The sequence below is a fragment of the Mchenga conophoros genome, linkage group LG2 (genome assembly GCF_057382185.1).
Source record: "Mchenga conophoros isolate Kocher_MC1m ecotype Shallow Benthic linkage group LG2, M_conophoros_male_GT1.1, whole genome shotgun sequence".
Classification (NCBI taxonomy): domain Eukaryota; kingdom Metazoa; phylum Chordata; class Actinopteri; order Cichliformes; family Cichlidae; genus Mchenga; species Mchenga conophoros.
The window spans coordinates 8,788,111-8,849,776 of NC_140527.1; the positions used below are offsets into that span (position 1 = coordinate 8,788,111).

Below are 61,666 nucleotides of genomic sequence, written 5' to 3' on the forward strand. Positions count from 1 at the left end.
TGACAGTAATAGCAAATGAGGTTGTACCTTTGACTGCAATGTATAGGCTTCTTACCACCCCTAGTGTCCAAGCTTTCAACACTAGTCACCCCTGGAGGTTTTACCTCCCCAAACCTTGGTCTCCCCACAGTCATCTTTGACTTAGAAGGTTCACGATGAGCAGCTAGGTAACGTTCAGCCAGATCTGCAGCTTCCTCTCCTGTCTTTGGGTTGTTCTCTTTCACCCATGTGCGGACATCTGACTGCAGCACGCGAAGAAACTGTTCCAAAATAATGGTTTCACCGATCTCTTCTTTGCTCCGACTGTCAGGACGCATCCATCGCTTATAGAGTCCCTTTATCCGATTGTAGGTTTCACGCACACTTTCTCCCATGGGTACACTGGTGCTCCGGAACCGGTATCTGTAGGTCTCCTCTGTTACATTAAACTTGGATAACACTGCAGCTTTAATGGCTTCATAAGAGTCAGACTGTTCTTCATCCATGCCAGCATAAGCTTCAAGGGCTTTTCCAGTCAATAAGGTGACCACTCTAGCTGCCCATTCAACTTGCGGCCATCCCCACGTTTTAGCTATGCGTTCAAATCGTACAAAAAAACTTTCAGGATCCTCACCTTCCCTGAAGTCAGGTATTCTTGGCTCACCCCCACGGTGTGTTTCTGCTCTCTGCACTGGAGCAGGTTGAACGACATGCATTTGAGACTGTGCAGGCAGTGGTTGAGATGGAGGAGGCAGCTCAGCTTGGTGTTCAGTGGCTCCGTGAGGTGGCTGCACAGCTGATAGTGGAGGCAGTTTCCCAGCCTCTTGCTTTGGACAAACAGCTGCTGTAGAAATGTCACTCTGGACAGAAGGTTGAAGTTCAGAATGTTCAACATGTTGCAGCCTTGGTATATTGTCACTCAGTTGTTTTATCTGTTCAAACAGTATTGCTTCTGTTCTTTTGGAATGCCGCATAAATTCTCTAATTTCATCAAAGATATCCGGTTCAGAAAGTTCTTTACTCACGACACCAACTGCAGTCTGCTTAGGTCGTACTACTGGTTCAAAATCATCCTCATTAGCCATTGCTCCTTCAGGTGGTGGATCTGGCTCAATTGTTTGTCCACCTTCTCTTTCTTCCATGTCAGCAAGGGGGTTTTTCCTTGTCCAACGGTTTCTTCCACGTCCTACACCCCTCATTCAGCGTGTTCGGTCCCTCATTCACAGGCGTAACCAAATCCCACTTCTGACACCAACTGGTACGCAGTGAGGGGTGGTGAGGGAAACATCAGACTTCACTCGATCTTAATTAAAGTAATTGTTTTATTATCTCTTGCCAACATCATACACATGCAGACAGTAACTTTTCAAAATGGCTCCCAATCCATTTCCTGCTCCCTTTAAATACTCTAAAGACACACCTTAATACAGACTGGCCTATAGAAGAGCTGCAATTGAGGCAGGCTTCCTCTTTACTGGGAAAACAAGATGGCCACCACAAAGGTAACCTGCAACACTTTGTTACTCAAATGCTTCCCAACAGAGCTTTAAACATAAAATGTGTAGCAATATACCCAAAGTTTTAGTTATATGTTTGATATTTGCAAACAAATGTTTGCTATTCAGCATCATCGGACTGAGTGCAGGAGCTTGGTGGTCGTGCCATTAAAGCTATGAGACTGTGGTGTAGTTTGTGTAAAGCCTGTTGAACATGGAGTCAAAACTTAAATCACACATCTTGTCCGCTGTTTGTCAAACGAACCCCTGTCATGCTAACAAAAAATGTTGTCCCAGCACCGCCGATGAAATATAATGATGCTTCCTGTATCATTAATGGTTTAGTGTTGTTAAGATTTTTTTATGCATGTTGAAAGTTTGCTGTAGTCCTGAATAAACGTGTAGCTCCTCATGTTGATTGCAGTGTAATGTTTGTGGTGTGACAGAATGCATACTTTAAATGTCTTGGCTCACCGTGTGTAAACTGCGTTTGCAATAAGCATGTATCATATGATTCACATATGATAAAGCGTCTGAGTCACCGTGTTTAATCTGAGCCACATGCAAATTGATGAATGAAGCGATCTGCTCATCAGAGTCAAGCAGTACCAGTGGGGGGATAATCAGTATTGCTTCATTTTGGTTGAAAGAACATTTGTTGTTTCCTCTGCACGCCAGCTGCTGGTTGTCCTGCAACGTTTCATTGGCAAAACAACAAAAGAGAACATTTGCAGGTGCTTGTGCTCTTGTTAGTGGTGTTGATTACAAGGTTTGAACAATGGACAATTACTGAAAAATGTGACCAGACAGAGTCGAGGCACATGTGATGTGCATGTGTGACACCAAAAGCGGGACAGGAGCACATTGTATTTTAATTCGGTCATATATCACGATGAACAATAGTGGAAACAAAACAATGCGTGTGTGGTTTCACGGGTGTGTTTTTCCAAGGGTGTTTGGTTTTTCAAAACAATGACTGGAAGGTAAGCTAACCACAAACACATAAAACATTGCATCTCCTGGCTTGCAGAAAGTGAGAAAAGAAAGCAAAGACATCCAGGCTTCTGTCCTCATGGAGGTTTTTGGTATCCGTCGATAGGGCTCCCTGCCTGAGGGCAGAAAAATAAAATGTAAGTGAAGATGACCAAAGACAATAAACATAAGAGTGCACAAGAAGGGAATTGAGAGTGAGAAAAAACCTCAAAGAAAGTAAGTACAGGTCAAAGGATGGCTGGAAATGAATGCTACAAGTGAGATTGAGGGATATTTCTATTTTAACCAGCTGTATTTTCCTGTTAATGTGACTGTCGTAACTCTGTGTATTCTCCACACCGATTGTAAAAAGCAAATCTACTTGCAAGCAGCATATATTATAGCAAAAAGTGCAAGCTCTCTGCAGCTTTCCAAAACACGCAATTGTACATATAACAGGTTAGTCTGCTTTGTAATTTAATTCAAAACTCAAAATGGCACTCAGCACTTGTTCCTATGGTGTCCTAGGGGATCTCCTCCCAGATCTAGACAGGGCATCACTGAGCTCCTGAAAGTCTGAGGTGCAATCTGGTGCGTCAGATGGACAAGCATAATGTCCCAGAGGCATTCTATTAGATTTAGGTCAGATGTGCGTGGGGGTCAGTGTTATCAATTCCTTCATCTTCCAGGATCTGCTTGTAAAGTTTTGCCTCATGAGGTCGGGCTTTGTCATACATCGGGAGGAAGCCCAGGGCCCACTGCACCAGTGTATGGTCTGATAGTGGGGCCAAGGATTTCACCCCGATATTTAATGGCAGTCAGGATGCCACTTGCTGAGTCTGTAGAGGTCAGTGCATCCCTCCGTGGTCCCTCCCTGAACGATGATACAGGCAGCATAACGTTCTCCACAGCTTCTCCAGGTCCTTTCAAATCTGTCACATGTCTTCAAGGTGAAGCTGCCCTCATTTGTGAAAAGCACAGGGCACTAGTGGTGGACCTGCCAATTATGGTATTCTGTGGCAAATGCCAATCAGACTACATGGTATCAGGTATATTCTGTGATCTTGAGACTGTGCTGGGAGACACAGCAAACCTTGCAATGGCATGTATTGACGTATTGATACTGAGCAATCGGAAAAAATGGTCGGTGGCCTCCACCTGTAAAACCATTCCTGTTTTGGGGTTGTCTCATTGTTCCACATCTAGTGGACCTGTTGTAAATTTAATTAACACAAAAGAACCAGAATTTATTTAACAATCCTCTCTGTTATTCAACTGAACAGATCAATATCCCAGAATTTTAACTGAGTTGATGCCATACTCTGATTTAAAAGGGTTTCTTTTTTTAAAGGCAGAGTATCTTCTCCTATATTTCCAAAACTACCCAGAGAACCAGAGTTAGACTTATTGGTCTCTCAATAAGTTACTTAATCTAAACACTAGAAGAAGATTCACACTGATATTTAGCCAAGAATTTGAGACTTTTTTTATTCACCTGTACTTCAGCAGCACCACTCTGTCTGAAATAGCACATCTCTCTATCTCTGCAGATGTCAGCCCAATGAACAGTAAGCGTCCTCCTTTTCTCTTTCTGTCATCTAACAATACTTATGTCTACACAATGTGAATCTCCCATTTGTATAAATCATGTCAGAGCTGGTAATGTGTTTTTTCATGGCTGTTTCCTCTATGACTCCGGTGCTCCCTGCTCCTCCAGCTAAATTTCTTCCCTCTCTCAGCTCAGCAAGGACTGCAAAAAAACCCCACTCTGCATCATCTGCACTCAATCAGAATAATTATCCCAAGAAATGCACTGCAGAGTCTGTGAGAGGTGAGGGGAATGAAGCACAGAGGCTATTGGCAATCACCTCCCTCTAGTCATTATTAGTCATCTCTTTGCTGCTTTGGAAAAGGACTCGAATGGCTTGGGAGGAAGCCATGTGCAGCCGACAGACAGACAGACAGTGAAAAGGTCTGATGTGAATCCGGAGCCCAAAAAATATCAGCCACCTCTGAAGTCTCTGGCAGCCTGGCAGCTCATCTGGGGGACTGGCAGCCATCCGCACACGATTATTAGCCTTATGTTCTGTCTGTCAGGCTTCCTCTTATCCCCATTTTTTAAAACACTGAACTTGTCATTCTGAAGATGTGAGGGCTTTGAAAAATCCCCAAAGTGGCCAGGCAGACACCTTCCACTATAAAAATCCTGCAGGAGGATGAAGTGTTTGAGGTCCTGTCAGGATTTGTGAGCTCTTCCTGAAGGACTTCTTTGTGAGACATCGTGGGGTTCCTATTTGATTGCAAAATGGCTTTGAAACCTCAAGTTCCTCAAAGCCCTCTAACTTTTTAAAGCATGCTGCAGACAGAAAAACAAAACACTGATTAGACTCTGGTACCCATGAAGTATCAGTTATATGAATGCTCTGGCTGTTCTGCAAGTCCACAGGGGACTGGCAGCCATCCTCGCATGACTATCGCTGTTTTGAATGTCTGTTTTGCTCTTGAGTTGTGCATTCTTCTTTTATCCAAAGATTTTAAAACATTACACTGGTCACTCTTACAGAATCCTTTCAAACAATCCCAAGGCTGCTACTATCTGCACACTGCTCTTCAAATGAATACACTCAGGAGAAATATGGTTAGTTTAGCTTAGCATAAAGACTGGAAAAACTAAACTGGAAAAACATAACGTTCTGGTTTTATGGGCATTAAGCAGAGGACTTTTCTTGGCTTGGAGCAGTGACTCACTGGTGAATCTGCTGAGTGATGGAAAACATCCCAGTAATGACATATTTGTTGTTTTCACACTGTTTATTTTATAGATTAAACAACCAATATAAAACACAATACTAAGTAAGCTGAAAAGCCAGTGGTAGATTATGCTACCTGCGCACAAAACTAGACTGTTTCCTTGTATTTCGGTTCTGAATGCTAAGCTAAGCTAACTAGTTGCTCGCTCCAGCTTCATATTCAATAGAAAGAGGCTTCAATGCTTTCAACTAACCCTTGAAAATAAACCCATTAAGCTTATCTCTCAAAATGTTAAACTTTAACAAACACAACACGTATGAATCCTCCTGAACAAGTTTCCTCTTTCAATTCAGCTTTTCAGCGATTTGCATCAAAGACATTTCAGAAAATTCAGCAAATGTGATGCCCCTATCAATGCCATCACAGCAACAACAACAGAAAACTGTGTGTACTCAGTTCTGAGTGTAGCATACTATGGATGTGTATAAATAAAATAATAAAAGCCCCAGTTATACAAAGAATTAAAAACTACTAACACAATCTAAACTGGTACTTTGATTAAATCCAATATGCAATGAACATGTCATAAACTAAGCTGCAACTTTCAGTGCATAAAAATTAGGTAGTGGGAAAGAAGAACTGCCTTCCAACAACTGGTTTGGTGATTGCATTGCATTTTTTCACATTTTGTGACCAGTTTTCAAGCAGATGTGGCAAATAACTGATCGCCCAGAGGTTGAAATGCATCATCTTCAGACTCTAGGTGACTATTGTCGATAGCAAGGCGACTGCATGGGTTGCCTGGTGGGAGGCAATTGCAGTCTGTCTCAGACTGACTACAATCACTCTGAGACAGACTGGTGAAGGTTTGAGTGAGTTTGTGTCAATGAATGCAACTTGTCTGCAATATTCAACCAAACTGGTTACCAACTGGTTGCATTGTGGTTATATTCCTGTATAAATACAAGGGTACCAAGCACCTGTGCCGTGTTGCAGTTAAATTGCCGCTCTGCATCAACTATGTCACTATTTGTGGAGGAATTTCTGTTTCAAAATCTATGAGGTCTTACTGGACTCCGGTGTGTTAAGACAGTGATAAAACACCAGTGAGACAGTCTGGTGCCAACTATTTACATTCAAAGTCGGTTTGACGATAACAACTGATTGCAAGTGGTTGCACACCTGGTTCCCATCTTAAGAGCAAGTTACAAGGAGATAGCTTAGATGGTTCAACAACATCATTTAAACAAAAACAACATGGCAGTGACCAAAAACACTAAAGCTGATGGTTCAAAATGGAAAAATCCAGAAGTCAGTGGGTGAGGTCACTGTGCCTACACCATCTTTTAGATACCGCCTATAATCATAACTAATTTATTTCTATCTGTTTTCATCTGTTACATTGGTTATGCTACCCCAACTTTTTCAGATGTGTTTCACTATTGGATTCTCCAAAGACCTAAAAAGTCAACGACTGTCATCAGTTATTATTGGAAGCAGTCCTGCAGGGTGACTTTCTAAAACTTTGAATGGTTCCACTTTATGTGCTGAGTGGATATTTGTAAATCCAGTTTTTACCCAGATTGTTATTTTTTCAATGTTCTGTTTTTTGGCTTATTTAGTCCTCCTATATGCATGCAGTCTGCTGTACAGACTCGTGTGTCCATGTTTAAAAACACTGATGATACTTCAGTGCACATGAATGTTCAGAGTCTTTTGGAAAACTCTCTGGCACTGCAATGAGCCCACAGCGGACTGGCAGCTGTGACCAGATGAATATGGTTTGGATTTCTAATATTTCAACACGAGTCTGCTCTTGTTTTTGATCCAAATATTTCGAAACACTGAAAAGATGGCTGTAGAGATAGAGGTGACATTGGAGGGGGGAAAAGGGGGGGAACTACAGACTGGTTCGTGAATTCTAAGGCCAAAGGAAACAGCCGATGTTTCAGGTGTCCCAAAGAAAGCACAGCACGAGCCGATTGTTCAAACAGCCTACTTTTACGTTTAGCAGCCAACAAGAACTCCATCTATATGATTAAATTGGACCTTTTTCTGTAGTTCCATACAGAAGTGTTAAAGCAGAGATTGTTGACCTAGGAGGCAGTACATCTGACTGCCCCCACAAGGGTCCCAATACAAGGATTCAATGAAGGATGGTGCTTTGGGTTGAAATACGCTGAGTTACAGTGTATTATAAGATTAGAAAGGTCAGAAAAAGTGACAATACAAGCACACATTTACATGCACATATTATGCCAACTGTCACAGTTTCTTCATGAAGAGGACACTAGAACTGTATGTATGTAAACTTGGTTATTTGGGGAACGCGCAGCAGTTACTCACTGAATACTTGAAGACTACTCAACCATAAAAAGTAAAAAAGAAAAAAACAATTATTAGACTGTGAGTCTCCTGGATATTTGACAATTCCTTCAGGGACTGGCAGTCACATCCAGATGAATGTTAGCTCTCTTTTTTCATGTCTTCTATTTCAGTCCTGAGATCACCACCAGATTTCTTAAAATAAAGGTTCATCTGAGGGCTGCAGTGACACGCGAAGAGAGCCAGCAAGCATTCGAAACTTCGAGCTGCCACGAAACTTCAGTTTCTCATAACATTATTACAGAAAATAATCACCGCCGTGCTCCACACATGAGAAGTAACAGAGCCACACAGGTACCTTAAAGTGTGCCCTTTAGACGATCCACAGCAGAGATGTTAGACACGTTTATCCAAAGCACACTTGTAATTTCTGGAAGAACTGACAGCACGGCAGCTCCTCTGGGGACTGGCAACCATACTCGAATGAATATTGGCACTGTAATGAAGGTCTAATGTTTCACGTCCAAGGTTTCCACGTGTCATCAGAGATTTCACGAGACCGAACAGGCGTGGAGACATTTTGAGTAACCTTTAAGCTGCCGTGAGAAGATTTCTTCTGCAGCAAATTTCGATAAGAAAACCATTCAGGAAGAAAAAATTAAAGTGATACCTGGTCGAGGAGCTCTTCGCACAGCATGTTTGACTTCTCCACCTGAGACTCCAGGTTGGTCACTGTGTCTGCCTCCCATGATATTATACTGCTTTAAGAGACAGGAAGTTTAAATGTGTTATAAGGTGAGTAAAAGTTGAAAAAGACACTCAGATAATAATGAACTAGTTCCTCATTAAATCTGTTCATCTATCACTACCTGTCACAGCCCTCGGCGTCCTGAAGGGGGCAGACAAGTCTCCGTGTTGGACTGCCGTCGTGTGAACGCTTTAGTTTCTCAGCTTTCTTTTCCAACCTGCTGACCTGTCGCAGCAGAGCTTCTCTCTCCTCCATGAGGCAGTCTTTGAACCTGTAGAATATGATAACTCAGCAACTCTTCGAGCACAGCGTACATAATCTCACGAGTTTCTAAATATTTGCTAATTAATCTATAAAGGAAGCAGCAGCAGCATGTAGCCTGGCTGGAGGAGGGGGTTATAAATTGTAGGGTTGATTTCCAGACCTTCCTATCCACATGTAAAAATGTCCTAAAGCAAGATGTTGAACCCCCGTGTGCTTTCTAAATTTTAGCTGCTTTGGATACGAGTTTGCCAATGTGTCTAATGCAATGTGCATAAGCAGGGCCCAGAATATGAATTATGTGCACTACCTGTACTGATTGCATTAGAAATTTCTGGAGCGGGGCTTGTAATATATCAATGTATCAATTTGAAGTGAAAAGATAGGGGGGGAAAATGCACATTTACGCTCTCAGTCAAAATTCCTCTGATGTAAACACCAGACCAACAGAACAATACAATTTAGTTTCTTACCCTGTCCTTGACAGACTGTCATACGATCCAACTTATCCTAAACATGAAATCTGTATTAATCTTTTGGAAAGTTTAATGTGAGGAATTCTGGGGCCTAAGGCTGGGACACTAACAGGAAACATTTGGGTCACAGAGGGGAGATGTTTTTGAAAGCACTTAACTTTCTTCAAGAATCATCAATCTCTATTTTTTTGTATAAAGTTGATCTAGTGACTCACGAAAACAGATTTTAAGTGATTCCTTAAGGCTGCAATGTTTCTTGTTTCAGTTATAAAGGCGAAACATGGGAGATGCTTTAAAAATATCATCCAGTGTGTTAGAAGGGCCTCGGGGATTCTAGCAGAGCTTTCTGACTGATGAACAAACATTGCTGGTTAGTTTTAAAGAAACTTATGGTTACTTCTGTGACCTAAATGCATGATGATGAGTGGTATCCTACCCACATACACTATAGTACTTAGTTAATTTCTAGCAAACTCAGCTGTCAGACCTCTATCTCAACTTATTGGTCTTTCTTTAATTACAAGAGACATATAAAAGTATTAAAAAGAGGTTTTTGTGACATTTTTGGAAGCTACAACACTCTTTCCAGATCTTTTGTCCGTAACATTTTAGCACCTTTAAGCATGTTGTTTCAGTTTTACGACCTGTAGCAGCTTATGTGCTGTGGTGCACCCTCACTGCTGTTTCCAGCTGGTGCAGACAGCTGTTTTCAGCTGTGACAAACCAACCTGCATGGCAGCACAAAGATGCAGTCAGAGGCTTGTTGGGAATTGAATTTTGAAGTTTTTTTCCCCAGAGAAGATGGTGAAGACGGAGTTAAAGTAAATAAGATGGGTAGAAAGCAGACTACAAAGTCAATTAGGTCCCTCTGTGTCTGCTTATTGTGAGTATGTGTAGCTCATACTAACACAGTGCTACCAGTAACATCATAACAAGGCCAAATCATACCATGGGAATTTTAGGTAGCTTTGTAGTTCTGCCACAAAGAAACAGACAGATCAAAGATGTTAATGCTTAAAAAATAGTTTAAAAACTTTTTAAATTCATCCAAATCTCTCAAAAACAGCTATGATGTTACATCTATTGATGTCTTTGTATTGTGTTGCAGTGATATCAAGAAATCAGGATGGACTGTGCTCTCTTGTAATACCACTTTGATCCACATGATGGTGCACTGAGTGTCTAATCCAGGGGTGTCAAACTCAAATACACAGTGGGCCAAAATTCAAAACTGGAACAAATTCGCGGGCTAACATTAATATTTATTGAAATATATTTATTCCTCCAGATATAAGAATGAATCTTTTCTTATGGACTCAAACACGTTTTGCTGAAAAACTGAATATGGAACAAGCAAAGCTTAATACTAAACAATATATATATTAGCTGTATAATACCAGTAGGCCGCTCTAACAGTAATTTGGTATGGCTTCGCGGGCCAAATGTCATTAGGCTGCGGGCCAAATGTGGCCCGCGGGCCAGAGTTTGACACCTATGGTCTAATCTGATTTAAGTCCAAAAACACCCATTACAGCAGTATTCACGCAACATTTTAAAGAATTCTTGTTACTATCACACTTTTGTTGTGTTTTAGGTGGACAACTACACTAGAACCTTCTGGTAAAACACTGCCATCTTGTGGTGAAATGTTTAATGACATTTGCAGAAGGTAATTGCAAAAAGTACCTTTAATCACTGTTTAGAATAAATCAAGTATTTCTATACAAATAAAAAATAATTGTGTTTGAGTAAATGACAGTCAGTTAAACAACTGGAATAGTTTGCTTGTTTATTTTAATCACATTTGACATGCATTAACTCTGGTAGATGCTTTGTATATTATAAGAAATCAGAACTTTACTCACTTCCAGCTAGATAAAAACGCAAGTAGATAAGTCTCCTTTCCAATAATCATTTACAAATGTATTTTCTATGCAGAACCACATTATTTATATTAAGAAGGGGTTTTCAGGGTTTCGTTTACATCAACTTTGAGCATGTGTGCAGACAATAAAGACTTTAAAATCTGATCCTGTTATGTTTTTTGGTACACACAGCTGAGATATATTTAAAAACAAAGCAAAACAAAAAAAGAACCCTACTCACCTCTTCACACAAGACATCCAGTAACGCTGTTGCTGACAAAGCCACTCGAACTGCTCTGCCGTCTCCTGAAGTTTCCTCAGGCTTCCCTCATTTTCCTGCTGCAGTTCCCTCACCTCAAAAAAAAAAAATACAAATAAATAAATATATTTCTCCCAAAACCAGGATGTGACCAAGACAACAAAATTAGAAAATTATGATGTGGGCGTGTAAATATAAATCAGGAAAAGACGACATGTCATGTGGAAAGATGAGCGGGTCCAGTGGAGTCAGACTTAATCTTCTGCTCCCAGACCTTTCACAATAATTTACAGGCCTTATCCCCTGCAAATAATTGTTCTCATGAAGTTTCTCACTGACTCTGCAGTCTGTTGTTCTCTTCTCTTGGCCTTGTGGAGATGTCTCAAAGGAAAGATAATTGTAGACCTGGATTGTTTGCTGTTTGATGGACTGGATGAAGCAGACGCCAATTCGGGAGTGAGTCTTTGAAGCCGAGTGTAAATAAATGAGGAATGTTCCGCTAATGCCTGGACCCAACACACCGACACACACCAATGCAGACCTAATGCCAGCAACATCTGAATTAGTGCTCTCACTTGGGTGGTTGTAGTTTTTAAAATTTGGACACAGTACATAAATTTGAACCGTGAGGTTTTCGGAATCCAGCGGCAGATCATTATTCACAGCTGGCACTCTGCCACACTGACCTGAACTAACCTGAGACCGCACAAACAGTGTTAATCCATTACTTCTGATTGGAGGAGCCGGCTACAGAGAAATAATCCCCGTTCACGGCAAATTCATTAAAGCTCTGTCACTCATCAACAGTTTTATTTGTGTTTCAACCCCAAAAAAAGGCCAAAGCAGTGTTTAAATAAGTGTCTGATCCTGACATCTGCTGGACAAAATCAGCACTGCAATCACTAAACTGATGATTTTATTGAACCTCCTCATTAGCCAAAGTCTTGCATTTTACACTTTTTTTCTTTTCCAGCAGCATTTGCCTTGATGAAGGGATGTCTCCCCCGGTGCTTCTGCTGAGATTTCTCCCATCATGTACAGCTAATAGGTTGTTTTAGAGGGTGGTTCTTTTCAGGGTCCAAGAATAGAGGATTTTGATGTTATATGTGATAGTCCTGAGCCCTCCTTGTTTTGCCTGCATGCTGCACCTTTCAGGTACAAATGCTTGACTGCTCTTACCTCAATAAGGAAATTACTTTACTTGCTCGATGTGCAGTTTATAGTCAATTTTGCTTATGAATTTTCCTAATTGAATGAAGTGACCCATGAGTATCTGCGTAGCAGCCATAATAAGAGCTGGTCAGAGTATATACATACTAAGGAATGTTGCTCTGATGCTTCCTTTATTACCTGCTTTACCACAAGACACACTGGCTCATCCTTTATGAAAGGAAATGCAGTAAGGCTATCTCATAAGTCGAAGTGACACACTATCTGAAGATCATTAAAAACAAACAATCAACATAACTGACAAAACCCATGAGCCTCTCAACGTTCTTTTTTTATTGTCTTGCAGTTTCTTGTTTAAGCCAGAAATGTTTGACTTTGTTAAATAAATGTTAACGTAATTAAAATTCTTGCCGCGTGGGTCCAGCATCTTTATAACATCAGAGTGAGCTTATTCACGATTTGAACCTGTGGCTTTGCGCATACCAAGCAAGATCACACTCAACAATGTCCAAACACATGGACAGTTTCACACAGGAAACTTCTTGCCTCCTTTATTATTTTATTTAAATTCAATCAGTTTAATAAAGCACTGTGTACTTTTTGTTATGATGCTATGGACAGTTTGCTTTTACCGACAGCAGTATTTACTTTATTGCTTCAGAGGCCTGATATGAGTTTGTTTCTTCAGCAGTGTTTATCTAACAGTTCTCAGATCACAGCAGAGAATCATTTTAAAATACTTTTGCTTTTTCCATAAATCCTAATCATCAGTAAGGACGCGTATCACATCTCCAGACGCAGTGCAAACACTGCAGCTCTCTCCGCTTGGCTCATCCTGAACTACTCATCAAAAACATGGTGAAGCTGCTCAAATGTGGAACAAATTACCAAAGGAGCTCAGGCTGGTGCCGACTACTTTTAAAATAGTTATACATTCAAAATATAGACCTGCACATTTACCAGCGATTTCAATAAAACGTACTGTATCCAGATTTCTTACAGCAGATTCCCCTCCTGACGCAAACCCCAAAGAGATCTGGCAAATGTGTAAACTGCTACACAATAAAGAGAACTAAAAGTATGGAAGGTTTTGGAAAGTGTGAGTAGCTTGTTGAGTGTTACTAACGTCATGAGTGTGCAGCTTCCCCTCACTGCCCCCTCACCTGTGATATCTACTTTCAAAGAATGAAGATGACCACCCTGAAAAAGTCGATGGTTCAAAACAGGACCTCACAACACAGTGGCTGTGTCCATCCTTTGTATACAGTCTCTGCATGACTTTTCAGAGACACTTTTTAAGTCTTTGCACCACAAATATTACACCTTCAGCCTTTTGTTTCGAATTTATATGCAGTAAACTCTGAGCTTTGACCCACGTCACTCCTAAACTCTTCCTTCTCACCTCCTTCTGATAAGTTCTGCGGAGATCCGTCAGCTCTTCTGTCAGCATCCTGTTAGTTTCTTCTAGCCTTTCCAGCTCCACTGTCTTACTGTTGATGACAATTAGAAAAATGTCTTATTTACCTGTGTCAGCTCATTAAACTCTGCTTGTAGCCAGTTTAATTTTAGTATCTTTATTTGATCTTTCATCAATGTAAAGTTTACTGTAAGATAAACACTCATACTTAAAATTTACATTACTAAAGTAACTAAAATACTCACTCTTATCGTAGTGTGCTTAGATGTATTTTGTTTTTTCACACTCCATTTATTCATTTCTTTGTAGCCATCAGATAAGGAAACATGTTGGTCTTGATAAAAGTTTTAGGGTAAATATTTTGCTCTCTGCGAACGCCCAAATTTCTTTCATCTGCATTTCTGGAGTCATAATGTGATAACAAACTCTGACACTAAGCCGACACTCTGCAGGGATTTAACGTCAGCAGACTGAAGCTCGCCGCTGCTCGGAGGACTTTTCAGCTGATTTAAAGTCGCGGGTCCAGACTCGATGTTTTTGTTCAGCCTTGAAACAACAGTCTGAGACAATTTTCTTCTCTGTGCCGGGCAGCCTGTGACAGCTTTACTTGGCTTCAGTTTCCACAAGATGGTAATCAAAAGTCAACCGTTTTAATGTTTTTTCTTTTTCTGTCTGCAGCCTTATCTGGGTTAATGTTCATTGTGTATGTTTTAATGTCGATAAGGTTTTAATCAAGTCATTAACAATTCAGCAATACAGAGGACAGGCGGCTATTTTAGTTTCTCCAGAGCTATGCAATTTTTAAAAAATGGAAACTGTACACAGAAAGGTCCCAGACGGGGTTTAAAACTCTTCTTGCTGTGAGGTGACAGTGCTAACCACTGTACCACTGTGCCACCCACAGTAATTAGTGGATTAGTCCATTTTTTTTGTGTAGAATACGAAGTAAGAACACAGCATTATAATGACGGCTTTAAAGCCCAGAGTAGAGGTCCTGAGCCTCTTACATCTAAAGTCAAATGTTAGTATGTTAAAAATGGCAAAAATGACTCCAGACAACCACAAAAAGAAAATAAAGTTAAAAAGTAATCCAAGATTTCTATTAAAAATAACAACAAAGAGTTTTGAAACAATTACAAAGAGCAACAAAATGACCACAAAGAGACACAAAACGTATAAATTGTTTCAGAACTAGCTGGTGTCAGTTACAGAGAGATGCAAAACTACCACAGGAGATGCAAAATGGCCACAAAGAGATTTAAAAGTTAATACAAAGATACCTTAATATAATATAAAAATGGCACAAAGAAAATGTAACAACGTGAAAAAGATGCAAAACTACTGTCTTCATCAAACATAAGGAGGTGCTTTCATGTCTCCGAACCCCTCCACTGTCTAAATGTGCGTCTGTTTTGGAGCATGTCAGAGTATTAACTTAAAGTTAAAAAAATGTATTCCTATATTACATGAACTCATTGTGTGTTTTGCGGCTTACCTCTGCAAGTTTTTCTAAGTAAACGTAAACCAAATTGTGCTGTGTAAAGTAAAGAAAGAAAACATGATTCCGTGTTTTGTCATACTGGAGAGACTGAAGATTTACCTGCGCAGCTCTGCGTGGAGGCTCTCAGTGAGTGTAGCTTTGTGCTGGGCCTCAGCGTACAGCTCTGTCTGGAGATTTTCTGCCACCTCAGTTCTGTGTTGGGCCTCAGCCTGCAGCTCCTCCACCAGGCTCTCCAGCTTCACCTCAGAGCTCTGCAGGCAAAGCAGCTCTGCGCCGACCTGCTGCAGTAGCTCTGCATCCCGGGAGCTCGCCTCCACTAGCAGGACCACGCGCTGCCGAAGCAAGTTCACCAGGTCCTGCGGGGAAGATACGGACATACTGAGAATACTGCAGATGTGCTCACGTGAACACTTCAGCACTTCCTATCCTTTTCAAATCTCACTGGAGACATGCTATGCTCCAATACAGTCTGCATAAGTGATATCAGACACACCTTTAGGTCAAAGAGTTTGGGACAAGCCTAAACCTGATACTGTCTTTGAGGGGAAAGTGAAGGAGTCAAGCTCTCCAAAACTGTAATAAATACCACTGATGTCTCTAAGAGGCCTGATAATTTGTTACTGTGCAACCTTAAAGTAGGACACAGGATAAATGCTGAGCTGTGCCCTGCTGAAAAATGACTTGTGTCTCTAAAAGCATGAAAAATAATCCTTCTGACCACTTTGATAAGCTGCTGAAACAACTTTAACCTAATTTTAGAAGTTCCAGGGAAATTAATATGACAAGAAAGCTGTTTTGATGCTCATTAGATTTCTTTAGTTCAGTGAAATGTCTCTGTGGTTCAAAACTCTTACTTCTTGTAGCTCATACTTATGCAGTTTGTAAGTAACCAATGCCAAAACATCAGCATTTTCCATGTGCAAACACATTTACTGTAAACTTAATTCCACTGTAACTAACAGACAGCAAAGATGAGCTGATTTGTTGATGTCAGAGGTACAGATTATGTGGATAAATGGAAAGTTTCCTATTCATTTCATAAGCTGTATTTATCCACTACTTCTTAAGAATATTTAAACTAGTTTAAGTCTAGTTTAAATGATTTAAACTAGACTTAAACTAGAAGCAATATATTTAAAAGAGAGAGATTTCTGTACAGAAACCAACCAATAAGAAAATCTATAGATATACACAGATGTCACTCAGCAGCAACACTCAGTGACAGTTTAAATTTCAACCAAGTAACAAATACAATCCAACAAATACTTACATCCTGCAAAATGTAATTTATTTCCACTTCTACTGTAAAATGAGTAGCGTATGAATGAGCAAGAACTATTGGGAAGTGGCAGTGATTACAGATTCAACTAAAAGCGAATACCTCAGAGCTTTGTGCAAGTAAGATGTGAAGGTAAAACTTTACGGTGTATTTATTAGTAAATTATTAGCAACTTACTCTATTTGATCTATGTTGAATATATAAATGTAACTTTTATAGCAGACAGCCTTGTTCTGTCTACATGTAAAAGATAAGTCATAATCGGTCCACCTGCTGCTGCTGGATCCTGCTGATGAGTTGGGTCTGGTTCATCCTGAGGTCCATATTGAGCTGGTCTTGCTTGAGGAGTTGGGTGGTCACAGCTTCCAGATCATTCTGCAGCCTTCTCTCCCTCTCTCGGGACACCAGAAACTCTCTGTCCAACACCGCTGAGGCCACAAAACCAAGAAGAGTTAGTTAAACTGAGCACATTAGATGTAACTGTGTGGCTGACTTTACTTAAATACTTAATGTTAAACAGTCAATTTTGTACTGCAGACATTTATCACTCCAAAGACATTAATCACTGATGGTTTCATTTCATTAACTGATTAGTGCGGGAAAAAAATAAAAAACAAAAAAGTAAGTTAACTAAAAAATAAATCATATTTTAAAAATAAAATATGAACAGTGTATCAGAACTTCTCTGTAGTTTGTATAACAGTTGCCAGTATGTCTATTATAATACTTAATGCACTTAATGTAATAAATAAATTCTGCTTAAAAACTGATACATCAGTTTTACCAAGCAGAAAATCTACTGCATAGACTACTTTTGATACTTAAAAATACCGATTCCGTCAGTTATACTTAATTAGCTCAGTTATTTAAAAGTTCTATATTTAAACCATTAAGTAAGTAAACTCTGAATTGTTGTAGTTTTATTGATGTAGCTGCTCAATAATTGTTTTTGCTGCAACAAATTATTTTTTATTCAGGATTAACATTTTCTTAAAGAATAAATGAATATAAATAAATAAAATTTAAAAACAAAGTTAAGATGTGAACTTTAACCACTGATTGTTTTAGTTTTGCTTGTACTTATTTTTGTGTGTGATATGTTTAATTAAGGAGTAAAAAGTTGTAATGTAGCACAATTTTGTAGAGTATAATACTTACATTCTGATTTTTTTCTATAGTATATTTTTCTATAATACAGTACTTGAGTAAATATACTTAGTTACATTGTTAAGTTTTTATGTCAGTACAGCTCTAAATCCTTATGATACCAAAACAATAAACACACAACCAGAAAGGCTCTCAAGTACTAACATCAGTACTAATGTAGGATTTAGCCTGTTACAATATTTTTTAATTTTATAACATGGAATAAAATTTTAATTAAACATGGAATTTAATTGAATTAAAAAAGTAGATAACACCACTGTCACCACTCGCTACTCTTACATCTTATTACAGAGGTAAATGTGCATTGTAACTCAGTATGGGCTTTAAGTAGATCAACACTGACCCAGATTGCAATAAAAACAGATAATACAAACTGTAGTTATATTACATGTTAAAAAAAACTACCAGAAATTTCTGTAAATAAACTTTGCTCTAGTCAGATACCCTGTAACTGTGACTGCATTGACTTGGAAACTGTTGCACAATGACTATAAAGTTGATTCTGTTAAAGTGTAATCTGCTGCAGGAAACATGCACTTTGTTTTCTGTTTATTAAGAACACCGGGCTCAAACTAATGCAGCGACCCTGCAATAAAGCCTGTTTTCATTAAAGATCAGTGTTTTAGTTCGTCACATTTTACTTGACAGCGTAAAGATGAAAGTATTTCTTTTCACGCAAAACATGTGTGGTTCTTCTAACAAACCTGTGACCTTCGATTGAATTTGATGTTTATTTGACAAGCGTGTTTTTCCATTCAGGAAATTTGACCCTGGGTCAAGTGGATTCCAATGCACACACACAATGCAACAGCACATAAAGAGATATTTACATATAAATAGATGAAACAGCAGGTCAGACTGTTCCTATACATGGAATGCAGAATGTATTAATATGCATTCAGCATATGCTCTTTATCATAGTGTAAAATAAAATTAATACATTTTATAAACTGAGCTAAATTAAGTTTAGAAATTAAGCTAAACTGAAGCTAATCAATTTATATTTTGAAACATGTTTGCCATGTTTCATGTAGTTTTTCTTTCTTTTTTTCCAAGACATTTTTCAAATTATTATTACTTTATTTTTCAGATTTATTAGTAAAGTCTAACTATGGACATTTGTGACGGGCATTTGTTTATTACCTTTACTATTTTTACAAACAAAGCAATCTTTAAAAACTCATGAATCTATAAGTAAGCAGCAGCACTTCCATTTTCAACAGTCACATAATTATACTAAGCAACTTTTTCTGTGCAGGACTTTGACTTGTAGCAAAGCATGATAATAAAGCCAGCAATACTTTGACTAAAGAAAAGGATGGGAGCACTTTCTGCAGTTCTGATGACATTTTAAATATTAATTTCCATCTTATTTAAACTGTTAGCTCTATAGACATTGTGTGGTGCTCATCTGATCTACTACTTGACTATAATCTGAACGCCTCAGTGGACTCAACATTATAACCTTCCTGAAGGGAGAAGAGGGTTTTTTTTTCCCTTTGTAGTAAACTAGCAGTTTTCATGTAGATAAGAGATTAACAGTCAGCTGAACCCGTCTTGACCTTTGTGACTTACCTTTGTCATGAGCTAGGCGGGTGCACTTGGCCGTCAGATACTGGATCTGACTGAAGTCCTCGTCCCGGTGTGCTCGGAAAAACCGCCTCATGATCATCTGTGTCTCATCTGCTCCCTGAAAGACCTAAAACCGCCTTCCCATGATCCTCGGGGCAGGGCGGGTGTGTCCCACATGGTCTGAGCGGACATAGCGTGCACATTTCCCGCAATATTTAACCTTACCTGAAGGTCTTAAAGAGGACTCCTACCTGGTGCACACCTACAAGGGGCAGGTTTCAGCATTAAAACAAGCTGCTGTTGTCACAACATGGAAGCGAGTGCTGCTGCGGTGTCTCTCTGTGGATTTTCTTGCCATCTGGCCTGCTACTTGAATAAAGAGGGAAAACTAAAGTTTGCATCATGCACAAAGTAAAAGGCTGATCTTATTTTATATGCAAATTGTGTTGTGAAGTTCTTCCCCGAGGCAGTGGCTGAGCTGAAGAGGTTGGGCATGTTGTATCTAGCAGACAGGAGTCTTTATGGCAGCAGCCTCAGGTTAGTGCTTTATTATATATGACTGCATAAGAGGTTTAATAAAGGAAAATCCCATGAATGTGCATTAAAATCGAGAACTTTATCAAATGTATTCTGTTAAAGTGTCTATGTGTTGGTTTAGGTTTGATATATTGCCATGGAGATGAGCTCACTATGTTTTCAGTATTTTGTTGCTAGCAAGTAAAAAAATCCAGAGGACTGTGCAGCCTTGGTGAAGGTGAGCGTGTTCAGGTCACTGACTGTTATTTACTTTACAAACAACATGGAAAAGCCTTCTCTGTAAGTGATACACAGCTTTTCCATTTATTTGAGGTCATGTACAGGAAGTCTTGAACTTTTTAGGACAAATTTACCTTCAGCGGTGTGAGGCCACGGCGCATTGGTGCTCATAAAGGAGACGCTTTGTCTTTATTTTCCTAAATCCTTTCTCCTGCTTTATATAATAGAGCTGGACACCTCGAGAGGGGACTGTGGTTCGCTCTCGAACCTGTGGTCCAGTTTTTCTGCCACCAGAGGGAGACACACTGCCTCTAAGAGCCACTCCCCTGTGTGTACAATCGAAGACATTTTTTGGATTAGGTTTACATTCATGGATATTTAAAATGAAGACAGCCGCAAAGCTTGTTACAAGCCCAGCAAAGGAACACGAAAATAATAAATAATAAAATATTGAAATTATTTTAAAAAACATAATCAAAATAAGTTGATATTTTAATTAATTAACTGGTACTATTATTTATTTAGTTTGCTTTTTCTGGTGACAATCTGCACATTTTCCACCATAATGGAGAACCATGTCCCAAAGCAAATGTAGCAGATAGCTATGAGGCTCAGAGATCTCCATTTTGGATCTACAATCAGGCCTAAAAAGGCAGGAGAAGAACAAAGTGATCAATGTGGAGCACTGATAACCACGCATGGATCGCCATCAATCAGGATTTGATTATCTGAATGCATCTGAATAAAAAGTGAAAGTGAAACAAAAAGTTCTGCCACTATCAAAATTTGTGTTCATAACTGCAGAGCTAGAAAATTAACTGGGAGATTTTTTTTTGATAAGTTATTAAAGCAAGCAGGAGATATTTACCAAACTTCTGAGGAGTGACACCTTTCTTCTTTTTATTATTTTACACAAGAGTGAACTGGATATTTGGGGGATTTTGTGCAGTAGGTTAGACAAAAATAAGACACTGGAAGACATCGGAGTCCGTGTTTCTGTGTCTTTAAAAATAACTATGGAAATGTTAAGCATATCAGAATACTATTCTTGCAACCTACAGAGGGTTTATGAGACGTTTTCGCTGTTTTTTTTCCCCTCACACTCATGAGCGTCTCTTAACAGCATCACTAACTCACTCAGTTATTCCCTCTGAAGACAAATCAGCATCTCTCCACCTGATACAGTTGTGCTAAGTGCATCTGTAGTCATTCAAATGAAGAAGACTTTCAAAAATGGCGTTTATTAAAAAAAAAGAAACCACCATGCTGACTTCCTCATCTTCAACATAACAATTGAGATAGAAAATGGCGTTGAACCTTGACACAAAGCATTCAGTCAAATAAATAAATACAACATCCTTCAAAGATCTGTGAGAGAAACCTAAGAATAATCCCACATCTTCACGCCAGACTGACAGTTCAGAATTAACGGCAGACTACAAAACAGAAAATCTGAGAACATTTAGAACACGTTTAGCTAAACGTGTCATACAGATGCGCACGTCCCAGAAACACCACGCAGAGTTACCCTGCTTGTCTGAACCACAGACAGGCTCACAGACTACCACCAGAGGATTCATTCATGGGATTACATCGTGATACGCACAAATCATGTCAGTAGTACATTTTAAAGCATGTTTTTAACATAAAACAAAAATCTGCCGTCAATGTGTTGCTTTTAAAAATATTTGTATCTTTCGTAGGGCTGAACGAAGGCCGGAAATATGAGCTCTGTGATCACAAGTTCAAATTAACCCAGCAAAGGTCAGTCAGCCCATATATTTCAGCCAGAGGGTCACTCAAATGGTTCCTAATGATTTTCTTGGATGGTCTTTGACTAATGCAGGAAATACTGTAAGAGTCATACTCGAAGTCTGATTTGACAAAGCTCAAATACAGATCTAATTAATTGACCATTAAAGACTGGAACAAAGGGGTACACAGCTATAATACAGCTCTGCTAAAATACCTAAAGTTTACTTTTTAAATTGTAAGTAAAGGGAAATTAAACTAAAATACAAAATTACCAATATTTCTTAACAAAGAGTAGTTAGAGCTCAAAAACTAACTCTAAAATCACAAATAGCTTTAAACTTTAGTTGTATGGATTAAAACAAATTCAGTAAATTCTGATTAATGTTGAACTTTGGACTTGTTGACAGGCTTGGTTTTCTTTCAGAGCCCAGATGTCCTCCTGTGAAAGTTCTTATGATAAGCAATCAATCACGTCTAGCTTCATATGCAAGACATGTGAGCGAGTTCACCAAAATGCTAAACAATTCCTGTAGGACTGTTTCTGTTTTATTTGCTGGATGTGTGCTTCTAAAACCCTAAAAATACGATTTAAATATGGAAATTAAACTGATTGACGGCCAAAACGTGTGAAGATGTCCACTGGAAATTTGCATGGAAACAAAACATTGGATTCTTGTAATGGCTGGAGAAACTCAGAGATTTTCAAACAGTGCCTTCTACAAAAAAACAACAAAAAAACCAAAAAGAAAAAACCCAAAGAAAGCAACAAAACACACCTGAAGCTCCATTAGTCACTGCAGTTCTTTACAGGGTAGCATTTGCTTTACTCTTTGTTTAGTCACTACTAATGCAGTTTAAATGTAACAGCAGTCTGAGGCGCTGCACCTGACTGACTGCAGGCCCTGATTATCAAGAAGCTGCAGCAGATTACATAAACCAGCATGCAGACTTTTTTTACACGACCCAGTACTTTCAAACTTTAATCATACGGTGTGTTTTTTTGTTCTTTTTTTGTTTTGCTGGTGTGAGGAAATACAGTATGTGCCAGAGCTGGAATGCAGAGCAAAGTCACTGGATTCTTTCACTTTGAGGGAGTCGCGTTCAAAAGCTTAAAGGCTGTTAAATGACTGACTGGGCCTCAGTTATAAGTAGCCTGGCTCTTAGGGTAGCTTGGCCGAGTTTCCAACAAGGCTGCTGTCCTTGAGCTAATCCAATGCTAGCTGGCGGCTGCTACTGGCTTTGCATGCTTTCTTGACCTAACAGAAAAACGCTAACTCACACAAACTGGAATACGAGCCAATTGGATGCAGAAAAACCTGGTGAATAAGCAGCCCGCCATGTTTGCACCTGGGAAATCACTAAGTCAGTTTAATTTGATCTCTGGTGTGATAGAGAGGGAGTTTAAAATGAATCCTTGCACACTGCTCCTGAACACCACCTCCTCACTTTGTGTCATGAGAAAAATTTATATCACATTTACACATAATGGAGTTCACATGTTAGGTACTGTTGGTGGCAATAACAGCCTGCTGCTTTCACAAGAACACTCAAGCTTAGTGTTGTTCACATTTTACTGACTGAAAGCTGAGAAAAGCCTGCATTATATCAGCTGAACTGTTGACACTCAAATCCAGTAAGACCTGTATGAAACAGAGACGTGTCTGATGAAATTTTGGCTCATATTGTGCAGATTTTTCCTCAATTTCCAGCTGACTTACATTAATTTCACAAAGAAGAAGCTCCTTCCAGTGTTTTTAATTGCAAAAAGAAGGCCAGACATTACTGACCGTATCCTTTTGGTCATTCATTTTGAAATCTTTTTAACACATCTTCAAAGATACTACACTGTAAAAGTTGTTCACCAGCTTGTAATCCTTTAAATAAAAGTGGACACATACAAAAAGATGGAAAACAAAGACTCACAGCACAAAGTCAGAAAGAGTGAAACTTAAAAATGGGAAAAAATCCAACTGAAAGTCAGCATTTTCCATCTCACTTGTGTCAGTTCAGCATGATGTGAGTGGTAAAAAAACAAAAACAAAAAAAAAGTATTGCACTGGTTTGATGTGAGTCTATGGATGGGCGGTCATCATATAAATAACAACAAGAACCAAGAACGGTAATACCATAACAGTAGTAGTAATAATAATAATAATAATAATAATAATAATAATTGTAACGCTAATAAAAACAGTTCAGACTAAGGTCCCCTCCAGCTGCCGTTTTACCACTGCTGCCAACTGAAGTCATCGTTGGATCCAAAGACCAGGAAGAAGCCCAGGATCGTCCCAAAGATGACTACGTTACCTGTTAGCACAAGCGCACATGCTCCCCAGGCAATCTGTAAAGTGATAAAGGAAATTCAGGTGAATGCTGAATGCTACAGAGCTTATTTGGGTAACTGAGACATTTTATTTTGCTGATTTAAAGACCTGCTTTTTGTAGAATTCAGCTCTAAATCATTAACATGCAAAGTACTTTTTCAGAGTTGGACAAAAAGGAACTGACAGTTAAAGTTAGACAGTTAAAGTTATCGTTCACACACCCTTGTTGCACTTTTTTCCACCTTTTACGAAACAAGGCGGTGACTCGTTGACAAGCAGTATTTAGCAGTTGCTAAATTGTCCTATCAGTTGGTGCAGTAATAATAATAATAATAATAATAATAATAATAATAATAATAATGGATTGCATTTATATAGCGCTTTCAGGGCCCTCAAAGCGCTATACAGTTCCACTATTCATTCACTCTCACATTCACACACTGGTGGAGGCAAGCTATGGTTGTAGCCACAGCTTCCCTGGGGCAGACTGACAGAAGTGAGGCTGCCATATCGCGCCATCGGCCCCTCTGGCCATCACCAGTAGGCGGTAGGTGAAGTGTCTTGCCCAAGGACACAACGTCGGGGCTCGAACCAGCAACCTTCCAGTTACAAGACGAACTGCCAACTCTTAGAGCCACGATCGCCCCTTAACATTAACTAAGAAATCATATTTAAAAATCAGATTAAAGACTATATATGCTGTTGTGCACCCTGATCATTTCATAGCATACGTTACTGTTCTTTTAATTAATTCAACTGATTATGTTATTTAGGCCCCTTTGCTGGCTGCTTTCAGCCAGTTTAAAACCAAAATAACCCAAAATTGGTTATATTCTTTTTTTCTTTCTTTGCAACAAGCTGTGTCATGAATGCTTTAAAGCAAACTGCATATAATATAGTCTACTATCTTTTTTTTTGGATGGCTGGAGAAACTACAGAGACTGCTAAGGACCAGAAAGTCAAATCAGACTTCCTCAAACTAATGACTGAGCTCCAGCACTCTACCTAAAATGTCCTAAGAAATGATGTGCTTGCATGCATGTCGCTCATAGAGAAATGCAGAACCTCTGCATTTATCTGCACAACTGATAATCATTTGAAACACTGGATGCTGTTTACAGCACCTTTGCAGTCATTTATCACTTGCTGGTGGTGAATATAATCTGTTTATAATTGGCCCTGCTGGCTGACCACACAATGAAACTGTCACTTTCATTGGGCGTAAATACTGAAAGATACAGGAAGTCTATGACCTCACAACACTATACTTGCAGTTATCTGTCAGAGTTTAGCTCTTTATTGTTTTACACTTAGATTTTTGATTAACTGAGCTCTTCTGCTTTCGCCATTTTTCCATACTTCTGTGATACTTTTGTATAGCTTTTTTTAGCCATCTTGTTTTATGTCATTGTATTTATTTTATTGAGCAAGGCACTTTTTTTTCATGTTTTGGTTGCTGTTGCTTTTAGCTTATCTTAAAACTAAGCCCTTATATAGTTGTGTGTACTTTATATAGACAAAAGTCAGAACATTTAAAGTAAGCCCAACGCAGAGGATCCAGACCCTTGGTTTGGGAACCACTGCTTAAATAACCATGCAGTACACGCTGAATTAACAGGTTTCAGTTACTTACTACTTCAGCTCTTGCAAAGACGATTGGCAGGCCGAAAGCTGAGATGACGATGCCCGTCGTGAGGAAGATGGCCAGCTCTTTGCAGGCATTACTGGCCGAGTCTGTGTCATCGACCACTCTCCGCGAGATGCAGTAAGGGATGGGAGAGAGGATGTAGAAAAAGAGCAGGAACAAAGGCCAGTATTTGCTGCAGAGAGGCGAAAAAGCGAGAGAAACAGGGGGCATAAACACCCACATGCTATGATGACAAAGGATGCAGTGAAGTGAATCGAAGGATAAAGAAGGAATCGCTGCTGAGCACTCCACACGCCAACTTAAGGGGTTTCTTTCATAAGGCAGGAGCTACGTTTCTGTAACCTCTAGATTTGAATACAGATCAGATGCAGGCCTGATGCAGGAGATATTTCACTGATGAAAAACGAACAAAAAAAATAAAACTGTAAAAATAAAACTGTGTGGAAAACATTGTGCTATATATATATATCCAAGGAATTACGCATTTTCTTGTCACTTATAGGCTGATAAATACGCATTATGCTGAAGTGAAGCTGTTATTTACTGTAAATACAATGGCTGAAATGCAAATTAGATGAAAAAAGGCCAAATATGTTGCTGTTGCTCATCCCACATACAGCAAACGAGAAACTGTCTGCACTCATTAGAATAATAACCAAGAGGTGTGATGGTGTGCACACACACAAAACTGATCAGGTTGTCTTGTAAGTAAAGAGTATAATTATCCTGCAAACTGCAAGAACTTCTATTAACCTAAAAGTGTATATAAAGTGCTATAATTCTAAAACAGGCTTTGTACTATGGCTGTGCAATTACACATCACTTAAAATTATAATACACAGATTATTATAACAATATAGCTGAGATAGATGCTTATTTATTTTTTTTCTACAGGTTTAGTTCAGTTCACATATATTTAATTAATTATTTATCTTATTAAGGTGAATTATAATTAACGTTGATGGCAAAAAGTAAGCTTGTACTTTTAAATAAAGCCACTGTTTTTCCAGAGTGTGAGTAATTCTAACAAATAACCATTTCTCATTAATGGCCAAACTAAATGTGATTTCAAAACTGAACAGCCTTACTTTTATAAAAACATCAGTAAATCAGCCTACTTACTGGTTTAAATCGCACCTTTCGAACATTTAATACCATCAAGATTCCAGCTTCAAGAATAAGACTAAAACTGTCCTGAACACCATCGGGAAACATCTAAGCAGCACATCAATTTAATGAAAATGATACAGTTTTATTACAACATCTTCCCATCCCGAAACAATTGTGCAACATTTTTTTTTTCCAGTTTACCTTCTTATCTTTACACAGACTGCATGTGTAGAATTTCTCCAGTCTAACAAACCACTAACTGCACTTACACTAAAAGCCACATGAACACATTAACACAGCACTTTTCCTATCACATACATCATATGTTTAACCTCTTCACTCTTCTCCACTAGGATCATTTTCTCTGTTTGTTGCCAGTGTACATTCATAGACCTGAAAAACCAGGATTATTTAATCATCAAACAGCTTCATATGACCACTACATCTGATTGGCAATGTTAGGATGAATTAAGCCACAAAAGGTAAAGATATCCTGGGTATGTTGAATTTACCTCTATTTTTTTGTTATTCTTTTTTTTAGGAGGGGGGTGACACGTGAAGATGATGTGAGTCACATTTAACCTAAAGTTATGATTGTTCAAAAAGGCATGAGAAAATAAAGTAAATTTAAAAGTACCAAATTCCAGCCCACATTTATGTACTTCAAGAGCCTGTAACTCTGATAATTGCTTAATTTAATGCAATCCTGCTTTCCTCCACTAAAAGTGGTCAGGTTCTGTCACACTTCCCTGGTTTTATATGGTGTCCTTATGCTCTAGATGTTCTAAGAACGCTAATCTGGTCATGAATGCAGCTATAGTTAAAGCTGTGAAGCTGTGACGGGATCATCAAAGGTGCCAGGAAGTACTAGGCTCACATGGTCTGTGATGGTTATACTTACTCATACACAGGGAGGGCACATCCAAGCATGAGGAACATGAGGCCGATGGCCCCTCCAAAGGAAAGGCTGATGAGAGCTGCAAGAGAAGCAGAGGATAGGGGGACCCCAGTGTTAGCACAGGGTATTATCCACAGGAAATCACTAATCTCATGGTGGCTGCAGGGCCCCTGGAGATTTGGGGCTACCATGTGATGAATCAGCTGATTTCACGTGTGTGACAGCTACGTTAGCAGCATAAACCCTGCTAACATGGGTCCACGTTAAACCCAGACAGCCATAGTCCGTGCGGCCACTGGTTAAATTCTATTAAAATCCCAGCGGCTGCCTGGAATCAGTCAGCGGCTGTGGGAAGTTAAGGCGCAGCTAGCATTAGCGTTACGGTTATTTCTGCGTTGTTGTAGTATTAAACAAGAATGGCGTTAACTGTGGCGCAAGAATGCAGCACGCTGCACTGCTACATTGTTTTCATTACGAAACGCAGAAGTTGGTTTGGTTATTTTTGTTATGTTGCGGTTGCGGTTGCCTCTACCGAAACAGTGCAGGTTCATCATCGAGCTAATGCTAACGTCTGTCAGTACTGGCCCTGCGCTAACTCCTTCTATCGTTACTTATCTGAGCGTGACAAACGTGCCTTGTGCACATTTTGTTGAAATTATATAAACAGAGGCTGAGTTCAGAAGCTTTCTGAAGGGAATGAAAATCCCCTGCTGCTTACCTTTAATCCCGGCCATCTCTGCTGGACAAAAGCTCGCCACACAGCCCGGACGAATGACAACAGTCCCCCCTCCTTTGCTCGGTAGCCGAGTCCGACCGAAGCCAACCGAGTCTCCCCGTAGCTCCTACCCTGGCCACCGTGCTGCTTTCATATGCTGACACAAATGTAGGAATTCCGATAATTACCACTACGATCCTAAAAGCACCCAAATTAAAAGCACTGACACCGCAGAACTGTTCGTTTTAGAATTCTATAAACTCCTCCAAAAGTATTCATAAATATAATTTCCTTAATGTGTAGGCTAATAAATGTAGTTTAATATAAAGTACTATGTTTGCACTTCAATTTAACGTGTAGTAGGGTTTAGCCGTGAATGCGTCAGTTGCATGCGTCATTTTGAAATTAAAAACTACATGCCCCCCAAATAGTAGGCTTTTATTAACATTGGAAGAGCGTCCCAATTTATGACTACGTTTCATTTATTCCGCACAGAAATTATTTAAAAATTAATAAACGTATTTGTTGCTGTCCCGGATGTAAATACATTCTGTTTCCGGCACCGAGAGCGTCCACTCAGCGGAGATGGCGAGTGGAGGAGTATCTGTGGCTTCTCTTTGGACCGAAGTCAACCGCTGCGGACAGAATGGAGACTACACCAGAGCCCTCAAAGCTCTTACTAAAAGTAGGTATACAGGCTGACTCTGAAAACGGAACCAGAGAGCGGACACGCGGCGGATTTTCCCCTCTGCTCCCGCAGAGCAGTACCAGCTGTTAGCATGTGTCTGAGCTAACGGCAGTCAGGGTGTTAAATACACCCGTGGAGCTTCGTGTATTAAGCTCTGATTAACGATGTGTAATAAACATATATATATACCTGCTGAATTAGCTATTTGTTGTGTGACTTTGAGCCATCGTTAAATAATATTTAGCCCCCTAAATCCACTGTCTCATGACTGACGTGTCCCTAGCCAACCACGACAGCTAACCCATGATTAGCCAGGCGGCTGTCCTGGAAACGTTAAGCGGCTGCTTTACACTCCTCTGTCCTTGCACAATCACATCAGCGTCAGGGCAAAATCTTTTTTTTGTTCGTAGCGAGTGATGTTCACTGCTGTTTTCTTTCTGTCCTGTCGCAGTTTTACACGAAAACAGAGACGATGTGACGGCACTGCACTGTAAAGTGGTTTGCCATATCCAGAATGGGAGCTTCAAAGAGGCGCTAAATGTGATGAACACCCACTCAAAGGTGCTCGGCAGGTAAGCGGCACGCTGTCACTCACCTGTGCTTGACGTATAAATTACTCCTGTAGTTCACTGTTGAAATTTAAGTGTCTAACGGTGTATAGTTTCACAGCAATTCTGCCATGCTCTAAGAAAAACGTACAAAAGTCTTGTAAGGTTTGTTCTTTATGGTGTGTTGCACATTTAAACCCTTTTTCGGGGGTGGATGGGGGTCTTTTTTCCACTCAGTGAGGTGGTGTTTGAGAAGGCATACTGCGAGTACCGGCTGAACAGAGTGGAGAGCTCCCTGAAGACCATCGAGAGTGCTCCTGAGCAGACAGACAAGCTGAAGGAGCTTTACGGTCAAGTGGTGAGGCTTATATTATATTATATTATTACTGTTTGTAGTCATGCAGTTGATGGAAGCTGTAGGAAAGAGTTGATGAAGCTAGGTTAAGACCTTAAGGCACTATAGAATTTTGCTTTAAGAGCGGCAGAGAAATATGTGAGGGTAGTGTAGTACATGTATGAGGACAGTAAGGAGGTGGCAATAGAGACTTGCAGGTCGACAGATGAGGTCAGGCAGGAGCCTCAGTGGACTGATGTTCACAAATAAGACTGATTTGTAGTAAGACAGAAATACAGCAAGACAGAGAAGCAAAACGGAATATATGATGTAACAGTGAAGACGCGAGGAGCAGAGGTGTATCTTGAGTAGTTTAAATATTTGTCAGTCATCCAAAGCAACACACAGTACACCAGAGAGCTTTATAAGAGAGTGTAGGCAGGGTGGAGTTAGTGTTTGCAGTGATTTGTGACAGAAAGATAGCAGCAAGAGGGAAGGGGAAGGTTCACAAGATGGTGGGGACTTCTATGATGTATGGTTTGAAGATGTTGGCGACACTGACCAAAAGAACGGAGAGCGAGCCGAAGATGTTAAAATTTTCATTGGGAGTGACCAAGATAGGAGTTAGAGAGGCAAGGCTGAGATGGTGTGGACATGTGCAGAGCAGGGATAGTGGATATATTGGAGAAAGGATGATGAACAAGAAGCTGCCAGGCAGGAGGAAAAGAGAAAGACCACAGAGAAGTTTCATGGATGGTAGTGAAGGAGGGCATGCAGAGGGTTGATCTGACAGTAGAGTATGCTGGAATATGGTGAGATGGAAGCAGATGATCCCTAAAGGGAGCTGTTGATAGAAGTAGATTATATTACTGTATTTATTTATTTTTTTTTTTTTAAAAAAATTTTATACAGTTTAGTGTATATTTACTGTTTGTGCTAAAGAAGTCAGTCATTGGTCATCTACTTGTTGAAAAGAGCAGCAAAGTTAGAAGAAAAGAAAGTGTTGAGGCCTTTAAAGCTGCTGATTGTTAATATGTGGCATTTTAAAATCTGATCATCTAGCATCAGAACTGCAAACAAATCATATTCAAATTAAACGGTATACAATAAATGCAAACAGCTTGCTGTTTGAATATGTGGCTTCTGTATTTGAAACATGATTGTAAAAACATTTAAATGTTGTTAAGTAACATTGTAAAAAAGCAGATAGCAAAAGTGTAATTGAGCAATTTTTCTCTGAAACGGAGACATCAGGGTTGTAGAGCGTAGCATTTTCACCTCTTAACGCCACTGCTCTATTTATGTTTGTCTTAAAGTAACTTCAGTGTTGTTAAAACTATCCCCAATATTTGTGAATATCAGCTTGTTACAATCTTTATGCAGTCTGTATGATTTACTATTATTATTTATTACAGTGAGACATTCTTTTGAGAACACAAGTGTTTTGGGTTTTGTTGGTTGGTGAGTGAGAATGAGAGATTTGTAATAAATGGTCAGCTTGGCAATTTCTGTGTATTTCTAACAGGATATTATTTTCGTCTTGTTGTGAGAAGAGTGACGACGTCTGCTAATCTGAACCAGCTCTTTTCTTTGTGCAGTTGTACAGACTGGAGCGCTACGATGAGTGCAAGTCTGTCTACACGGATCTGATCAGGAACTCCCAGGACGAGTACGAAGAGGAGAGGAAGACCAACCTCGCCGCTGTGGTGGCTGCAATGAGTCAGTGGGAGAAGGCTCCAATGGTAAGCATTCATTGGCACAGTTCATCAGTCAGCTTTTCATTTGAGTTTTTAAATCAAAAACTTACTCCCTCCACTTTGTTGCACAGAACTGGAGTCGGACTGTTTGAGTAGAACTAGAATAAACTCATGTTTGAACATGTTATGTTTTCCTTTTGCAGGAAGATCTGGGTCTGCCTGAGTCAACGTATGAGCTCTGCTACAATGCTACCTGTTCTCTGATTGGCCAAGGAAAGCTTACAGAGGCCCTCAATAAACTACAGCAAGCAGAAGGTCAGTTTATATTCAGTCTCTGCTATCAAGCTGGTGTTTGATGTATTTTTAAAATGATGTAATGACCTCAGACATAAACTGATCATTTCTTCTGACAGAGCTTTGCAGAGTCTCGCTGGCAGATGATTCTGTAAGTGTTTTTGAGACCTATTTCAATTTCACTTCTAGTAATTTCACCTAAACGATGGTCCAGAAGTATGTCACAAGTCTAGTGAAATTTAGTCCACTCTTAACATACTTTTAAGTCTTAAAATATTCTACATTTATGCATTATTTACATAAAAATTGTATGGGAATAACCTTGCTGTAATCATATTTTGGCCATATATGTATATTGATATGCTAAGCTTGTTCATAATTATCTTGTATTTGTAACACTTAGTTTTCACCGTTTTCCAGCTAATCACCATCATTTCTTGTTTGTCCCTTTCAGGATATGACTGAGGAGGACATCCAGTCGGAGCTGGCCGTCATCCATTCTCAGATGGCGTACGTCATGCAGTTGCAGGGTCGCACAGATGAGGCTCTGCAGCTCTACAACCAGGTCATCAAGCTCAAGTGAGTTGTGGCATCATCGCATCAAATTTAGTCTCAAAAAAGATGATGGGGATGCATTTAGACAGTTCAGAAGCATCTAGAGGCAGGCATTAAGTTGTTAAATAGATTTTCAGCTTGCTCTAATTCTTTGATTTAATTTCAGGCCATCTGACGTGGGGCTGCTTGCTGTGACTGCCAACAATATCATCACCATAAACAAGGTGGGTTTGAACCTCCCTGAAATCCACTTTCAGACGCTAAACAGGGATCATAAAACTAAAATTTCAGCCACGACGCTGGTGCTAAGGCTCGGTCTCTTTCCTCAGGACCAAAACGTGTTTGACTCAAAGAAAAAGGTGAAGCTGACGAATGCTGAAGGTGTTGAGTACAAGCTGGCAAAGAAACAGCTGCAGGCCATTGACTTCAACAAAGCCTTGCTGGCCATGTACACTAATCAGGTACGGGTGTGATTGGAGGAGGAATGAAAAATAATTAATAATAGGTAATTATTTTCACACCGATGGTGCTTTTGCCCGTTAACAGGCTGACCAGTGCAGGAAGCTGTCATCCAGTCTTCAGGCTCAAAATCCAGGACATCCACGGCCGGTCCTTATCCAGGTGGCTCAGCTGTGCAGAGAGAAGCAGCACAGCAGGGCCATAGAGCTGCTCCAGGTATTAATGATGCACACTGCTCCTTATTATGAGAACCGATACACATTCTCCTCCTTTTGTCTGATTATGAGAAAATGATCAAATGATGCACCACTTAACCTAAAAAATCACAGTGGTGAAAGCTGATTGAATATATAGTTAATATCGCACTTTAAAAATCCTTCAATGAAAATGTTAAAAAGTATAGAAGCAGAAAAAAGTACTGAAAGATTTGCTTTTTTCAGTTTTTTTTTTTTTTGTTGTTTGTTTTTTAAAAGAATTCATCTACGAAATGTTTTCACTGTGGTTGTGTGGTTTTTAAAAATACTGAAAAATGTCTTCACAGTTAAAAGTGATGCTTAACTGTGAAGACGGGAATACAAAAAGGGATACAAAAAAAAGATGCCCTAAAACACTTACAACACTATTGGGTTTGGATGAAAATGTTCGTATTTTGTCCTTCAGTAATTAATAGTTTCATTAATTCTGTTAACTGATCTTTTTCTTTTCTTTTTTTTTATTTTGCAGCAATTCTCCGATCAGAATCCAGAGAGTGCGTCTGGCATCAAACTGACAATGGCACAACTCTATTTAGTACAAGGTAGTGATCTGCATTCGAACACACACACCCCGCTCTGTCTTACTGTTTTTTTTCTCTGTGGACGTGATAGTATTTCATATTTCTAGCTTCCTAAAACAAACACGCACATTGATTATTATCGCCTGAGTACTGAAACGACAATAATTAATAAAGAAACAAACGAGTGCAACTTCAAAAGGTTTTTTACCTTTAAACTTTGAGCAGTTTAATTTTGATACATGCTCCTCATTAGGTGTTATAATCCAATGAATGGTTTGGTCTTCAGGTCATGTGACAAAAGCCTGTGATGTCCTGAGGTCCATTGAAGAGTTCAAGCACAAACCAGGGATGGTAAGACTAAAGATGCTACTTTGACTTTTTTTTTTTTTCTTAAATTGTTGTTTTTCTTAATTAAAATGCCCCGTTAATGTCAAAATTGTTGACTTTTACGTTTTTTGTTCTCTCATATATTTATTTTGACCATGTCATCGTCTCTTCAGGTTTCAGCTCTGGTAACAATGTACTCCCATGAAGAAGACATCGACAGCGCCATCGATGTTTTCAAACAAGCTATTGAGCATTACCAGTCTGAACAGGTTTGTGTGTCACGGATGGTGGTTCGTGTTGTTTAAGTCTGAACCACTGTTTTACACTTTAATTTCTGTTGTGTATAGGTCAAACACTTTTTAAGTGTGCATTTTGATTTCAGTTAGCTTTCATTTTAGACGTGTGAACGTGTTCCCACTGTGTCTTTTCTCCTACACAGCCTGGATCTGCTACACATTTGGCTCTTGTAAGAGAAGCTGCCAATTTCAAGCTGAAGTATGGACGGAAAAAAGAAGCCATTAGTGATCTGGAGCAGCTGTGGAAGTGAGTTAAATCCCTGCTAAACACTCGGCTGGTTCAACATGTGTCAAGTCTTTTTAAATCTCACAGATGCTGGTTTTATTTCTTTATAAAATATACCTCAAATGTCATCAAACAGTTTTCATAAAAATCACTTTTCTCAAAACAGACAAAACACCAAGGACGTCCACACATTGGCACAACTCATCTCTGCATATTCTCTAGTGGACACGGATAAAGCCAAATCGTATCCTTTCATATTATTAAATACAACTTATGGATGCTTAAACGGTTTTGTTTTGTTTTTTTTACTAACTGGAACATATTTGGATTCTCAAATAACATTTGTTTTGTGAAAAATATCAAATATATTCTGATTTTAGCTCCTTCAATTTGAGGATTTGTTATTTTTCTCTGTGGGAAACTAATGTTTTTGTGCTTGGAAGTCAGAGAGAAAACAAAAAAGATAAAAAGACCTTCTTTAGCTCATTTTCAACAAAGCTTGGTATTATGTTGACAAAATAGTTTATTAATTTTACAAATGATCCATACCTTATTGAAGTAAATGTAACCCAGGAAGACCAGGATGTAATCTGGATGTCAGCAGTTGTTGCATCCTTAGCTTTTTTCTACAGGCTCAGCAAACACCTACCGTCTGCAGACACCATGTCTTTCAACGTGGACGTTGACGAGCTGGAGAATTCCCACGGAGCCACATACGTCAGGAAAAAAGCCGCTAAAGTCGTGGGAGAAAACCCTCCCAAAGAACAAGGGTAAATGTCTGTTACTCTCTTCTGTGGCTACTTTTGTTATTTTTTTTGTTTTTGTGTTTTTGTGTTTTGTTGTGTTTTTTTTTTTGGGGGGGGGGGGGGGGGTTGTAAACAAAACATTCAAAAGAACGAGGGACACATTGACAAGTTTCTTTGTTTTTTTTCTCCTTTATTTTCTTTAAAAGCCATGGTGAAATCAAAAAGAAGAAGAAGAAAAAGAAAGGTATGTCTTTCAATCACTTGCTAAGATTTAGATTGAATCTGTTCTGGAAGTTTTTATTTACACATACAAAAGGCCATGAAATTATTTCTTCTAAATGAGCAAAAACATCTAATTGTATCTTTTTTGTTCTCCTTAGAGAAAAAGAGTTTGATTAATGATGTAGGAAATTCAAATGCACACTGAGCGGCCAAAACATTAAAACCACTGTTAGGAAAAGAGAATAATTCAGATTTTTTTTTTGTTTTCTCTGTTGAAGATATTTTGTCTAGTTATTGCTCATAAAGTACTCACACCATACCATCTTCCTTTTAGGAAAATTGCCCAAGAACTATGACCCCAAAGTGACCCCTGACCCCGAGAGGTGGCTTCCTATGAAGGAGCGCTCCTACTACAGAGGGAAGAAGAAGGGCAAGAAGAAGGATCAAATAGGAAAAGGCACACAAGGAGCGACGGCAGGAGCTTCAGCAGAGCTGTGAGTAAACTCCGCAGTCACACGCACAACCAGCCGAGGCGCCTGGGTGCAATTTCCTGTAATTGTAAACCCAGTTATTAACGGCACTAATGGAGGAAAAGCAACTGAGATTGTTCTTTTGTTTTCATGCCAATGAACTCTGAAATCAGATCAGAGCCGCAGCTGCTTTGCGGGAGGAAGGGCTCATCTGTTGTTGAGAACAAAATTATTCTCAGTCTCTCCTAAAGGAGAAATCCATCTGCCACCATTCATCTGAACTACCGCAGCTCCAAAACAGAACAGGGGAGAGAACGACTCCATCTACAACAGATTTTTCTGCACATACCCTCACTTTTACTTTGAAATTTCAATTGCTATTAACCAGCTACTTACAGCCCTTGAGCTTGAGTTTCCCTATTAGCAACTGAGCAGGTTACTCTTTGATGCCCTCCAGTTTCTCTTTTACAGAAGCTAAAATTATTTATTAATAATCCTAACAAAGTTTGTGCTGTTGTTGCACCACCCAAGGATGTCTGAAGATGCAGATGCAACTTATTGCTCTTATTTTGAAAGTTCAGTCGCCGTTAACCAGCTGGACTTGGACCCTAATGGCAGGCTGAGCAGGTCACTGTTGAAAGTCAGTTATTCAAACATGGATGATAAACTTATCAAACATCATGCTGCTACCTGAATTTATAAATACATGAAAAGTGGAGGTGGTGGGAGACACTGTCCAACAAAAGCTTTGTTGCTAATCAAACGTTTATTTCACTCATCCACGTCACAGAAGGAAACTCAGATCCTGAATAAACAAACTCAGCGCTATAATTTTCCGGCCCTTCTAACTGCACTGTGGCTCTTTTCTCTCTTCAGGGATGCCAGTAAGACTGCCAGCAGCCCCCCTACCTCACCGAGACCAGGGTCTGCGTCCGGCTCTTCTACAGCCCCCGCCAGCGGCGTAGTTCCCCCACGACAGCAGAAACCGTCGTCCTCAGGCGCCACTCGCAAGAAAGCACCGCAAAAGAAGAAGAAAGGAGGCAAAGGAGGCTGGTAGACAGTGGGAAGCAATGTGAGGAAGAAGGCTGTTGGCATCTGAGCAGCAGAGAATTTAGAAGCTTTTTTTTTTTTCCTTCGTTTTTTTAAAATTCAGTTTTATTTTTTTTTTCTTTTATTTTTTCTGTTCAGGTCATTTGATCAAACCAAAATCCTCCCCGCTGCTCATCGACACCATGAATCTGACTTTTTTTTACAAAGTAAAGGAGAAAAAAAAGAGTTGACGATTGAAAGGACAGTTCCACTGAAATTGACTTTTTGTTGCTCTGCAAAACCAGCGTTTGTTTTCACTGAATCAATAACACCACAGATATCCATATTCTCATTAAATGTCCATTGAATTGTCTTCTTGGCTGCATATTTCTACACCTTAACAGTTGCACTGTATTTAGCATTTTTCTTTATTTTTAAGCAAAAACAAATTCTGATCAATCAAAAATGAATTGTTTAAATCATGTATGCATTAAGGAGCTCAGTCATGTCTTTATTGCATTTTAAGCATTGTTAAGTACTCTTAAAACAGCGAGTATCCTTTATTAGAATTAGGGGAGTTATAAAACTGCTTTTGCAGAGTAACTCAAAGTTCAGAATTTAGGGTAATGGTGCTTAAACCTGTTGAGTTTCAGTATTAGCGTGTCCAGCTCCACCTGATAGTTTCACCTTTCTTTAATATTTCAATGTATTTTCAGTTAGCTACAGTAAAGTAACAGATATTTATTTTTGAATTTGTCTGAATTCAAGCAAAAGGATTTTGATTCTGTCACATGCATGTGTTCAGAAAGACACTATTTTGGCCAAACAGGTTTTCATTTTGTTAAGTCTAAATAAAACTGAACAGCGATGCTCCTGCTGTGAGTTTTTTTCCTAGTATGGCTCATTTTGAGGCTTTGTGCATGAATGGAGATGTTTATAGAAGAGACTGGATGTATTTGTTGATGTTTACTGAAAATTCTCTGCTGGTCTTCTTAAAGATGGGTTGCTGTTTAAATTTTATCCATCACTCCAAAGTTCTTACTCTCACACATTAGAAAAAAAATTTCACCTTAGAAGCTTTTTTTCAGGGGCAAATTTTCCATGACAACATACCTCCTGGGGTCATTAGAGCATACACTGAACGTGTATGGAGAATAGTGGATGTGCTGGAAAAGAGGAAGACCACAGCTATGAATGTGAGATGGAGCCAAATGATCCAGATCATGATGAAGAAAAAGATCATAACTTTGACATTTAAGACTAAATGTAGCTGAAATTAAATTATGCAGTGCTTTAAAATGTCCTGTTAATGTAATATTTGGGGTTTTTTTTAATGGTTAACGCAGGTCATTTTTTATAATTTAAGTAAAGGAAGTTAAACTGCACCTTAAATTTTCTCATACTTAATAATCTCTGTTGCTCTGTGAGATATGAAGCCATCATGTGGTCACAGAGAAAAATTACATGTGTAGCCATTTATTTAAAATCTCCAAAAATCCCTTTTTTGCTTGTTATTATAGGAGGAACTTCTATTATACTGAAAATCAGATTACCGTGGTGTGCTTGTAATATTTTAATCCAGCATTTTTGAAAAAAAACAACAGAATAAACATGGATTTCACTTGCTGTAGTAGCACATAATCTAAAGGTCACTGGTGCATCATTTCTAAGTGATTAACAGCAACAAATGTCAATTTACCAACCAGCTGGTTCACTTCCTGATGCTCTTGCCTGGACTCTGCCTTGCCTCTCTAACGTTGGTCCAAATCCACTAAATCTGAGCAGTCCCTCTGATAAGCTTCTGTCTAATCTTGTCCACCCTGGTTACTCCCAGTCTTACTTTCAGTTCTGCCATGTCCAGCTCACCCTCCTGTCTTTTTGCCAGTACAACTCCATGCTGGTCCTATTCCTGCCTACCTACCTGTATGGCATGAGGTTGCCATAGCACTGCTTTACTCTTACAAAATGTCATAAAAAAGGAAATGTTAAGTTTGTCAAAATAAGCTGTTATTAAGAAAAACCCAGCCTCTCATTGTGCAAAGTCATCCCCTGGGCTAAGTTAGGGCCCAGTATGTTTGATGCACCTGGTTTAAATGGTTTTTACTTGGTACATCCTGCCACTACTGGGCGCTCTTGCTTGGTAATTTGCCATCAACGCACTACACCTGCTTTGACCACAGCTCACTTGTGGAGCAGCCAGCCTGAGTGAATCTCTGTGGGTTTTGGATGAAACGATGCCTCGTTTGCCGTGTGTTTACTCAGACTTCTTCTATGGCCCTCTGACTGAAGATGTGGAGGAGCTACTGGGGCGCTTCCAGCAGATAGACTCGGTCAGGTATGAGGATTTTTCAGCCCTCTGGAGGGAGATGGGCTTCTCTGATCTCTTCATTGGCACCATCAATGCGGGTGAACTGAAGCGGTTCTGCAGGGTGACTCTGGCCACAGCTGTAAAGTACTTCCTACCTCCATACAGCTACCAGATCCGAGTGGGGGGCTTGTACCTGATGTTTGGTTTCTACCACACACAGCTCGCCGAACCACCTGTGATGATCCGGCTCGCTCTGAAGGACTGGACCCACGTGCAAGCCTTTCTCAAGGAATCTGTAGAATCCGGCCATCTTGATGTAGTTTATATCTACAAGAAGCTTGTGGCATCCAAAGCCATCCACTACACGGCCATGCCGCATTTTCTGACCTTCCAGAAGCAGCAGAAGCCAAAGAAGGACCATGTGTGCCCTGAGTTTCTGAGCAGGACAACCGCGGTGCGTGAGCTCATCAGTGCAGACACCCTGGAAGAGATAGCCAACCTCCAGAGCCTGTACGAGAAGCTGAAGGAGACCACCAAGGATGTGGGTTCCCAGATCACAATGACCCACAGAGACTTCACCTCACGCCTGAGAGACTGCATGTCAGAGTTCATCACCTGGCAGAACAAAACGTTCACCTCACAGCTACTCAAAGACAAGAAGGAAAGAGATGAAGAGGAGGAGGAAGAAGAAGAAGAGGAGGAAGAAGATGAGAAGGAGTCCTGCAGCAAAAGAGCGAGGCTTCTGTCCTCCATCAAGCAGAAGAGCTACAGCAATGTTCAGAAGGCGCCCAAGTCCAGGAGGCACCAGCAGGGTGAGCCAGCGGACTTGTCCAGTTTGGGGACTGAGCAGGTCCAGCGGGTCCCACAGAAAAAAAGACCACCTTCTCTCCGGGCCCGGACCTGGAAGAACCTCGGGGTGAAACAACAGGACAGCAACCTGCCACCCTGGCTGCTGAGTGCTCCTGAGCTGGAGGACGGGGTGCCAGTGAGGAGGACCAACCAGGCGGAGCCCTACAGGATGTGAAGGAGGAGGAGAGAAGATCATTAAAATAATTTAATCTACTATGTTTGTCACTGTTCAACTGGAATAAGTTAAGAAACTATAAATAAATGTTTTTGTTATAAAAATCATAATTTGAAAGGCTTCAATATATCTAAAATAATTTTTCTATACATTTTCGAATCTAACATTAGAAACCAGTTAACTGTGTTTTGTGTTAATTTCATGTTAAACTGTTGCAGGTCTGAATCCTTTTGTAATCCTTAATGAATCACTTACATGCTTTAAAGCCTCTGAAATCACCCAGAAGTGTATTTTAATACCACGGGTGGAAATAGAAAGAAAGAATAATATAATAGGTACCACCTTTGCAATGGGGAAAAAAAATAAATGAGGAGGAAACTTTTATCATAGTTAAAATTAGGCTATAAGAATTGTAAAATGAAATAAATTTCGTCTTATTTATTTGATTTAGCCTGTCTTTGTGTTACTAAGCGAGATTTATTTACATTTTTAAGGACCACATTGTAACCTTTTTGAGTTTAATTTAATATAAAGTCTGAATTACCTCTGGAGTTTTCTCCTTTGATTTGTATAACAAAAACAATATAAAATAAATTCTGAGAATGCATCTAATTCCCTATCCATTTGCAAAAGAAAGGGGGGGGGGGGGGACTAAGAGTGTTTTTTTTTAAATATATATTTAATTAAAATGTATGGATCCCAGTCTTTAAATCACAAAATGCTTAGATGTTAAATAAGAAGGGAAGGATTTTATGTATGCGCTGTTATTCAAGCAATTAAAATGTTAAACATTTTAATTTCAGTTTTTTTTTTCTTGTGTATGAGTTCAGGTATCTCCACTGCAGGAATAGTAGTTCATTTTATTAATGACACTTGGGTTAAAGCCACCTAGCGGTCTGGATTCAACCCTTTTGTAGCCAATTTGATCCCCAGCTTGCTATCCCTCCTTCAACATTTTCACAATTTTTTTTATTCTTGAAAATAAATATTTACTTTTTCCAACATTAAAAATAAAGAAGGTGTGACATTGGGTAAAATTACAGTTAAACTAATATTAGCACTTAGCTCAAATAAGTGATCAATAAAATAACATGGAATAATGACAAAATGAAAAAATATGGGGTAAAAATAAAAATACATAAAACCATCAAATATCGCAAATTAAATAAAAAATTATACTTTGACTAAGCAGGATAATTAGAACAGTTACCGCTTCTTTTTTTACTGCAGTAATTGTTCTTAAAATTTAAACTTTATATTGGCTACTAGTAATTTATATATTTTAAATGCAAGTGTATTATACAGTAGTTGGACACCCTAGCGGTCAGAGTGCGAATAACAGCGTTAAAGAAATGGTTGCATTAAAACATTTCAAGATTATTTTGCGCCATCTGGCGGCCGGTCTCAGAACTGCATCAACACCTCCGCGCACTTTATCCGGAAATATCGTTTTGAGAAGTTCCTCCGGAGCTTCCGGTCTGTTAATCCACTTGTTGAGCAGAGCAGAGGAGAGGGGCGGGGAAGCGCTTACGGACTTACATTTTCACCAGAACTCCAATCATGTCGCAGGCAAACGGGTAAACGGCGCCCAGACAGAGCAGCAAAGCCGGCAGTTGAGCACCATGTTGAGTTTGAGCAGAGCTGGTATCGTCGGCGCCTCCGTCGCTGTGGCGGGAGGAGTCGCTTATCTTATCTGGAACTATGCGTCCTCCTCCGGGGAGGAGAAGCCCGAAACACGCCTGGGAGAGGTCGGTGAAAGTGACAGAGAGCAGCGGGAAGGAGAGAAGGATGAAATAAGAGAGGAAGAGACTCCGGTGATTAAAGCTCAGCAGCAGCAGACACAGTGTGCTGAGCCCACAACGGCCGTGGTTGAACCTGTAGCAGCTGCTGAAGTTCGGAACACATCACAGGTAACGTTCACCGGACACACCTGTGTGGAAATGTTCAGACTGCTGCTCCTAAAACACTACATCTGTGCCTTCACCCCAGCTGCCCCCCCCCCCCCCCCGGGTTTTACACTTAAGACGAGACGAAGAAGCGTTTCGGTAAAATAACTTATTTTACATGTTGCGTAAAGTTGTACATATTTCAGCGGCAAATGCATAGGCACGTTCTTTGGGGTTCCCACGTGGTGTTCTGGGAAATGTAGGCTGTTCCATTCAACTCAAAGGCGGTTTTCGGGACAGTTTAGTGAGGCACATTTTATATATTAATTCATTTTTTTTATTTACATCCCAAGAGAAGTTATTAAATAAAATAATTAAATAAATACAAAAGTTAAAAAAAATTTCACTGAGTAAATGGACATTTTGAAATATCTAAAATAAAATATGGGATGTGTAAACCAAAAAAGAGATTTTTTTTTCTTTTAGGTTATTATTATTATTAGTGCATATTACATTTTACTAACTAAACTAAAATAATGTCTGAGCTCGACCTACTGGACGGAAGCTTATTATAGTTAACTTAAAAAAAATCTGTCTAATTGTATTTAACGAATATAAAAATAATAAGAAAAAAATTTGAAAAACTAAGTATTTTTTAAAAAAAAAGACCAATTAAATGTGCTAAGTTTTGTTATTTTGGTTAAGACTGGAATCAACTGCTTTCAAAAAGTTCTGTGTTTATATTGTAACATCTATAGTCAATTTCCTAAATCCTGCATCTGGCATGTACCCCAAATACAATAATACTTTAAAAGACTAAAACTCTGGCCCTGAAACTTACAAAAACTAAACTAAAACTAATCATTTTTCAGACAATAAAAATAAACTAAAATGAGCAATCACACTCTGGAAATTAACTGAAACTAAACTGAAATAAAAACAAAAGTCAAAGTGAAATAAATATAAAAACTAATCAAGAAAATACAAAACTATGATAACTCGGCCTGGAACAAGTTAAGAGACACTATTTGGCATGATTATGAATAAAGAGTAAAAAGGACCTTCCTTCCAAGATTTAACATGAGAAACAGGAAAAACTGCTTATTTCTGCACAGTTCTACACTATGTCGTATATTAGACCTATTCACAGTATTTTTAAATACTAAACAAAATCTGAAACATTAAGACAGTTGTTTGGTATATATTATCAATATTAGCTGTTCCTAAATAATATTTTTCTAAAGAATTATATACATTTTGGCATTTCTTTGAGATTGAGAAACTGTCTACAGTACTTCTAGCCTGAGATTTATTTTTAATTACTAACCTGCAATATCAGTTCTGTCAGCTAACATCTGATTTTCTTCTTAAGATAATAATTAAACATCTTTTTTTGACTTAAATAATTTTTTTAAATAAAACTCAATTTTTACATTTACATTTCCTGAACCAATGACATCATAGAGGAAATAATCCTTTTTAATATTGGTGTGAATATCAGGCTCTGATCCAGTGTGGTCTGTGTTCCAGTCCCAGCCTGTGGAGTCAAAGGGAACACAGGTTCTGGTTCTGGGTCTCGATGGATCCGGAAAGACCAGCCTGCTGCAGTCTTTGTCCACCGGCCGCCTGGAGCAGGACATACAGCCAACACAGGGCTTCAACGCCGTCTCCATCAACAAAGATGACTGCTATATCGAGTTTCTGGAAAGTAAGCCTGAGCCCATCTTTAGTATGCTCTGTCTCATATGATCCAGTTGAAAATCACATATGTGTTGCTGTATAATGCATAAAATGTAACAGAAATAAACACGGGAGTTGTATTTGAACAGTGTGTGTTGTCTCTCTCTTTTGACAGTTGGAGGTAAAGAGGATCTGCGGCCATATTGGCAGAAATATATCCCTAAAGCACTGCTGCTGGTATTCGTAGTCGACTCGTCCAACCCGCAGCTCTTTCCAGTGGCAAAGAAACACCTACACGAGCTGCTGGCCTCTCGTCCAAGCCTGCCTTTAATGGTGCTGGCCAACAAACAGGTGGGCGTGAAAGAAACAAGTTCAATTGATTTGTTTCAGACTTGCAACTGATGCAACTAAAGTAAACACAAAATAGAACTGGCTTTTAATGTGAAGAATTGCATTTATTTATTTATTTTCTACCCTGAACTCCTATCTTGTAACATGTCAACAGCAGGAAACAACAAAATAGAGATTTTCAGATATCAAGCTAAGCTGCAGCTGCCTGAAGTTTGGAGAAGGCTGCATTAGGCTTCGATGAACACACCTCATCACAGTCTTGTGATCACTCTCACTAAGCTCCTCTGTACGACATGTTCAGCTTTTTAATAAAAGGCATGTCTGTGCCACATAAACATTTTAACATGCACCAGTGATGTTACTGGTAGATGTGTGCTCCTTCCCTCTGCACGAGCTGTGGATAGCGATCTAAAGGATAGAACACCTTGGCCAGGGTTCAAAGCGAGCTAAGTTGATCTGAAAATGTGATGTCAACAGACTCCATGCACCGATTAGCCATGAGAGCAACTTGCCCAGACGCTTGCAAAGAAAAGCGTCTGGGCTTCTTTAAGTTGCTTGAAGACATTTCACCTCTCATCCGAGAAGCTTCTTCTTTGATCCTTCTCTGAAGAAGCTTCTCGGATGAGAGGTGAAACGTCTTCAAGCAACTTAAAGAAGTCCAGACGCTTTTCTTTGCAAGCTCCTTTCACTACGATGACCTGGATGACTGAGAACCTTCACAGACAGGTGTTTTAAAACTGAATGATGTGGCAGTCTATCACTTGCATTTCCTTTTGATTTGTATCTGTTTGCATTTTCTGTCCATCTGAAAAGCACGTATGTCGATTTAGATGTCACAAAATAAAATCTGAAAGATGGCTTCCATCCTTTTCTCATTTTCATATTTTGGGTTAAAATCACTGAAGCAGCAAACCCTGCAAATTTTATTCTGCAGTAATTTGGTGGTGGATAAAATGTCAGCAAAGATTTCTCAGACATTACGCCCTTCAAATAAGTTCATCTTTATATTTTTTTATATAATATAGGAGTATATCATCCTTATCTTACTTAATGCTCAATGTTTTTTTTCTTTCTCCAGGACCTTCCAGGTTCCTGCGGCATCACTGACCTCCACGACGCTCTGTCTCTGTCCGAGCTCGGCGACCGGCGCTTGTTCCTCATCGCTACCCACGTGAAGGAGGGCGAGACGGAGCTGAGCTCTGGCGTGCAGGACGCTCAGGCCCTGATCTCCCAGTTGGTTTGTGACGGTTTATGAAACGCACTGTTAACTCCTGTCACTTAATCACATTCAGTGAGCTCTTTGCACTTTTTTTTTAACTTTACTGTTTTCACTACGTTTGTAGGCTAAACCTCTGGTATTTATTTCTGTTGGTATTTCACGTTTGTGAGGAGGAAAAAAACCCCTCACTGTTTGTTGGCCTGTTAAATTTTTTTTTATTGATTTGTGTCAAACTGGGAGAACACAAAACCATTATCTCTATTTTTGTCCCAGCAGGTGATGTGTGGAGCCACAAATGTTAACATTTACAAGACTGTTACTGTGTTTTAAATTTTTAATTCCTTCTAATGTTGTTTGGAGCTGCAGTTGCAGTAGTTTTCAAATCGATCTTAATGATTTAAATGTGTCAGCGTATTTCATACTTGCATACAAATCTCAAGCTGCTTAAATTCGTCATATCAGCTGAGACAAGTGGCCCAAACTAACTTTTACTGACTGAGATCTCAAATTAAAACATAAAATTTTGTGCTTTTGGACTGTACACCACCACAGTGAACATCAAGTCCAGACTTTCAGTATTAATTCGTGGGTTTTAATAGAAGTGCTGCATAAACTGTTGAGGAATTACAGCCATTTTTATACACACCCCTCCTTCTCCATACATTTCTCTACCCATTATTCTGTTAGTTAGTCTTGGTTTAATCTGTTCAAACGTATATATATTTATATGATTTTTGACAAAGTATGATCGGGCTTTCCTGGATTGTACACTAACAGTGATTTGCCCACCTCCCTGAGAGCAGTCTTGACTGGTTAGATAGTAATGCTGTTTCGTAACCATGGAAAGAACTCTGGGATCATTCTCACTGATTTTTCCTCCCCGGTCTTCCAGGCCTTTAGGTTTTGCTGAGCTGGCCGATACCGCATTATTGATTTGGCCTCTCCTCAAGTGTTTGCTGTCTCTCTGATAGGTGTAGTTTGGTTTTCAGATCAATGAAGACCTTCTCCGCTTTAATCGACACTTCTTTGGACCTCATATTGAGAAATCCAGTGAACGGCTATCAGATGCAAGTTTAACACTTGGAAGCAACTTCAAATCATTTATCTGCTTTCTATTGAAAAACTAGCAGGGAATTGTTCATCAACTGTCCAATTACTTTTGAGACTGGACTGTGTATTAAAAGGCTGTAATTCCTAAACAGTTGACATTTTTTGTTGAAGCCCTTAAATTTAAGATAAAAGTCTGTTCTTCAAACACATCTGGACTGTTTGATTTAAAATCCTCTGTGGTGGTGTATGGGAAAAGGCAAAATTACAACAACAAAAAATTCATGAAAGGTTCAACTGTTAAAATGTCTGAAAGTGACACCATTTTGCCATGTGGGGCCGCTAAAGTGCAAACTTTGACTCTGTTCTGCCGTTAATATCAAAATCTTGAAACATTTAAGCATAACGGAAAAAAACTAAAAGACATGGCTCTTTGCTGCAATACTGCTGCTTTATTTTGAGTTTATTATCGCTCAGGAGTGTTACAGCTTTAAAAACACACGTATGTAACGCGTTCATTGTTATCTTATTCATTGTGTGTCGTCTTAATGCTTTAAAAAGGAGTTTGGTTTTTTATCTTAAGAACTGAATAAAACGAAACACCTTCATATGTAACACTTTGGTGATTTAAAAGGGCGCATTACTTTTTGTTTTTTGTGACTCCTATTTTTCCAAAACCAAAACATGCATTTTACAGTAATGTGTAAACAGTTTGATGATGTCTTATTGGCCATTATTTCACATTTAAATAAACAGTTTCCACTGAATTATTCTTTTGCATTAAATCTTTAGTGTTTTGAACCACTGACCTTTCACATAGTTTTGTTTACAACAGCACAGCTCTGTGTCGTTGCTCATGTGAGCACAAAGCCTCATCACAAACATAGCGCTTGACATTTAGTCACTTCACACCATTGGAGCACATTTATATTTTGAATCGAGCTCTCCAGAATGCCACAGCAACAGTAGGCCTCCCAACTGACCTAGAAGTGTCCACTTTCCTTATAACGTTCAGCTTCTGAAGTCTTGAGTGGGCCGGATGGTTGAGTTAACCACACAGACTCCAGTTTCAGGGCGTCCTCAGGTGTGGAGCTGGTTGCTAAGGACTCCTGCTGTGGCTATGGAGAGAGTAATGTGACATCAAGCTGACGCATCCAGCTCACAGCAGCCGCAAGGGGAGATGGTGTCTGGAAAACAAGGTAAATTTATCACTTTATACATGCAAAATAGTCATCAAATATTGGGGGGTAGCCTTAACTCATTTTTTGCTTTTGTTTTTTATTCTTGCAGCTGTTCAGTCCACATTTGGTCCATCACAGAGGTGAAATGGTTTTGATCTTTATGCCTTTCTCAGAAAGTTAATCATTCTCAATAGATTTGGTGTGTTTGTGTAAAATATTGACCACTATAAGGAGATATTGTGCGTTGCAACATTCCTACCAACAGTCTGCCCCAGGGCAGCTGTGGCTACAACTGTAGCTTGCCTCCATCAGTGTGTGAATGGGTGGATGACTGGGTGTGTAAAGCGCTTTGGGGTCCCTAGGGGGGACTAGTAAAAGCGCTATACAAATACAGGCCATTTAACTATAAACTCAGGAATAAACAGCTGAAACAGCATTTTCTTGCTCAAGAGTTTTCCACCATATCGGGTGTAACAAAATGTAGGTTGTGAGGGGGAAAAAATATCCCCCGATAGGTTGGCGAAGGGAAATCGGTTGCAGAGACGATACTTTTCCAAAAAAAAAAATCTCTTTGTAATTGCATTGGTTGCTTGCAGATTGCTGCAGTTGCCTATAATTTTCATAGAAGATACAAACTTGTCTGCAAACTGAGCAGTGGCGCAACTTTACTGCAAAATAAAAGTTAAAGTTTTTTATGAAGTAGAAAGGTCTCTGTTTCCAGTTTCTGGGGTGTATCACTAACACTCTGAGAGTAGTTGCAGGTAAAGTTGGTGTGTTCCATACAAACTGTGGGCGACTGCTAAAATGTTACTCGTGGACCAGTCAAGGCCTGTGTAGTTGGGGCCTTATTCTAAACATGGCGAGTGCTCATGTGAGTACAAAACCTCAATAGTAGCTAACAGTTTTAAAAAAACTCAGTGTTGAGAATAAAAAGGCTTAAGGCAGGAATGAAGTTAAAAGTAATAAAAAGTCTGGAAGAAAAATTTAGCTTCAAGTCTGGCAAAGAAATTTGAAACTTAAATGTCAGCAATAAACAGTTAAAACACCAAAACTCTTAACAGGTTAGGTAAAATCATGATAAAACCATCTAATTAACATAAAGTCATTAAGAAAGAATAGAAACATTAAGCTAAAAGTCAGGATTAAACCATTTAAAGGAGCTAAAAGTGTAACCAGCTGAAACCAACATAATGAATAAATGGGGGAAATAGTTTGCCTACAGTTTTAGATTAAGCTTTTGATGCTAATACTGATGCAAGCTTAAAACCAACACCTGAAAATTCAAAGCTATGTTGTAAAAATCCATGTTTTATATAATCAGTAACCTCTAGTAGGGAGTATTTTTGGAACATTGCAGATATTAAAGGGGTTAAATGGAGGTGGTGGTGCAAAATAGGAAACCACTGTCATGAAAATGAATGACTCACAGTCAAACTCTGGCATTCGCGTCTTTGCTTTTTGATTGGTGGTAAAGATTTAAAGTTGAAACAGAGATTTTAAAAAAATGAGCGAGACTGTTTGGGAGCCAAAATATGGAAAACCCTAAACAGAGAAGGGAAACTCGCTGAGCGATTGCACAGCCCCGCTTTGGGCCCACAGTCCCTGAAATACACTCGTATTTATTGTTAGTTTTTGCTGTTTTGTGAATGCTGTGTCGTTTGACAGAATCTTGGAGTTGGCTCAACACAAAACCTCAAAAACAGTCTGGGCCACGACTCCTTGGTGAGTAGCTGACTCACACGAGCATCTTCCCCTTGATTAAAACCGAATTCTTTCTGCACACAGACTTTTTGTAACGCCACAATGGCCACTATTCATCACACGTCTGTTTTTAAAGCCCTAAACATTTTGAGCATACTTAGTTCTCTTCCAGCTGTTACATCATTTGAAAATTGACTTAAAACTGACTCCCAAGAATTCAGGAGCCTATGTGGTCAGTGTTTCCTTCTTTTGAGTGCAATTTCTCCAAAGTGCATAATTAAAGACAGATGTCTGGCACCCACCGAATGTGTGTTTAAAAGAGAAAAACAATAGAGAAATGAGAAGAATTTATGGTTTGTTGATTGAATGGATCTTTTTTTTTTCTTTGGGAAAATATTTATTCTGCCTCTGCACAAAGATGCTTATCATCACAGCTCCTTTTTGGAAACCTTTCCATTGATCAGTGAGAAGCTGAGCTGGGGCAACCAGGGGCCTGTATGGCCCATCTCCGCTTCAGCGCTCGGAGCCGCTCCAAGTGCAAGAATCCAATACCTATCCAGGCACAAAAGAGATTTCTCAGCAAGGGAGGACCACCGGAGGTAACTGTAGCCCGGCTGTTCCTCCAACATTATTGATGACTCTATCAAAAAGACATGAGAGGGAGGGCTGTTTGTGATCAGAGCAGTGTACACAAGCTTTTTATGTTGTGATGCATCAACATATTTGTGTGGAAATCTTCGCAGAGCTCTTTAGCACAGAGTAAAGTGATGTTCGGGACTGATGCCAGGTGATCACCCTCGAGAGCTGTCAGGCTCGATTAGTGCTAGCTACAGGTCCACAGCTCTTCTGTTTGTTGTTTCTCCTGCATCAGCTGTCGGATGAGAGGAGCAACGATGTTCAGTGTAACTCAATCAGAAACCCACGCGCAGGAAGTGCAGCTCACTGAACTGCAGTAATAATTCACTGTAACGGAAGATGACACTGATCACCTGCTGGTTTGGTGCAGACCATCAGCTATAGAGGAGCTTGATTCCCGATGCTCACTGCATACATACTGATCCTTTTTTCCCTGCCTCTGATTTGCTGTAAGCTACATCAGTTAAATGTATTTACAGGGCTATTGTATCTGATAATTAGCCTCAATGCCTAATTTAATGAGAGTGCAGGCAAGATGTCTAGTCCGCTTTGTTCATTTCTAATCTGATTATTTGGCTCTGTGGTCAAGGTTTCTTTATCAATAGTGTCACGTTAATTATTTTACTTGGCAGCTGGAACTTTTGAATTTTTCAGGCCAATTAGGTGTGCAGCTAATTATTATTATTTATTATTATTATAATCACTATTTGACTTGATGATCCCTAAATCCAGACAGATGATGTCAGTGTTAATATAAAACAAAGAAAATCAACAAATCCATATATTTGAGAAGCTTTTTTGGCATCTGTAAAGAAAAACAGCCTAAAAAGATGATAGGTAATCACTGAAAATCTTTTCAGATGTATTAGAAAATTAATATGTTAACATGTAAAATCATTAATCAAAGGTACGTTCTTTAATTACCCTTTAATTAAAGGTTTCACCACAAGGGGCAGTGTTGAAATGTGCAGCTTCTTTTTGCTCGCCCTCAGTTTTTTGCCTTTTCCGGGTCACCATTTAAGTTAAGATACCTTTCTGAAAAAAGACTACATTACTTAAATACACCATCTTGTGGTATAAATTGGTATTGCACAAAAATACATTCCAGCCCCATTTCAACTTCAGCAAACGTCTCTCCAGCATAATACATAATACATAGACACTATGGACATGAAGTCATAGCAGTTGGTTCTTCACATTATAGTGACAACTATAATTATTTTAAGCTCAGGAATTTACAATAGTTACCTTTAACAATTAAATATTTTCTGATTTCTGCTTTTTAAGAGAAAATTGCTCAAATTTGAACTGTTGTGTGGATAAATTGTTTGTGGTGGCAATTTTGTACTTTTTACTCAGCTTTTTTAGATTAGAGGAGTGGATCGTTAGTTCAAGATAACGGCATTAACAACAAGAGTAAGATTTTGTATTTTTTATTGCTAGTGTCAACAAATGCCATGAAAAGTCCAAAACCAATTTGTTAATCTTTCTATGTGCCATTCGTCTTTTTTATTGATATAAAAAGTTTGATCAGATTTTTTCCTCGTTATTTGAATCAGGAAGGATTCTGCATCGGTGACACACCGTCGAGGAGCAAAACAATGCGAAGCGAGCATTTAACCTCGAGTGTCACTCCGCAGTCTCGGCTGCGTAATGAAATTTAAATGTTTTTCCGGCTGCATTTTCCACTCATTCCCCCGTCATCAGCTGAACACTGACACTTAACCATTGTTCTGAATTGCCCCTTCATCATCATCCCCTCCTCCTACTTTCTTCTTTCTGGCTCAAGACAATGTTTTGTTCCAGACACACAACACAGCACATAATGGGCACGCTAATGGCTTCCATTTTCCTGCAGGAAGGAGGAGGAGGCGACGGCGAGCCTCTTCAGGAAGACCCAGCGACCTTCCTCCAAGACGTCCCAGTACGAAAACACCCTGCGTTTGTCGACACCCAGAACCAGGACTCGAAGCTCCCAGGATGCAGGGTAAAAGCCTCAGTGCATGCTAAACTTAATCCATGTGTGTTCATGTTACATGCAAACATATTATCTTTGCAGCTGGAGAGCCCTGCACAATAAGCATCTTCTACTTCTACTTCTCTATTTCAATGTGAACCATTTCCAAATGATCTGTCTGAAACAGCTGTTACATGTAACCTACAGGTCAATCAGTGACACTCAAGGGATACTATTTCCTCTGACGTCTAGGCATAAGAAGCATCAAACCCGTGCTTGGTTTAAATGTTTTTATGCAACACAAGATGGGATGGAAACGTTTTTTGTTTCTGGTCATAAAAAATGAAAACACAAAACCTTCTCCTTCACGGTTGTCTCCTTGGAGGCTATCACCAGATCGTCCTGTTTCAGGAATACCAGGTCCATCACAGGTGACGCCTCGCACCCCACCCACCACTGACCCTGGTCAGTGCCTCAGGGCAGTCAGGTCCCACACCTCCAGACTCACAGCACCTTCTTCCCCTGAGCCATTTAGACTGTTAACAAACACTATCTCCTCACAAACCACCACTGCCCACCCACCTCACCAATCTGAGCCACGGTCTGAGTAACTCTCATCACTCATGTCACTCACATACAGACTCCATTCAGACCAAGTCTTTTCTTTGCACTACCTCCAAGCACTTTGCTCTCCAATGTGTGCCTTTCCATTGTTTTGTATATATTCCTCCAGTTTATATGTATTCCTCTAGACTGTATATATCTCTTCTGTTTGCTATTTTTTTCCTGATGTTTTTACTATTCATAAAAAATTTTTTACTCCTGCACAGTTGGCGTGGAGCACCCATAATTTCATTTTACACGTAGAATGGCAATAAAGGGCTATTCTATTCTTGATCTCCCCTCAAGTGCTTCAAACGGTTTGAAGGTGTTTGAAGGTCCCTGGTGTTTTTGCGTCATCTGCAACATCAAATTAGCACAGAGGGCAAACATCAACCACTGTATCAAACACAATGAGCGACCATGATCAACTTTCCCAGTCATGGTTTAAGTCCCAGACTATAAGGAAAAATGCCACAAAGATCACCACTGATAATCTTTTTAGTCTAGGACTAGGCTTAATCCTAGTCTGGGAAACAAACACCATAATTTTTCTTTTCAGAGATTAACAGAGAGCTAGATGTCCGATTGCAACTCCCAGGTATTTAACCTCTAGTGAGGTAGACATCTTTGCACATGACGACCCTCAGGACCACCTCGGAGGTGATAACCCCACCACAGGTTAAATACCAAGACTCATCCAAATGAAACATTTTAAAAAACCTTTTCTCCCCAAATCGTTTGGGCTATAACATCCTGACGAGTCTGAGAGAAGACATTCAACAAAAAATGGCCGTAACTGTGCACAGCACTGTTAAAATATCTTTCCTTGGTCACCACTGGAAGCTGTCCAGAGGTGCTCAAGGAGAGGGCCTCAAAGGGGCAGCAGACAAGCTGAAAGATTTTCTTTTTGCGGAGGGAATCTTTCTTTGCCTGTTATATGAGCCATGCTGCTGTTTTAGAGATTAACATGATCAGTAACACAATTTATCATATATCACACAATTAAGGACCTACCGTCTACCAGTTTTCCAGATGTGAGGTGTCTTAACATGGAGCTTACTTACCGTAGATTAGTCCTGCATTGATGCAAATAAAATCACGAGTCTTTTATTTTGTTGCAATACTTTGGCAACTCTGAGCTTTTTAAGACTAAACACTAAATCAATTGTGTAGTAAGAAGTTTATAAATAAATGCATTTTCATTAAGTAAAAGCTTATGTGACTCAGTTTGGTTTGGTGGATTTGAAATTTTACATGGTATATTTATATATTTCCCCCATTTGCCATTATGTCAAACTGCTCGTTACTGCTTCGGCGTTGAGAAGCATATAAGCAGCAGCCAGACAAACTCTTTGAGCTGTCTGTTTTAAACGATATTTCCACGGCCCCCCATCACATGTCAAACTCCAAAGCCTTTATTCTCCCTGCAGGAGCTCACATGCAAACCAAAGTCTCAAGTTTAATTCCAGCAGAATGTAACAAATCATAAAGTTAAATCTGAGAAGGCCGAGCAGAGGATCAGGCCCAACACTGTGCAGTGTGAGGAAGCCAGCGTTCGTACATCTGTTATTTCAGTGACAGACTGTGGAAGAGCGAGGAGACGAGACAATAGAGCTTATTGTCCAAGGCTCAGCACCTCTGGGACCCTCGTAGACTGCCGCGGAAGTCTTTTTATAAATCCCGAGCCCAGCGGCAGCAGCTGAACATGTAGTTGGATGGAGTGAGATGCATCCCAGGTTTTGTTTGTTTGTTTGTTTGTTTCAAATCAGTACAAGTTGATGTCTGCATTTTTTAGGCTACAAATATCACAGTGATTGCTGTTTTAATGTCCTGTATAAGAAGTAACAATTGCCAGACTCTCATCTTGTTGCTCTAAGAGATACAGACGGATAAATGAGTGAGACAAAACAAAGCAGATAAAATCAAACTCAAAAAGGAGATTGTGAAGAAAAAAAGCGCAGAGTAAGCCAAAATGATTTGGGAGCATTTCTGTATCTGATCCTGTAGTGAAGATAAGCTGAACTACTGAGGCAATAATTATACATAAATGGAAGCACACGAAGACTGAATAATAACAAGCAAACTGGACACACGATCAGGCAATAAACTACCCAAAAAAGCTTAAATGTTGTAAATATTCTCTTTTTTTTTTGACATTTTTCCTTTATTAGGCTGTGACAGAGTTTTGTTGTACTTACATGACGCACATCTTAGTCACTTTCCCAGTAAGGTTTACTCATTTAGCTTTGTCTGTTTGTTTTCTAGCTTTTGGCCTTATCCGTGCCTTCAATGGGAATGAAAGTTTCACCATACCATAGTGTTTAGAATACTTATCAGCTTATCTTTAACATGTATTTGCATATTTTTTGAAGCTGCGTGGCAGAGAGCTGCTGGTACTGACAAGAATGATAAAGATTTTGAGGATTATTTGAGGAACACGATTGTGCGAGGCCTAATGTAAGAAGAATGTGAGAATTATGAAGCCCTGCATTATCAGGGGTTTATTTCTCACGGTATAAGATGCCGTCTGCTTGTCCCACAGGCCTCCTCACACGCCTCAGTGTGAAAAAAACTGTCCTGTGTGGCACACCGATCCCAGGGTGAAAAGTGCCGTGATCACACCTCGACTGCTGCAGCTTTCCAAACCCAAACTCGCACATCCGGACTTCCAGAGGAGCAGGGAGGTAAGAGGAGCAGAGCAGATCATTTCAGAAACAAATCCGTGCAAACATCCATGCTCTTTTTCAGTTTGGTGCCTCATGGCTTCTTGTGTAATCACAGGGAGGCTTAATCACACACGCTTTTGTGAAATATGCTTTCAATATTTTATTGGCATAGATTCAGCTTGAAAATTGTTGTTTTTTTGGTGGTGAAAGAATTTGTTTAATGGGGTTTACACTGCATTGAATTAGCTGTAATAGGAAAAAAAGAAATAAAAGCCACATATTTGTAGCTTAAAAGATAAAATCTTTTGAGGTTCGGGTAATTAGGAACTTTTCTTCCACGTAATTGTTAGCAGCCACTTTGATCTAAACTAAATGTTTTAAACCTCGGGCTCTTAAATTTTTTGCACCTAAATGTGAAGTGGTCGAGCAGATTTATAAACAAATCAGCCTTCCTCTGTCTCTGCAGGGATGTGTTGTGAAAGTAGAAACTAATACCTTCTGTTCGTCTGCAGAGCGTTGCTTCCATCGTCTCTCTCTCATCCAGAAAAGCTCGCATCTCGCAGAGACTCGTCCAGCTGTCGCTGCCCAGACTGAAGGAGAGCAACATCTGCTGCACACTTGGACGTCCAGAGGAATCCATCTGGACTGTAAGTGCTCTCACTAACACAGCATCACCCCATGTCACTAAATACTGTACTACTTTTAGTCTAGCATGCAGACTCCAAGAACAAGAAGTGTGTTCTTATTTTATCATTTCTTCATCCTCTTGGAGGCCACTTAAAAGAGCCGGTGTTGCTGGTGGCCTTATTTTACACCTTTGCAACCTCTGAAATTTCCCCAGCAAACCCTCACATACTCTGTTACAGATAGTATAACACCAACATTAGTCTAACCCCAAGTTTATGATGCCAAATAAATACCATCAGGAGGCTCAAAGACCAGTAATGTGCGGCTTTTAAGGAACACTAGAAAAGTCTTTCAGCAAAGCATAAATTAAAACTGTTTGTTAGGGTTGTGTATTCAACATCGCACTGTCAATTCAAATATTTTCCAGCTGTGTGAACCAGTTGTTTTACATCATAAAAACCTTGTTTTAATGAACTGTGACACTTTCCAATAATTATAATCAGGCAAATGAATACTTAATGTCGTTCTGCCGATGGAGAAATTCTGGGACTTGTTTTGCAGGATGCCTTTTATGTTTTGATGAAGGTCATAAAAATGCAGCATAATTACCAGCTTTTACCACTAGAGTTTAAATTTTTATTGCTCACTTATTCTTTTTTTCCAAGTGGCTGTGATTAATGGAATTTAATGTTTGAATCTCAATAATAAGGTTTCAAGAGCAGCGAGGAGAGCCACAGCGAGCGCTCGCATTGAGATGCTGGCAGAACCAAAGCAGCTTTCCAAGGACTACATCCCACCACGAGACCCAGAGTGGAGCCGGAAAAACGTCCAGTCCATCTGAGTGCGCGTCGCCATCGAGTCGGTGTTTCACCAGACTGAACTCTTTGTGTTTTCCACCCCAGACTAAAGCAGAAACATTTAAAGGTCGAAATTCAGATCCTGTATTCGTGTTTCTGTGCTTTATTTACATTCACAGCCTCTTTAATGGTAATTATGACAGTTATTTCGAGCGAGTTATGAACAGAAAAAGTAGTACCAAGAATGAACCCCCGACTTACTGTGAAATTAATGACGAGCCAGAGAGATCCAACAGGGAAACACTGGAGTGTCTGTCTCTGTGTAGCTCTGTCGTCATCATCATCAGCATGTCTATGAAATCTTAAATGAGTTAGCGTTGGACTGGATATGGCTGACATGATATATTGCTGGTTTAAATCTCTGATGCCTTGGCAGATTGAGGGAGTAATGTTAAGAATAAAAACATGTCTGTGGCTCTCTCTGTCTACAGTCTGCAGCTTTTGTCTGAGCCTTGGCACGATACTGCGATCCACGTGGTTTTTGCCTTTGCAGCCGAGCAGGATTCTGCATTTTATTACAACCATGTGTGTATGAATCTATAAACACTCTCAGAGTCATGTCACAAATCTCTGGATTTTTTTTTTCAGGGTAAAGTAGAAGCTATTCAGAAGCTGCTCCTATGTCAAAGGTCATGACTTTGACATAGGGTGCCGGGACATCATCGTGAAAATCCTGCTGTTATCTTATTTACAACACTGGCTGCTGTAACTAAGCGCTTTGTAAAAAATTGCTCATCCATTATTCTAGAGTGAACCTACAACCCACTGTGAGGCTAATCAGGGATTAGCCGGCTGCAATCACGACATCCAACCGTGAGGTGTAAAGAAGGCAGAGGAGGTGGCGAGGATGGAGGCAAAGCAAATAATAAAAAGTAGAAATCCTGTTAGCTGAGAAAACGTTCTCAGAGGTGGGAATTTGACTGAGATGCAAGAGGAGTCAAAAAATCGTTTAGTTTCTCCATTTATGCTTTGCATTTAACATGATTTTAAACAGTTCCCCCTTAATTTACCTTAAACATTTATTCATGAGAGTAAAGCAAAAAATAAGAATTTCCACCTCTGCAACTGTTTACATTGTTGTTTAGATCCACATCTGTCCTGATATGACCTTTGACATTTCAGATACAAAAAGGACTTGCTTTATCATTTTGTCATATTAGACACCCAAAGACAGTCTTTGGGATCGTGCTGAAAAATGAAGCTGTAGTCAATCGGATGCTTTCCAGACAATATTGCACAGTGATAATTTTCCGCATTTACAATTCAATCGCTTTTGACATGAATCCCAACACCACTGGCTGAAATGCAGCCCAAACCACAATAGAGCCACCACCATGTTTTACAGATGGCTGTAGAGACTCACTGTTGTACCTCTCCTCCTGACCTCCTCCGTGCAAGGAAATACTGCTGATGATTTAAATCAAAAACTTTTAATCTGGACTCCATGAGTCCTGATTTCATTCCAGCTCTTGTGTAATTTGGCAAAAACCTTTTCTCCCTGTTTCCCTCCCATAAGGATGTCTTCTTTCAGGCTTTAACCCTCACCCTGAAACTATTTCTGCTGAGGCTTCAGTGAACAGTAGATGAATCAACTGAAGGATCCCAGGACTGACCTGAAAATGGGTGGGATAAAACAGCAAAAGCCAGAGAAAAACACTTTCTGAAAAAGTAGCAGCAAAAGCTTCAGTAAAAAGACAGCAACTGGCTGAGGCGGGTACATTTTGCTCTCCTGAGTTGAACTATCATGCGAGTTGTACCGTGATTCCAGGTTAACAATAGTGTGCTCAAAGTAGCAAGTGTAAATATGCAAATCTTTGAGACTAAACAAGAAATATTGATAGCACGTCAGGTCCTGAAGGGTGTGAGCATTTCTTTACTCCTCTTTTTTTACAGCTTATAAACGGAGCCGTTTTAAATAAAATGATGAGTCCATTTATTTTATGTCCACGCCCACGTTTGTTTTGCCGCCGGGACTTTGTTTCTGTGTCTTTGCTGTCTTTGCGTTTCACTTCACTTTTATCTCTCACATGTGTGTTTTGCCAGCAGCCTGACACAGGATGTTTTGCTGCTGTATGGTTAGTCCACACCTTCTGCTAAATACAGGAAGCAGTTAAAGTGAGATGTTCTTAGGGTGATGATGCAGTCACTCATGGCACAATGTTCATGTTATAAAACCGTCCTGTTTTAGACCCGAGTTTAAAACTAATATTTACCAGTCCGGTTATGAAGATCCTTCAGAATTACCACAGATAAATCGTAGTATTTAAGAATTCATTTATCTCTTTCATTCCTGTTTGCATGGCATTGCTCTGCAAACAACTGTGTCAGGGTGGAGTTACAGGGACTTTCTACAAACAAAATCCCTTTGGTAAATATTTCCCAGAGCAGTGAGAACCTGGCAACCACAGCAGCAGCTCTGCCTGCTGCTTCTGTGGTTTTGAACTAATACATCTGCTGGACTTCAGTCTGCAAACTCTTTTAATCAACCACCATTTATATGCATATAAGTTGAGGTAAAAGCAGAACTTCTATATGAGTTCACTTTGGGTTATTTCTTTTGAGTAAATGTTCCAGAACCAGACAAAACAGATAAGTGAAAAATGGTCAGGAGGAGGAAAGGATGCCAGAGTGTAAATCCCAAGTGCCTGAAAGTGTGTCATAAGTCCAAGGATGTTCAAATTTTAGTTTGGAAAGCGGGTTAGAGGTCTGTCTGCGGGCCTACAAGTGTCTAAACAGGATTGTGTACTTCCTTTAACCCTTGTATGGTGTTCGGGTCTGTGAGACCCGTGTTCAGTTTTTTTCAAAAGAAAAATTAAACAATTAATTATTTTTTCACGTGTAAATGTGTCTTTCCACTCACTCCACTTGATTATAACTGATTTATTTATAACATTTTATATAAAAGAAAAACGAGAAGCACATTAATTCATAAATGTGATCTAACAAAGGTAAAGGGAAAAAATTAACCATGTTTGCTGTTCATATGTCTTGTAATTGGGATGAAGTAAACATCTGTTGAGTAATTTAACATAAAATTGTTTGATAGTGTTAATTTGGAAAGCCAAAACTCTAGCGGGTCCACCAGACCCATGAACACTGGCTGAGTAACAAAAATACGAACACCACACAAGGGTTAATATCCCCAAGTAGTTCAGAGGTGGTTTGCCGTTAGTGTAGATGTCTTTTCGCAATCATGTAACATTGGTCAGCACTGCAAAATGCATTTTAAATATCTGTACTCAGTGTTGTTGTTGTTTTTTAGTTTTATAGCCATTTAAAAGGACAAATCTTTACAAATATAAGTGCTGATCTCTCTGTGATGTGTTGACTTTTAATATGTGGGTGAAATTTCTGAGTAAGTGAGTGGTGCTGGACCTATTAGAAAATGAGGAGTGTTCTTTCAGAAAGAACTTTGCTATTAATAGCACATAAACAATGACATGCATTAAGTCTGACACCCTGCTGAAGGTCTTTAAAGCATCACTGTGTGCGCTTGAGACTAAGTATCCCATGCTTCTGTGTGCACAGGATCACCAAGCTGACTCTTAATTTCAATGATTATCTTCAGTTAAAGCTTTTTATACAAGGTGTCGATTCTTGGATTGATGACAGATTATGGCTACCTGTGTTTTTTCTTCTGTTTGGCTTTTGAATAACATCAAGTGATGTTCAGTTTTGTTAGTTTTTATAATGCAAATGATCCAAAAATGAATTTTCAGTTATCTGTAAAGTTTGAAATCAGTTCAGTCTAAAACTAACTGCTGTTAAACTAATAAAACGTCAAGTTGGGCCTTTAAGATACAGAAAACAACTCAACCAGAAAGATTAAAACACACAGGAAGTCTCAGTCAGAGTTCAGGAAGCTAAAAGAGATTATCTATTTTGTTTTTCTGTCCTGGTGGTTAAAATGATCAGAACAGTTGCCCTTTTACTGGACCAAAAAAAAGTGAGTTGCAAACTGAGCAGTGCAGATTCCTCGCAGCTCTGCAGAGTCCTCTTAGCAACACACAAAACCAGACTCCATTCAAATTCTGCTCACACGCTCATCGGGGAGGCAGAACATCCTTTCGCTGGAGTGACTCGAGGACAGGCGCAAACATTTCCTCTGCCAAACATGATGAGAGCAAGAACATCAGCCTCACTTCCACAGCTCCATGACCTTTGACCCTTTACAACATCAGCCGAAGTCTTCATGTTTATTTCTGCAAGTGTTTGGCCCAGACCAGCAAACCTGAGCACTCGGCCCTCAAACACTTAAATTACTTTACCTGTGTACACAGCGGTGAATCCTGAATGTGAGACTTCATGAAGTGTTCGAACATATGTTTGGTGTCACAGCACCAAAACATATTTCTTAGTATTGTGAGTATTTTAATGCCAAGGAACCTATGGGCATTGTTGGGAAGGTTACTTTTCAAATGTATTCCACTACAGATTACAAAATACATGCCTCAAAATGTATTTTGTAACGTATTCCGTTACGTTACTCAATGAGAGTAACGTATTCTGAATACTTTGGATTACTTAAGTGAGGCCCATGAGGCTACATTCTTTTGAGCAATGCCTGTAACACTCTGCCTATTGCCTTCATATTAAATAATTAAAAAAATATTTCTTCACGTCATTATGAGATGCGAGATTGCAGGGATTTGAGCCTCTTAATGCGTGTTTTGTTTGGGTTTCCACCGGTATGGAATTACCAAAAATAGAGAGGGCATAGTCGAACATATGAAACAGGAAAAGACCGCCATGTAATCCCTTTATTTCAACAAAGTAACTGTATTCTACATACCACCTTTTTAAACGGTAACTA

At 39.5% G+C, this 61,666-nt stretch overlaps 6 protein-coding genes across 12 annotated transcripts; 4 read left to right on the forward strand and 2 right to left on the reverse strand.

The window, feature by feature from the left end:
* Positions 1 to 1,300: 1,300 nt before the first annotated feature.
* On the reverse strand, positions 1,301 to 19,596 carry LOC146581649 (uncharacterized). 2 transcript variants are annotated; one of them, XM_085285499.1, is made up of 8 exons: positions 19,242 to 19,596; positions 16,770 to 16,927; positions 15,320 to 15,576; positions 13,705 to 13,792; positions 11,115 to 11,227; positions 8,393 to 8,542; positions 8,194 to 8,281; positions 1,301 to 2,584 (listed from the first exon to the last, which is right to left on the reverse strand). In XM_085285499.1, exons 1-8 carry the CDS (start codon positions 19,336 to 19,338, stop codon positions 2,546 to 2,548), a joined length of 990 nt encoding a protein of 329 aa, XP_085141625.1. In that variant the 5' UTR covers positions 19,339 to 19,596; the 3' UTR covers positions 1,301 to 2,545. The 2 variants fall into 2 exon arrangements, with proteins under 2 accessions (XP_085141625.1, XP_085141618.1); XM_085285492.1 differs by having other exon boundaries at positions 8,194 to 8,284; positions 19,242 to 19,595.
* A 1,623-nt stretch (positions 19,597 to 21,219) lies between these two features.
* Positions 21,220 to 28,596, reverse strand: LOC146581650 (leptin receptor overlapping transcript-like 1). Its single transcript, XM_085285611.1, has 4 exons — positions 28,448 to 28,596; positions 27,733 to 27,808; positions 25,707 to 25,893; positions 21,220 to 24,090 (listed from the first exon to the last, which is right to left on the reverse strand). Exons 1-4 carry the CDS (start codon positions 28,461 to 28,463, stop codon positions 23,974 to 23,976), a joined length of 396 nt encoding a protein of 131 aa, XP_085141737.1. The 5' UTR covers positions 28,464 to 28,596; the 3' UTR covers positions 21,220 to 23,973.
* Positions 28,597 to 28,982: 386 nt separating this feature from the next.
* Positions 28,983 to 38,004, forward strand: srp72 (signal recognition particle 72). The gene is made up of 19 exons (XM_085285513.1): positions 28,983 to 29,129; positions 29,584 to 29,704; positions 29,918 to 30,038; positions 31,613 to 31,756; positions 31,915 to 32,026; positions 32,125 to 32,156; positions 32,460 to 32,584; positions 32,727 to 32,784; positions 32,890 to 33,021; positions 33,107 to 33,235; positions 33,743 to 33,815; positions 34,081 to 34,145; positions 34,295 to 34,390; positions 34,561 to 34,664; positions 34,810 to 34,887; positions 35,276 to 35,413; positions 35,596 to 35,633; positions 35,946 to 36,105; positions 36,958 to 38,004. The coding sequence occupies exons 1-19, from the start codon at positions 29,030 to 29,032 to the stop codon at positions 37,136 to 37,138; spliced, it is 2,007 nt and encodes a 668-aa protein (XP_085141639.1). The 5' UTR covers positions 28,983 to 29,029; the 3' UTR covers positions 37,139 to 38,004.
* Positions 38,005 to 39,247: 1,243 nt separating this feature from the next.
* On the forward strand, positions 39,248 to 41,048 carry LOC146581652 (snRNA-activating protein complex subunit 1-like). Of its 2 annotated transcripts, XM_085285534.1 has the most exons (2): positions 39,248 to 39,557; positions 39,639 to 41,048. In XM_085285534.1, the coding sequence occupies exons 1-2, from the start codon at positions 39,345 to 39,347 to the stop codon at positions 40,440 to 40,442; spliced, it is 1,017 nt and encodes a 338-aa protein (XP_085141660.1). In that variant the 5' UTR covers positions 39,248 to 39,344; the 3' UTR covers positions 40,443 to 41,048. The 2 variants fall into 2 exon arrangements, with proteins under 2 accessions (XP_085141660.1, XP_085141652.1); XM_085285526.1 differs by having other exon boundaries at positions 39,248 to 41,045.
* A 799-nt stretch (positions 41,049 to 41,847) lies between these two features.
* arl9 (ADP-ribosylation factor-like 9) lies at positions 41,848 to 47,382 on the forward strand. Its single transcript, XM_085285548.1, has 4 exons — positions 41,848 to 42,352; positions 43,859 to 44,036; positions 44,184 to 44,359; positions 45,438 to 47,382. The coding sequence occupies exons 1-4, from the start codon at positions 42,065 to 42,067 to the stop codon at positions 45,612 to 45,614; spliced, it is 819 nt and encodes a 272-aa protein (XP_085141674.1). The 5' UTR covers positions 41,848 to 42,064; the 3' UTR covers positions 45,615 to 47,382.
* A 202-nt stretch (positions 47,383 to 47,584) lies between these two features.
* On the forward strand, positions 47,585 to 59,622 carry spmap2l (sperm microtubule associated protein 2 like). Of its 5 annotated transcripts, XM_085285579.1 has the most exons (8): positions 47,585 to 47,824; positions 47,916 to 47,946; positions 49,472 to 49,528; positions 49,972 to 50,106; positions 52,002 to 52,130; positions 55,246 to 55,387; positions 55,882 to 56,016; positions 56,706 to 59,622. In XM_085285579.1, exons 1-8 carry the CDS (start codon positions 47,806 to 47,808, stop codon positions 56,835 to 56,837), a joined length of 780 nt encoding a protein of 259 aa, XP_085141705.1. In that variant the 5' UTR covers positions 47,585 to 47,805; the 3' UTR covers positions 56,838 to 59,622. The 5 variants fall into 5 exon arrangements, with proteins under 5 accessions (XP_085141705.1, XP_085141697.1, XP_085141724.1 ...); XM_085285571.1 differs by having other exon boundaries at positions 47,916 to 49,528; positions 49,926 to 50,106; XM_085285598.1 differs by lacking the exon at positions 49,972 to 50,106.
* Positions 59,623 to 61,666: the final 2,044 nt, after the last annotated feature.

What these genes read in the sequence shown, in the direction of transcription:
- LOC146581649 (XM_085285492.1), bottom strand. Translation starts at nt 19,338, where the DNA reads ATGATCATGAGGCGGTTTTTCCGAGCACACCGGGACGAGGACTTCAGT. An exon ending in CCGCCTAGCTCATGACAAAG is followed by an intron (nt 16,928 to 19,241) that starts GTAAGTCACAAA and finishes TTGTGGCCTCAG; the next exon opens with CGGTGTTGGACAGAGAGTTT. An exon ending in GACGCCGAGGGCTGTGACAG is followed by an intron (nt 8,285 to 8,392) that starts GTAGTGATAGAT and finishes TGTCTCTTAAAG; the next exon opens with CAGTATAATATCATGGGAGG.
- LOC146581650 (XM_085285611.1), bottom strand. An exon ending in TGTGCCCTCCCTGTGTATGA is followed by an intron (nt 25,894 to 27,732) that starts GTAAGTATAACC and finishes GCCTCTCTGCAG; the next exon opens with CAAATACTGGCCTTTGTTCC. An exon ending in TCTTTGCAAGAGCTGAAGTA is followed by an intron (nt 24,091 to 25,706) that starts GTAAGTAACTGA and finishes ATCACTTTACAG; the next exon opens with ATTGCCTGGGGAGCATGTGC.
- srp72 (XM_085285513.1), top strand. Translation starts at nt 29,030, where the DNA reads ATGGCGAGTGGAGGAGTATCTGTGGCTTCTCTTTGGACCGAAGTCAAC. An exon ending in TCTCGCTGGCAGATGATTCT is followed by an intron (nt 32,157 to 32,459) that starts GTAAGTGTTTTT and finishes TGTCCCTTTCAG; the next exon opens with GATATGACTGAGGAGGACAT. An exon ending in AACCAGGTCATCAAGCTCAA is followed by an intron (nt 32,585 to 32,726) that starts GTGAGTTGTGGC and finishes ATTTAATTTCAG; the next exon opens with GCCATCTGACGTGGGGCTGC.
- LOC146581652 (XM_085285526.1), top strand. Translation starts at nt 39,345, where the DNA reads ATGCCTCGTTTGCCGTGTGTTTACTCAGACTTCTTCTATGGCCCTCTG.
- arl9 (XM_085285548.1), top strand. Translation starts at nt 42,065, where the DNA reads ATGTTGAGTTTGAGCAGAGCTGGTATCGTCGGCGCCTCCGTCGCTGTG. An exon ending in AAGTTCGGAACACATCACAG is followed by an intron (nt 42,353 to 43,858) that starts GTAACGTTCACC and finishes TCTGTGTTCCAG; the next exon opens with TCCCAGCCTGTGGAGTCAAA. An exon ending in TGGTGCTGGCCAACAAACAG is followed by an intron (nt 44,360 to 45,437) that starts GTGGGCGTGAAA and finishes TTCTTTCTCCAG; the next exon opens with GACCTTCCAGGTTCCTGCGG.
- spmap2l (XM_085285571.1), top strand. Translation starts at nt 49,453, where the DNA reads ATGCTGTGTCGTTTGACAGAATCTTGGAGTTGGCTCAACACAAAACCT. An exon ending in GCAAGGGAGGACCACCGGAG is followed by an intron (nt 50,107 to 52,001) that starts GTAACTGTAGCC and finishes ATTTTCCTGCAG; the next exon opens with GAAGGAGGAGGAGGCGACGG. An exon ending in CAGAGGAATCCATCTGGACT is followed by an intron (nt 56,017 to 56,705) that starts GTAAGTGCTCTC and finishes CTCAATAATAAG; the next exon opens with GTTTCAAGAGCAGCGAGGAG.